The 72,089-nt window shown below is 33.7% G+C and overlaps 5 protein-coding genes across 12 annotated transcripts; 1 reads left to right on the plus strand and 4 right to left on the minus strand.

Moving 5' to 3' along the window:
* Positions 1-241: 241 nt before the first annotated feature.
* LOC112695159 (uncharacterized) lies at positions 242-4,041 on the minus strand. The gene is made up of 4 exons (XM_025747391.3): positions 2,593-4,041; positions 1,853-1,987; positions 874-1,061; positions 242-652 (listed from the first exon to the last, which is right to left on the minus strand). The coding sequence occupies exons 1-4, from the start codon at positions 2,649-2,651 to the stop codon at positions 441-443; spliced, it is 594 nt and encodes a 197-aa protein (XP_025603176.1). The 5' UTR covers positions 2,652-4,041; the 3' UTR covers positions 242-440.
* A 41-nt stretch (positions 4,042-4,082) lies between these two features.
* LOC112695161 (uncharacterized) lies at positions 4,083-7,045 on the plus strand. 2 transcript variants are annotated; one of them, XM_025747394.3, is made up of 4 exons: positions 4,083-4,872; positions 5,079-5,956; positions 6,093-6,265; positions 6,367-7,045. In XM_025747394.3, the coding sequence occupies exons 2-4, from the start codon at positions 5,147-5,149 to the stop codon at positions 6,488-6,490; spliced, it is 1,107 nt and encodes a 368-aa protein (XP_025603179.1). In that variant the 5' UTR covers positions 4,083-4,872; positions 5,079-5,146; the 3' UTR covers positions 6,491-7,045. The 2 variants fall into 2 exon arrangements, with proteins under 2 accessions (XP_025603179.1, XP_025603180.1); XM_025747395.3 differs by having other exon boundaries at positions 4,217-4,872; positions 5,084-5,956.
* Positions 7,046-7,586: 541 nt separating this feature from the next.
* On the minus strand, positions 7,587-13,063 carry LOC112695160 (nuclear transport factor 2). Its single transcript, XM_072197853.1, has 9 exons — positions 12,413-13,063; positions 12,171-12,305; positions 11,287-11,590; positions 10,747-11,012; positions 10,028-10,217; positions 9,433-9,554; positions 9,279-9,344; positions 8,617-8,704; positions 7,587-8,083 (listed from the first exon to the last, which is right to left on the minus strand). The coding sequence occupies exons 1-9, from the start codon at positions 12,449-12,451 to the stop codon at positions 7,938-7,940; spliced, it is 1,356 nt and encodes a 451-aa protein (XP_072053954.1). The 5' UTR covers positions 12,452-13,063; the 3' UTR covers positions 7,587-7,937.
* Positions 13,064-23,769: 10,706 nt separating this feature from the next.
* LOC112695162 (pre-mRNA-processing factor 39-1) lies at positions 23,770-31,975 on the minus strand. Of its 6 annotated transcripts, XM_072197854.1 has the most exons (15): positions 31,776-31,889; positions 30,888-31,380; positions 30,688-30,794; positions 29,584-29,813; positions 29,029-29,145; positions 28,807-28,939; positions 28,315-28,678; positions 27,693-27,836; positions 27,354-27,506; positions 27,153-27,269; positions 25,882-25,962; positions 25,599-25,754; positions 24,969-25,259; positions 24,328-24,441; positions 23,770-24,094 (listed from the first exon to the last, which is right to left on the minus strand). In XM_072197854.1, the coding sequence occupies exons 5-15, from the start codon at positions 29,120-29,122 to the stop codon at positions 23,975-23,977; spliced, it is 1,767 nt and encodes a 588-aa protein (XP_072053955.1). In that variant the 5' UTR covers positions 29,123-29,145; positions 29,584-29,813; positions 30,688-30,794; positions 30,888-31,380; positions 31,776-31,889; the 3' UTR covers positions 23,770-23,974. The 6 variants fall into 6 exon arrangements, with proteins under 6 accessions (XP_072053955.1, XP_025603182.1, XP_025603181.1 ...); XM_025747397.3 differs by lacking the exon at positions 29,029-29,145 and having other exon boundaries at positions 28,807-28,974; positions 31,776-31,975; XM_025747396.3 differs by lacking the exon at positions 29,029-29,145 and having other exon boundaries at positions 28,807-28,974; positions 30,888-31,330; positions 31,776-31,894.
* Positions 31,976-59,991: 28,016 nt separating this feature from the next.
* Positions 59,992-61,926, minus strand: LOC112695164 (plasmodesmata-located protein 1). 2 transcript variants are annotated; one of them, XM_025747401.3, is made up of 2 exons: positions 60,935-61,926; positions 59,992-60,304 (listed from the first exon to the last, which is right to left on the minus strand). In XM_025747401.3, the coding sequence occupies exons 1-2, from the start codon at positions 61,728-61,730 to the stop codon at positions 60,165-60,167; spliced, it is 936 nt and encodes a 311-aa protein (XP_025603186.1). In that variant the 5' UTR covers positions 61,731-61,926; the 3' UTR covers positions 59,992-60,164. The 2 variants fall into 2 exon arrangements, with proteins under 2 accessions (XP_025603186.1, XP_072052597.1); XM_072196496.1 differs by having other exon boundaries at positions 60,040-60,741.
* Positions 61,927-72,089: the final 10,163 nt, after the last annotated feature.

Below are 72,089 nucleotides of genomic sequence, written 5' to 3' on the forward strand. Positions count from 1 at the left end.
AAATATATTCAAACACTAAACAAAGATCTTTTTAACGTCCAACAGTAAATAAACATACATTAAGCGGAGGGGCTTCAATACAGTAGGAGAAGCTGAAATGAAGAGAGACATGAAAGGTAAGGCTAGTATGCGTTCTAGTGCTAAGTAGGAAAAAGAACTACAAACATGAATAATCTAAAAAAAAAGTATTAGCTAACTAAATTGAAAAGAAAATGAAGGGTGGAGAACAAAAGAAAATGTATTTCATCTCAAAAGTCATCATTTATTTTCTAGTGAAATAAAATGGTAAATAATATTACAGTATGTTACACCAAACAAAAATTCCGAAATTTTATTCTGTAAAAACAAATATTGACATCCTCCCAGCCTCAACTAAACAAATTGTTTGAAACATAAACGCAGTATGTAGCTGAATTAAATTTTGCTACATACACTTATTATCATTGAGTGGTACTCAATTTAGCCTTTGAATTTTGTGATGGAGAAGGTACGCATGCAGTGCAAGCAGCAGCAGTACAAGAAGAAGCCAACTTGTCAGAGAGATTAATCCGCATCGTTCTATTCCTTTCATCATTCCCAGGTAAATGAAGGAGGGCATCCATGATTAAAATGTCCCAATCTCGGGGAAGAAAAAAGGAAGACCAAGTGTCCTCTGTTTAAAAGAAGCCAAGAAAATAAACTGACCTCGGTGTATGCACTTTCAATATGACAGATATTAATCAATTCAAGTAGCATTCAGAAGCAAAAATATAATATGCAAATAAGCAAGTAGATCCATAAAGCGAGCATCTTACTGTTGTAAAGCATTTTAATGCAGTAAAGTGAGAGTAATGAGAAGAGTTCCCACGAGGTATAATCGTTAAAATTACTAACCTCCATTTCGAACTGCCTTTAGCTGTAAGATACCTGTGCCTTGTGGTCCAGAAACAGGAAATGAGCAAGACACAGAGTGCCTCTTATGAGCTACCGCCAGAGATGCATTGTACCATGGACCTTTAACTATTGGTTCTCCAATAGCATCTACTAATGCCTGGTTCTTGCTCACTTGCTCCATGGCCTTGCTGCAAATTTCACAGTTAATCAGTTTGGAAGCTGCTAAGGTGGGACAGAATTTCAATTTAGAAATGTTAAGAAGTTAAACTCCTATCACGATTAATATAAGGTCCCACAAAATGTAATTCAAGAAACTTTCTCTCTACCATCTAAAGATAAAAGCAACGACAAAACTACAATAGAATTTACTTTGGACAGGAGAGTGAACAAATTGAAATCAATTATTATTCTATCATCAACTGGAGGGCCATACTTAAAATCATTTCATAGAAAATATCACAAGGAAACTATAACTCTAATGCTGGAAGTTATATATAATACAACAAGAAAAGAACAAATATCTTTGATGTGCTCTTGCCTCCATGAGAACCTAGTTATATAGCTAACAAGCTAAAAGTAAAAAAACGATGGTGCTTTACTAAGGCATATTAAAACAAAGGATATAAAAAACTAGATGTTGAATACTCCTACCAAATTGATTGTGGAATAGGACAAGAAATGTTCAAGTTTCAGTTTTAAGCAAAAATCACCTTGAGGAGTTGTGTCCTCTCCAGGGAAAAAATGGAGGAGATAGGAAACATCATAAATAATTTGATGGAGGAGCACTAAATGGGCGACTTCTAATATGACTCATGAGTAGAGCAATGACACTGTTTGATACATGTAAACCGATGTTAAAATGTAGTTCTCAATCATGTTGTCCAAATGGATTCAGCGATTCAGCTGAGATCATAGTAGCCACTAGCCACTGTTAACTTAACACACAACACCACATTATAGACATATAGTTTAAAAGTACCTGCTACAGCCATGATAGATGGCAAGATCATCAAGGGCACTTAGAGCAACACCACCCGTAACAGTAATCAAAACAAACGACACTGCCTTGCGACCGAAATATTTGCTCTTGCCTTCATCCACATTCTTTGTGGAACTGCAACAGTTTAAAATTTGTAAACACACAACAGCAGATTCAATTACAAAGTAATGACAACAAATACTTCAAAACTTTGATTTCCAATCAAAGTAAACAAACAACTATTTTGCTCCTTTGATGTTGGGAATCATCTTAGTATGTTGTCATTTCAGATATTCTACCAAGTAATGCAAATGGTAAACTTCCCTAATATGTGTTTAAAGGATTTTTATTCAGCTATTGAAATCTAATACCCAAAACTCAAAGGAAATCGATGAGTTACGAAGACTAGCATGTTTGTTTAGGGTTTAGGGTTTAGATCTTCTAATGCAACATGCTAAATATGAACATTTAACAAGCTGAGCTCTAACAAAATCATATAACATTTACAAAGAAGTCTGTCCAAGATTGTTATACACCATAGTGGCCCTTGAATACTAACCGTAGGAAAATAAATCAATCAATGACAATGAGAATCAAAATCTCGACATGGCAGCATAAATGGCAATCACCACCTTCCAACCAATCCGGAAAGAAAAAGGGAATTTGATTTTTTACATAGTAAACCCTAATAATTGAAGAAAAGAAGAGGAGAAAAGAAGAAGGGGAAATGATAGAGTTACCTTGAAAGCTGAGATTTTGGAGAGGACCTAAGGAAGGAGATGAGTCTCTTGGCGAACATTTTAGGTGAATCACAGTCGCAGAGCAGAGGGACGGTGGAGGTCGATAATTAGTTAATAACTACTGCAAAAATCATTTTCATAAATCATAAATAATACAACTTTCAGCTTTATTTTGTATAGTTAAAACTTAAAGGTAAATTCTGTGGTATTTATAATTTTAGTGTCGAAATTGTCGAACTTGTCTTTTATCCAAAGTTTTAAATATTAAAAATTTATTTATTTTTATATTTTTTAATTTAAATATTTATTTTTATCTCTTTTTAGTAAATTAGGCAAATGTATATAAATACCATAGGATGCACCAAACTTAAAAGTGGGAAACCATTAATGTGAAAGCAACGGCGCGAGTTATTAGTTATCAGTGGCAGATTAGTACTAATAATTTTTAGAAAATTCCACTCTGGGCCCAACATTTTTAACCATCTGAGTTTGATGTCCGAAAATCCAAGAAAAAAAAAAAACCTAACCAAGGACGTGGTTGAGTGGGAAGGCAGTAATCCCCTTAACCAATAACCAAGTGTGGTCTAGAGTTCGATTCTCTCTTGTAAAAAAAAGGAATTAAGTTTTTCTAAAACTAAACGATTGATAAAATAAAAGGAGGAAAATTTAATCGTTTTGAATTAAAGTAAGAAACTAATAGGACTCGCACATCAGATCAAGTTCAAGTAGTTGATAAAAGTTACAAATTTAATAAGAATTAACTACTTATTTGATCAATTTACGATTTTACTCAGTCCGTAAGCTAATTAAGAATTAGTCATGATACCAATATAATTTTAAAAAGTATGGAATAATCAGGTAGGAAAAATCTCCAAATCATTATACGTTATTAAAAACTATGCCTATTGAATATTTGAATGTGTGATTTTGAACTATTCCAAATTTCTTTTGGGTTATACAAGTTATTTTAAAGGTCAATGTACCTTAAAATTATTTTTTATAAGTCGTGTTTATTTCTGAAAATAAGATAAAATAAGATACTAAGATCAAAATATAAAAAACAGAAATACAAAATTTAATATTTCTGTATTCTATTTGGTAAGACGTAAAATAAATTATAAAAATTTAATTTATTTTTATTTTTATTTTTTATTTAAAAAATTAAAAAATTTAATAATAAAAAATATAATTATAAAAAATTAATAAATATTAAAAAATAAAAAATAAATTATATTTTTTATTAATATCTTTATATTTTTCTTATTAAGATAAATATAAAATATACTAATTTAATAACTTTAAACACAATATCTATATCCATATTTTATTTATCAAATATAATTTTGTATATCTATAATGTTTCGTATTCGTAAACAAACGCACCCTATTAGATTAGATGATGAAGCTATTGCATATGAAAATAAATTATGACTCATAACTTATTTATTTAAATGAAAGAGAATACCTATATATATATATAGGCACCAAAAATATCATTGATCGATTTAGAATCCGGTTTAGATTTTTTTAGCCGACTAGCCGAGCATATATATTCCTAAAATATCATTGATTTTTCCTTCTATTTTATGAACATTATTACAAAATATGTTACCCCGAAAAGAGGAAATGAGAGATTTTTCTAGGAAGACCATGTGCTGTCTGTCACAGTTGAACAATCCAAGAAAACAGGAACACGTGTACGGGCAAGTGTGTGGGGAGAGATTCAATTCCATAATTTCCTTGCATATATAATCAACAATAAAAACATAAATAAAAACGTGCATATCAGCTGCTTGATGATTTTCCTCTTTCAGCTTGAACGGTTGTTAGGATCTCCAATAAATCTCAAGGAGGATATTCTCTCCATGTGAATAATTGGTTGGTACAAGTTATTAGTTGAACTCATTAATTATTAATTATTGTTTCTATTTTCATGCTCGTAACCAAACCAAAAAAAGAGTAACCAAGTTGATATTTTGCACCAACTTGAGCCACACCAATTTGTCCATCAATAATGCCTTGTCCACCACACAAACATTACCCCCAATGATTTTTTTTTTCTTCTTTAAATTGTTATTTGTACAGAGAAAAAGATTGTGCAATTCATGTTCACATTCACATGTGAATGTTCCAACCATATTTTCCATATATAAGGGCCCCGGCTTTCTATATTTATATATATAATTGTTTCTGATTTGTTGTCTACTGCTTCAAAAAAAGCTCCTCTCCAATGGCCATCTGAATTTGCATCATCAAGAATCTGCTCAGCATCTCAAAAGGGTAATCCTTTTTTCTGCTTCTCTCCAACCCCATCATATCATTTTTGAGTAAATATAATGTTGTTATCTGCTCCTTGTAGCTATGTACATACCAATTAGTTTCATGTCTCAAAAATCAACAATGATTTTGTATGCTTAGGAAGATCTTTAGAGGGTATATCATTGTTCATATACTAATTTACAATTTTTTTGTTATTTTTTCTTCAGTGTAGTACTTTTACTCCAAAAGGAAGGAACAATCACAGAAATCCTATCCTGAATCAATCAGAAAAATCATGCTTCTCAGAAGCTCTTCAACCCCAATTCTTGGTTCCCTCCACTCATCCTTCACAGACAGTCCTAATAACAATAGCATTCACTCTGAATCCTGCCATGCATTCAAGCATCATCTTCCACCATGTGTCCCTCAACATCATCACCAAAAAATCTCTTTCCATCAATCTCCCTTTATGCAGTTCTCATGCACTTCCTCTCCAATCTCACCCTCAATCTCTGAAGGCCAATGCAAAGGCTTCAGAAGAGTTCAGTCTGAAGGAAACTTGGAGGATTTAGCTATTGCTACTTGCAACAACAACAATGAAGACATAGTAGGAGATATTCCTTTCAAGAGATTTTCAGCAAGACCAAAGTGTATGGTACTTGAGACTATTCCCTCTTTCTCTGTTACCAAGCACAAAGGCTTGTGCGAAGAAGATGCAGACGATGAAGAGACCGACAGTGACAGTGACATTGAATATGAGAAAGGAAGTGGAAGCTTAATGAATCTTCAAAAGGGTATGGTACTGTCTGAAGAAGTGAGAGATGGAAGCTGCAGGGTAGGTTTTGCTGAGAGGGAAGAAGAGTTTGGTGGTAAACAAATGTATCTTGCAAGAGGGCTTGGAGTTGATGTCTGCGTGGATGGCATAGGTGGCTGCAGGGGCGGTAGAGGTGGTGGCAGTGGTGGTGGTGGTGGTGATTATAACTCCATGAGCTCTGGAGGAAATGATGGAGATAGATTTGAGGTGGAAGAATATTACAAGAAGATGCTGGAAGAAAATCCTGGGAACGCTTTGTTTCTGAGAAATTATGCTCAGTATTTGTATCAGGTAAAGTTCTTATTACTTCATGTCTGAAAGGAAAAATCAATTGCTAAAAGTATGTGATATCACAGTCAATTTGTATAACTTGTTCAGAATAAATGAATGTTTTGATGATGAGGAATGCAATTTTGCTTTGTCACAGTGCAAAGAAGACCGTGAAGGAGCCGAGGAGTATTATTCGCGTGCCATCCTAGCAGATCCAAAAGACGGCGATGTTCTATCACAGTATGGGAAGCTAGTTTGGGAGCTACACAAGGATGAAGAACGAGCGTCAGCCTATTTTGAAAGAGCGGTACAAGCCTCTCCTGAAGACAGGTATGTCATGTGCTTCAATGTAACAATCAATTTGTTGTACTCTTTTCTTTGTTGTGTATAAATTCTGATAATAGTGTGTTATGGTTTCCTTGTTGTTGCAGCCATGTACATGCAGCATATGCAAGTTTCCTTTGGGACACAGAGGAGGGTGAGGATGATTGCAATGATTCAGAGTGTTTGCCACCACAATTTCATCAAGGAGCTATGGCTACTGCTAGTGCCTAAAGAAAAATGGATTGATGATTTAACTGGTGAAGAAATAGCAATTGGTTGCAGATAAATATGTTGCTACTACTTACTAGTGTCTAAATATGTATAGGAGTTCTGAGTGTTGGTATTGGTTATAAAGGGTTGAGCTGAGAAGCGGAGTTCATTGTGTGAAGTGAAATCATATCAGACTGATGACTGGTCTTTAACTTTTGAGTTTGTGATGCACAATTGGTCCCTTGAAAGCAGAAGTATTAAGATGTGATTGGTGTTTGTAAGCAAGCTGATTAAGTAATCAACATATTGATTAGCTAGCGTGTCACAATTGAGACTAGTGATACATTGGTTTTGTACCAAACTCCCAACACTTTAGCAAATAAGAGAGACTAGAAATTGCAAATTACAATTGGCATTTGGAGAGGGAAAAATGAAAGATCACATCATATAAGAGGACAGAACAAGCGAGGGTTGGTGTTCCTACTTCCTACAGCACAATTTCACCAAGGAGATGGCGAATTGGCAAGTTAATAATAATCAAATAATAGGCTCAGGCAGCCGCACTTTTCCTTGCTAGGAGACTTCTAAACCTTTCATGGGCTTCTGTTAAATCAAGCCGAATTAATTGGATACTTAATAATAGAATATGGAGGTTAATACCAAAAAAAAAAAATAGAATATGTAGGTAGGAAAGTATTAAATTCAGAGAAAAGCTGGAAACATTTCCACAATCCAGATACGCAACCTTGACCCTGAACCGTCAATGGCGAGGCCTTTGCGAAGAAAAATATCTTGATGGGAGAGAGACTGGGACAGTTGCCAACTTGGCACAATATTTTGCTCAATTGTGAAGAAAAACGGCGTAGTTGACTGTAATTTATTTTATTTTATTGCCAAGATACACACAGCATGCAAAATCATTAGGATTTTCATTTTTGGATCCTTGAAAAGTGTAATAAAATATTCATCAACAAAATAAATTAAAACATTGAACATGACTAGAAAAAGTTTGGCTATTCCCATGTTGAACAGCATAGAAAACGTTGAATGACTCTGGTGGTACTGTTAAAAAAGTTTTAGCAAAATCAATTTGGTTTAGACTAGATGAAACACATGATTGACCTCCAGTGACATCTAAACCATTATATATCCTTTCAAACAGACCTTTCAGTCACTGAAAAACCCCCCACAATCCTGAATTGGGGTACATCACAAATAACCAAAATTTCCCAATTGAATGGCATAATAAAAAGCATTCAAAAGGAAGTAACTAATGTTATACTTGCAAAACAAACTAACTCAGGTCTAAACACCGCTTTCACAACAAACGACACACCCAAAATGTAAAACTCCTTTCTATCAAGGCACAGAAGTCCTGCATCAAATACCCACCCACATAAATATCAGAATTCAATAATCGTACAAGACCTTGAACACCCATCTTCATGCATGCTGTCTGATACACTACTCATCGCGGACCACGCTGAGGATAACCTTCACCTCTTAGTCTGGTATACTCTGATGCATCCTGAGTATTTCCCCTGCCCGGTCCCCTACCACCAAAACGCCCCCTTGGAGCATCCGTTTGATAACTGCCTCTGCCTCTTCCCCTTCCTGATCAATACAATGGAAATGAACATCAATCATCCAAATTAAATCCAAAAATGGAAAACAAATAAGGGTACAAACAATGTCCTATTCATTTTAGTTCACCAGGAAACAAAAAACACTACCAAACTAAAAAGTATTATCTAAACTATAACTAGCATCACATCAGGGGTGGATCTGATGTATAACACAAACCAAAAGTGTTCCATAACAATAACTGCAGTTTTGCAAAGCTATTGCAACAACCACCACCAAAAACTAATGTTTGAAACTATGAATATATCCTCTGGGCACTAAGATGCAGGGCATTTAGAATGCACTATTAAACCAAATAGAATAGCTCTAATGGACCAAATACAGAGTGCTGACCCAAAACCAGTACCCTAGCATGTTCAACTATGATCCCTGAGCACAAAGGCCATAGCAAACCTATTTGTTAACTGCAGTTATAGCATTAACTGAAATGTAAGTTTCTGTGCCTGTACATGAGAAGTTTTTGAAAGAGTAAGAAAAATAAGAAGTAATATAAAAGACTTTACTTCCTCCCCGAGCTGCTGCCGCACCGCCACTGTTTGGTCTCCGCTCCTCTATGTATACTTGTCTACCAGCCAATTGTATGGGAGATGCCTATAATAACAGCACATAATCAAGACTTGAGACAGTTTTAGGCCTAAAAATCATTTAAAAAAAAATTTGATGATATGGGTACTTTGATCATTGCAGCATAACTAGCTGACAATGCTCAATTAAAGCAGAATTAGATATTATAGTTATTAACAGCACACCCTAGAAGCAGTAGATATTGATACTTATAGAGCACTACAGATTCAATTTATGAGACATCCATAGATTCTCTTAAACACTATAAATCTATAACAAATAAACCCAGGAATTGTTTAATTATGAAATCTAAGGATACAAAATAGAACTCTATGACCGTATGAAAACATTTAATGATGACAATAAATCAAACTCAGGAACAAGAATAAATTATTGGTTGGTTTAAGTAATAGAAAATCTTAAGTAAAACATATAGCTGGTTAAGAAAATAAAAGCCAAATAGGTCTTATGGAACAGAATTATTAAGGTGCTTAATGTTTTGATAGTCAACTAACTAAAATATTTGGAAGATAATAATAATAATAATAATAATAATAATAATAATAATAATAATAATAATAATAATAATATAACTTCAAACCTGAAGAGCATTTTGAACACCAATAATGTCTTCAAACTCCACAAAAGCATAGCAAACTCCAATTTCCTGCAAGCATCAATTTATGGTATAGCATTGTTCTTCTCCTGTGATTGGATACCAAAAAAGTCAGATTTAATTGACAAGAGGAGCTAACCTTTCGGACCCTAATGAATATTCCATCTGGCTTAATTTTTCCAAAACTTCTAAACTCCTGGTCGATCTCATATTCAGTGACATTAGGAGACAAGTTCCTCACGTAGACAGAAGTCACTTCTCCTGCAAGGTTTACATAGATCAAGAATAACATTGATGCTCTAATAACATAACTTCTTAGAAAATATTAGCATCAAGTTGTAGTGACATTTAATTTAGAAATAGTAGAATTTAATTCCTAAATTTCCTTTGGAACACATTTTCGTATACCTAACAATCACTGTGACACTCTACCCAGAGAATTCTAGCCTAAAAAGTCATCCTAGTTCCTACAAGTATGTCAAGTGTATAGAAAACTTTATACAACATTCACTCACTAAAAGTAGCACATGCAGCAACAAAGACTTAAGAACAGATTAAAAAACTCACATAAAAACATGAATACCATAAGTAAGAAACCAACTGTTAAAAGAAGTCATAGGCAACAAGTGTCTATAGTGAAATTAAGACATGAAAAATCTACGATTGTATGCCAAAGTGATATGGCTGGTGAGACCAAAGAGAACAAAGATTTGAAGGCAAGTAACAAGCAAAACCTTCTTCTTCTAGTCCATAGGCTTCCTCATTAGCCTCAGAACCAAACTCAGGAGCGTACGTAGATGAGGAGCTTGACTGCTGAACAGCAGGCTGTGCTACATGGTTTAATACTGAAGGAGGTGGGGCACTTTTAAAGGAATGCTGTGGTGTATGCTGCGGCGCAGTTGACAGCCCTCTAGCAACTTGCAACTACAATTCAATTGTATCATAATTAAAGTTAAGAATGAAACAAGGAAAACTACATAATAACATTCCAATATGTTTCTTTATCAATAAGAAATATTTTTCAATATTTTATTACTAATAGAACAGATCATTTTGGGCTGTGAGAAGACATAAAAAGGACAACTAGCTCCAAACATATAACTTGATTTCTGTCTCCCATAATAGATTCTTCTTTGTGCATTCTAGACACTACAAAAAGTATTTCCGCTTTTCTGATAATGAATACCAGAAACTCAGTTAAAAGCTTGTTTCCCTAGGAGAGTGTTAAGACAGATTCTTAATTGCAGATGACTTCATGAGATGGAAACATGAGAAACTACTCTAAAGCAAATGATATTTTGTTCTAATGATGTGGCACCATGTTAGTTAGTTAAAGGCTGTTCAGTTTTCACAACAGATGATCACATATTTTCACAACAGATGATCACATATAAATTCACAAAACACAAAAAGTAGCCAGTAAAAGAAAAAATATATACTAGAATTTACATACAATAGATGCGTAAGTTTTCTTGGGAGGCTCCTCTAAAGACTCCTCCACATGAGAAACAGGGATTTCATGGGTGGTATGTGCAACATTTTGACGGGGTGGTGATGTCTCCTCTACAGGAGTTTCTTCAACCACAATTTCATCTTCAAGATCTTCATGTAGCTGCTGTTCCTGTTGCTCAGGAAGACTATATTTGTCCACCGGATCATCACCTATATGCACTGAGTTGACATATTCCCTAGCTTCTTCCTCCAAATCATAATCTGGAGCTGATAAAAATAGCAAACTCAGCACCAAAAGAAAGCAGTGGTTATACCGATAGTAAGATTTACATATTGGTCAACTCTAATTTGTAGTGAACAAGATAATGCTCATGCGAAAATACATTGTGTCACAGAAGAACCTGGATCCTTTTAGTTCATGTGAAACCAATAATGATATGCCTCAAAAGAACGGGGAAATATATTTTTACTAATAGGGACCATCGGATTCACAAATTATAAATACCCTAATTACATGTTAAGGAAATCGAGTAGATGTTACCTGGTGGCTCTGCAAGAGACGTTGATTCATGTTGTGTGTCAATCTTTTCGGATGCCACTGGTGCCAGATTTGAGTATACTACTCCATCATCAACAAAATGAAAAACATCATTCAGTACGAAGTAACCCTTCTCCTGAGGAGCAAGAAAGAAGGTTTGAACAAACTTCCGTCTCCCACTGATATCCTTCATCTTGACAGAACCTGAGACAACTACAAGCACACCTCCATCCCAAGAATCGAGAGAATTGATTGTCTTGATCTCAATTGTAATAAAATCAAGTGAGGTGACGATAGAGTGAATTTGCTGCACCAAATTAACATAACCAAATCAGTTATAGTATAACAGCAGCAGCAACCAAGACTTAACCCACTAGATTGGATCTCCTACATGGATCAAACAATACCAACTTGTCACCATATCTATGGGTAAATCATTAAGGCTTTGTTTGTTTGGAGTGAAATAGGAGGGAAATATAGAGAGGGAAGAGAAATTACAAAATTTTCTTTATAAATTATACATCAAAATTTGACATTTCTCTTCCATCTCCTCTATTTCCCTCCTACTTCAGTCAAAACAAACAAAGCCTAAGTTCGACTTAAACGTCTGACTTCTGATGAAATAAGCCTAAACGGTAACATCTCTGAGGCCAAAAACCTTGGAACTTGGAACTTCCTCCCATAACAATGATAACAAAATTTGAACTCTCACACAAGTATTCACATATAATCTTTTTGTTCAGAGATTTACGAGCCGCTCTACGACATCACCAAACCCCCCCCCCTCTCCCCCAAAAAAAAAAAGAAAAAACATAAATTTTAACACTATATTGCAGATGCTGGATTTAAATCAAACACAACAATAAATTAAGGAGGAGGAAGAATACCAGGACATCGGAAGCAGTCGTGGTGGAATCTCCATCAACGCGAACCATGCTGCTTGAATCAGAGTAGAACTGGTGAACCAGATTGGGCTGTTGCCGCAGAACTTGGTAGTACTGTCCAACAAAGTAGGAACCCACCTGGAGAAATTTAAACATAAAAAAAAAAATCACCTTTGCATCGATGAGAAACAAGCGCACACCAAAGACAAAAAAAAAGGGAAGACAAAAAAGAAAAAGAATAATACCTGGGCAGCACTGACGGAACCAGGGTATGACGACGCCATAGTATGAGTGATGTGTTCAGAGCTAGAATACAGAAACAAACATGCAGCAGCGCCTCTTGTGGTTGCAGATCCAGCGGAAACTGTAAGTGCGCGATAAAACCCTAAATCTCCGTAAAGTAAAAGAAGAAGGTATATAAATATAATATATTATTGTCTATTAATATAATGAAGGAAAAAGGTTTAAGCTGGTACTGTGTTTGGTTTAGTTTAGGGTTTTACTCCAAAACCAAAAACAGGAAGCTCAGCGAGAAGAAAAAGAGGCAGAGAGGTAAAGATGAATGAGCGACGACAACAACAACAACAACACGTTGGAATATTTGAAATAGAATAAATATTAAATAGGGAGAAGTAGATCGGAGATTGAAAGAGCTTGAAACGAAGATGGAGGCAGTGTCGTTACTTTTGCTGAGTTAGTGGAGTCGTGTGAGATTCCCTCTTTTTTTTTAACATAATCTTACATCTTATATCTATCGCCGAGGGGTTTCCGCATCGAATCGCATCCGGTGATACAGCTACGGTCAACGGCTAGGATTTGTTCGGAGTGGCCAAATTGAGCAAATTTTTTAATTTTTTAATCATTCATTAGGGTTAGGATGCATTTGATTTAATAATTTGAGTTTTATTTTGTTTTAAGATTTATAACAAAATATCATAATATAATGAGATATTCTTTTCTTTTTCTTAATAAATTTAAATTCTTTTTGAATTTATAAATATTTCAATAAAAATTATTATTTTTTATGTATTTTCTTATATTTAGATTGTAACTACACCACCTATAAAAAAAATAAAACACCATTAAAAAAAACACACCACTAAAATTATGGACAGTAACAGGACTAAGAGAGGTAGAAAGAAAAGTTGGAGAAACGGGAGATAACTCGATAAAGGAGACGATGGGAGAGACAATAGAGAGAGTGGCGGTGGTGAAAACTGAGGCTGGCGGAGAAGCGAGCTGAAGTGAAGGAGTGGGGAGGTGGCAATGGGAGGAGCAACCTTGAGGAATAGAGAGATTTTAGGGATGTTGTATAGAACATTAAGGAACGAAAGAAAACAAAATGTGAAAAAAGAAGAGGTTAGAGGGAGAAATAATATATGTGTTTGGATATCATTAAATTGATATTTTTTAATGTGTTTGGTAAATATTTAATAGTAAAAATAAAAATATTAAAAAAATAAAAAATTATTTTTTGAGAAGTTATAATTTATATTTTTTTTAAAAAAATATTTTTTACATAATAAATAAACAAAAAATAATTTTATCTTAGTTTATCTAAATATAATTAATAAATAAAAAGATTTTTTACGTGAAATATCCAAACATAAAATTACTTTTAATTTTATAAAAAAATTAAAATAATATCATTGAAAGAAAAAAAATTTTGAGAATAACACCTAAACAAACCTAATACTTATTATTTTACCTGACGTTTTGCCAGAGAGCAGTGGTGGAGTTTAAAACAAAATTTTGGGGGACAGATAGAAGATAATTGTCAGGATGCTTTTGATATGGATCCATTTAAGATAAGCTCGTCTAACCTTATCTCTCTAATTTAGGTGATATTGCCAAATTTGAAGCTATTTTCTAGGGTCTCGTTCTAAAGAATTAATGTCAAACTCATCAGATGCAACTCTTTGAACTTTTGAAGGTTGTATTTCACTTTTTTCGTATTTCATTAAAGTAGAAAAACTATCTACAGGTGTTAATATTGTAAAAGTTATATGTTATCCTTCTTGAATATTAGCCTTCTTTTTAAAAATGCATCAATTCTTTAATTTTTCATGATTATTTTGTATAAAAATTAGAAGGATAAATATTAAAATTTATAATATTTATTGAATTTTTTTATCAATTTATACAAATACAATAATATCAATACTTATTGAATATTCTAATATTTTTTATCATATAAAAAATTAAATTAAATAAACAACAAAATATAAAATAATATTAAATTACATAAATAAAAAATATCTAATTTTTTATATTTGAACTCAAAAGTAGAGGGAGTGTTGCTTATTGAATAGAGAATTGCGAAATGCGAATACATTCAGTTCAGTCCAAATTCAATAAGGTTTAAATGTTTAAATCTAAAAATTATTGTGAAATAAAAACAATAAATAAAGATTAAATTTTAGTATTTTAAGTCATAATAAAGTATTTGAACCAACTAAATTATTTTTTATTTTTTGAAGAAGTACTACTAATTTTTTAACAAAAGTTTGGGGGCCATGACCCCCTTGTCTTAACTAAGCTCCGCCCCTACTAGAGAAAGATTTGAACTTGTATGATTATTATTTTTTAAAACATAAAAGTTAATAAATTCAAATATTTCTTTATTTAAAAGTTAAGATGATAATTATTAAAAAAGGCTTAGAATTTTCAATTATTTTTATATTTTTTTATTTATTAAATATGTATAATAATAATAATAATAGAAATAATCATCTTATTCTCATTTTTTATAATTTTACTTTTTAGAAGATTCTTTTTGCTGTATTTTGTAAAAAAAGAACATATCATCATCAAAATAAAAGAATCATTATCATTTCTCTAATAATAAATACGATAGCTAAAATCTTAAACATTGCAAATATATTTTTTTATAAATTATATATAATAAAAATAATTTAAAAAAAATAAAATTTTACACCAAACTCCTTTCATATTTCTTTTATATAATATATTCATTAGAGATGTACATTTGTGTTTTTTTAAAGTATAAATTAGTATTTTTATATTTAACAAATTTTACATTTAAATAAAATAGAGGATAAAATTATCTAAATACAATATTTTTAAAATGGTTACATTTCGATTCTATAACTAATTTATATAAATCACTACTGTTTATAGAATTTTTAAATTTTATCATAAATTGTTATATGGACAGAAGTTTATGTAAAATTCTGAAAATTAATTAATAATTAATTAATAAATTAATTGTGTGTCAAAAAAAATTAAAAAATTAAATTTTATAATTAAAAAGGATAAAAATATTTAAAATACGAATTTTAATATTAATTTCAAAAATTTTAGTCTAAAACTAAATCAACGAACTGAATTAATCGAACTGGTCCATATGCTAGACCTTAGGCTCAATACTTAGCTTTAAAATTAACGTACAAATAGCATAACTCAGCCTTCTCCCCCTTCTATTCAACACACACGCTGAAGAGAAGAAGAAAACTCAGAACCTATCTTCCATTTCAATTTAAATTTCAAATTTTTGTAATTTTCAATTTGCAACTCCGATTGACAAGCCGTCTATGACCACGCATTTGTCTTGAAATTCACTTTAAATCCATCGGAACAAAATGATAAAAAATTGAATTTCTCACCCAGTTCTCACCTCCTTTAATTTCTTGATTTTGGATATTGAATGTTGAGGGGTTTTGGTATTTTTTATGATTTAAGTGCGATCTAACGTGGGATTATCATTAGGTTTTGTTTCAAATGTCTGTGGGTAAGATAAGAAATTGCTAACTCTTGTGAATTAGTGAAGTAGTGCGCTTTTGTGTTGATTATAATGATATTTCATGAAATTAGAATGAATTGTGTGAATTGGAGTCAAATTGGTGGATATTGGATGCTTGAATTTGAGTCTTGGAAGCTGAAAAAAATTCATTTAGTGAGGATTTCAAAATTTGTAAACTTGAGGAGATGAGAGGTTTGAGGTGTTCCGAGCTTGGAGAGAAATCGGCCAAGGTATAGTTTTGATTTTTCGTAGTTAATATATAATGTTGCTTGAAAGCTTAGGCTAATTGTCTGTAGGATAAATTAAATTATGTAAATTGTTAATGTTTAATGATTAGTGGTGACGTATGTTGAGTTTGGTGAAAAATTATGCATGAAATTGTTGAATAATTAAAGAGTTTGAATATTGATATATTTATGGAATGATCGAGAGATATGAAAAAGTGGTTAGAGGTCACTAGTATTGAAAATTGTGGGGGTTTGATTGAGTATGAATTGAGAACTTTGGTAAAACTACAAGTTTTGTGTTTTGGGTAAAAACTGAATTTTTGATTAATTTTGGCAGGGCATAACTTGACTTCCAGACTTTCAAATTTTATGAAACTTATTTTGAATGAAAATTGGGTCCATGAAGTTTATAACATTCGAAGAACGGATGAAAAATGATTTTTAACAAAAAAGTTATGTGCATTTAAAGTTTGGGTTTCAAAATAGAATTTTACAGAAAACCAGAAATTCTGGTATGTGTGTCCACAGTATCATCTGCACGCACAAACCAGAGTGTTTGGTGAAACTCGTGCGTACGTACGAGGGGTGTGCGTACGCACACCCTGAAAGTTCTACAAGTTGTGCGTATGCATAGTAATGATGCGTACGCACGAGCCATGTTTTTCACATAAAATTCTTTTTTTTTCATTGTTTGACCTTTTCGACAAGCTTGTAAATTTTTGTAACACCTATCTAAGGTCTGATATCTAACTTTTAGACTTTGGAAAGAGAGCAAACCTATTAAGGAAGTTAGGTTAACATTGAGGAAAATTTGTGAAGTGAATAATTGAACTAATGAGATGTGGCATTGTGATTATATGAGATATGAATAATGGTGATGACGATATATGGCGATCATGATTATAATGAGGTTGGAATAAGAAATGAGTATATTGAGTTGTGATTTTGCTTCTGATCTTGAATATGGTTGATTTTGAGTATGTTAAAGATGAGTTTAATGAGGATATTAGATGTGTATTATCTATCCCACTTATGTTGCATCATACTCTCTCTATTTGTAATGTGTGTCAAGCACTATAGCTCAAGAGTGTGACAAGCACTATATCATCCTCCGATCTCGACTTCCTTCTCTCTGTCGTCACCTACGACAGTGAGGGAGTCCACTACTTCGTCGAACAGCTCGTGCGGCTCTCCAAATTAGGACTCATCGATCCGAAGCGGTCACGTTTGTTCAGAGGAGGTATAAGGAGATGGACGGAGATGAAATAGGGTTAGAAACACTCTTTGAGGAGTATTTCACGTTCTATGATGAACAATAGGGTTAGAAAAAGTCGCAGAGTTGGTAGAATTTTTTGAAATTTTATGTCAATTTTTAGTTTAAATTAATGAAAATTTTTCTTCTAAAATGGTCATTGATAGATACAAATTTGAGCTTGAAGACGGTGACAAAGATAAATATTATTGTAGCTTGTGGTGGTGAAATATTACATTTAATTTTGCAGTTTTGTAATTGACACCCGCAGTAGCCATGGGGACAGAGCATGAATAAGAAAGGAGAAATAATGTTTATTCCAATATTTTTTTGTATTTAGATTGTTTGATTTGTCCCTAATGATCTATTCATATTCTATGGGAACTTGGAAAGAAATATTTATATATTAAATGCAATTGGATTAATGGTCATGATGGAGAATAAGAGGAAAAAGGAGAAAGAAGAAAAAAAGAGAGGTATGGCCGGTAACGATGGAAAAAGAAGTTGATAGTAGTTGGTCGATGATGATAGTGGTGGTGGGGAGAGAGAAAGAGAGAAAAAGAGATGAATGTGATAATGATGATGGTGATAATGATAACGGGGACAGGGGAGGGATCTAATTAGAAAGAAAAACATTTATTATCAATAAATTAATAATAAAGATATAATTGATGTAAATCTAAAATTTGAAGAATAAAATTGAAACAAATTAAAATTTAGGGATATTTTTAAAATTTTTAATAAATAATAGAGACAAAAAAATATTCTTTATTTTTAAAATATATAAAAAAGTAAAAAAAAACTCTCCGTTGTATTATTTAAAGGGAAAAGATAGAAGTTTGTTGTTCAAATTTTCTTCTTATAATCTCCCAATTATATGAAATATTTTTTATTATTTCAAAATTTTCTTATCAAATGAATGAATATAACACTTAATAATTAACTAATTTTACCTTTTATTATTATTATTATTATTATTATTATTATTATTATTATTATTATTATTATTATTATTATTATTCAATTTTTTATTTTTTTTAAATTCATGCCATTAATCTCTTATTTTAATAAGAGTCTATTCATTCTCTAATTAGTTATTTTCAATTAACATCTAATATTAGGATAATTTTTTATATAAATAGAAATGGTGTGATATGTATTATTATTGAAAGAGTTAGTATTTCTCTTTGATATGGGGTTAGTTTTTTTAAAAATTGTTATTGTATAAATCGAACAGTCTGATTTGTGAAGGAGTGAGGAAGAGTATAAAATTGGAGGATCCAATTTTAAGTTTAAATTTTTTAATTTTTTGAAAATAAAAATCAGAGAGTCCAATTTTAATTTTAACTTTTTTGTAAAATTAGAGAGTCTGATTTTAACTTATAGGACGAAAAAAGAAAAAAAGAAAGAAAGAGAGGGATAGAGTTTTTCTCGCTTTTGGTATAGCGGGCCTCAATGAAAGACCCATACAACAAGCTATTAGCTCAGTAGTAGAGCGCGTCCCCTGATAATTGCGTCGCTGTGCTTGGATTGTGAGGACACAACCACATGCATAGTTTAATGTGCTCATCGACACTAGAAAAATTCCATAAGGTTGTGATACATTACATGTAGAAGTGGTAACAGGTGGAACTTGCCAAAAAAAGTGAGATAGACTAAAATTTTAAACCCACCAAACCTGAGTATTTTGGCAGAATGGAACGAGCTAGTCCATCAAGTCAAAGGTTTTTTTTAATAAAGAATTAATTAATACTACAAAAATTAACAATAATATAATTTTTAAATATATATTTTTTATTTTTTTATTTTTTATTTTTTATTATTAACTTTAATTATTTTATTTTATACTTTCATATATTCAAATTATATGATTTATTTTTTAAAATAAAAATATTTTTTATGAATATTATTTTAAATAATTCTATTAAAAAATAGTAAAAAATTATATTTTAATTTAATTATTTTTTATTTGTATTTAATTTTTTAGTTATTATTTTTAATTAATTTTATATTTTTTAAATGTTAAGCAGTTAGTCTATTGTAGGGATGTCAACGGGGTAGGACGGGGGCGGGGATGCCTCCCTACTCCCCATCCCCGTCCCTATTTTCCGTTGTGGGGGAATATTGCTCCCCATCTCCATTCTCCACAGGGCCTCATTTTCCGCGGGAACCCCATTCCCCATCTATCTGATAGTTCTAACTTATTATTAATTTCCATATGAATAGAACTGCAAGTATCTATCCTATACAAAAACAGCAAGATTTTATACAAAAAGTCTAAACGACAAGATAGTGACTTTTTTTGAAATGACGAAGTGAGGGGACGCAACAGCGAGCCAGAGGACAAGTAGTGGACGAGGTGGGAGACATGGCAACAGAGAAAAAAATGGATAGGATGATAGAGTTACAGAAAGGGATGCCACAAATAGAGAGCACGACGCGATGAAGGTGATGGCACCGTGAGGTGTGACGATACAGTGAGAAAGGAGAGTGGCGACAGACTGGCTGCAGAGAGGTTGGATGGAGTATGGACATCGTTAGGGATCTCTGAATTGAAGAAGGGTTATGCAAATGAGGATTAGGAGTTTTATGTTTCTATATATATATATGTGTGAAATGACTAAAAAACATATATGAGAAATAAACTATTAAGGACAATTCAGTAAATTTATGAATTTCGGGAATTAGCGGGGACGGAACGAGAATTCCCGTTCGAGTCCCCACGCCTGCCTCGAAAGAATTTTATCCTCCATTTCCATCCCTGCAGAAAAAATTTTTCACAATCGGATCTTCATTCGTGGCAGTTCCCGCAGGAATTCTTGCGGCCCACCAATCCGTCATAAAGGTGAACTAACTTTTTGAACCTACTTAATAGAATAAGTCGGCGCATTCTAATTTTTGGAGTCAGTTTTAATAGGACAAACAAATTATTCATTTTGTCATTTTTAATTACATATATACATTCTTCATTTCAAAATTAAAAAGTGTTAATATTAATATATATGACATTTTATTATCAATTAATGTATTACCAATTTAATGCTAATAAATTATAATTTAAATTGTATAATTTTTCTATACATACTTAAGAGATAATTGTTCAAATCTCTCTATCTTTACAAAAAATATATATTACTAATTTAATATTAGGTATGATAAGTAAACCCGGTTTGACTATTAACTTTTACTTCTTTCGGAATTGAGTCACTCAACTAACTCAAGTACAAGAAATTTGTTATCAGCGTCACAGTCTATACCATTATGGTTACGGGGGTTGAATATTTGGATAAGAGCTGGATTGAATGGGACTAAATTTACTTTTATTAGAGACATGCATACGTCATTTACAAATAGTACAATAATTATGGGCTTTGTTTCCTGTTTTTTATGGAAATTTTAAGCTCCAAGCATGTGCAGTCATATTTTTGTCCTGAAAGTCTGAAACCTCTACCTTTTCTGGTTTTCCTTACTGCTCCCTTTTATAGTTATGACTTATGACTCAAAAGGTGTGACGTTACCATACTGTGAATCCCTGTTTTCAGAGTGGTTTTTAGGCTAATTTTGGAAACCATCTATGAAAGTTTAATTCCATGTTTTCCAAATATTATTTAAGAATTTGTAATGGTTTATTGCAAAATTATTAGTTAATATTTCATTTGGTCCTTAAAATTTTAATTGCCTCTTTTCAATTTTCAAACTTTACAAATGTGATTCACTTCTTAGGATAATTTTCGACACACAAATGTTAATTGAGAGTTAACATGGCCAGCTAAATGCCATATCGTCGTTTTGGTTTTGACGCTCAAATAGCCCAAAAATTATGTGGGATCACTTGCTTTAGGAGAATTTTTTTTTAATAAACATCACTTACAATGTTGTTTTGGACTATTTGAATGTTAAAATAAAAACATTATTTTATAAAGAGGGGCTAGCTCAAGAGGAGAAGATTAATGAAAGGTGGAAGAGTTATTTCTACGAATTATTTAATGAAGGATAGAAGACTCTTCCGAGCCTTAGTCATTTATGCACAAGGGAAGAATATCAAAACTTTGACTACTATCGAAGAATTCGAGACTTCGAGATAAAAGAGGCTCTAAAGCAGATGAAAAATGGCAGGGCAGTAGGACCTGATAATATCCCGATTGAAGTTTGGAAGGATATTGGAAGAAAAGGCATCAACTGGTTAACCAAGCTTTTTAATGAGATTTTAAGGTCAAAGAAGATGCTTGATGAGTGGAGAAAAAGTACCTTGGTACCTATTTATAAGAATAAGGGTAATATACAAAGTTGCGAAAACTATAGAGTGATCAAGCTCATGAGTCATACCATGAAGTTATGGGAAAGAGTGATAGAATGAAGGTTGAGAAAAGAGACACAAGTAACAGAGAACCAATTTGAATTTATGCCAGGCAGATCCACCACCGAAGCGATATACCTGTTAAAAAAGATAATGGAGTGGTATCGTAGTAATAAAATGGATCTACATATAGTGTTTATTGATTTGTAAAAAACGTACGATAGGGTGCCAAGGGAGGTCTTATGGAAGGTTTTAGAAAAGAGAAGAGTAAGGGTCACATATATTCGTGCAATTAAAGACATGTATAATGGGGCCACAACTAGTGTGAAGACTCAAAGTGGTGTGATAGAGAAATTTTCTATTGGTATATGATTACACCAGGGATCATCCTTAAGTCCATATCTTTTCACATTAGTCTTGTAAGTACTCATAGAGCACATTCAAGAGCCTGTGCCATGGTGCATGCTTTTTGCCGATGATATTGTCCTTATGGGAGAGTCAAGGAAATACCTAAATAAGAAGTTGAACTTATGGAGAGAAGCTCTAAAAGTATATAGTCTGCGCATAAGCCGTAGCAAGACAGAATATATGAAATGTAAGTTCAATCTGAGAAGAAAAAATCCTAATATAGAGGTGAAGATTGGAGAAAACATCCTACCAAAAGTTAAAAGTTTTAAGTATCTTGGGTGCAACATTCAAGATAATGGAGAGATTGAACATGATGTAAATTATAGGATCCAAGCAGGTTGGTCAAAATGGTGGAGTGATTTTATATACGACAAAAAAGTACCTTTAAAACTTAAAGGTAAATTCTATCGCACTACTATAAAACTGGCTATGCTTTATGGTACCGAGTGTTGGGCGGCTAAAGGAGAGCACGAAAATAAGCTAAGTGTAGTAGAGATGAAGATATTGAGATGGATGAGTGGTCATACGCAATTAGATAAAATAAAAAACAAAGATATAAATGAGAGATTTTGAATAGCACCCATTGTGGAAAAGATGGTTGAATCGCGTCTCAGGTGGTTTGGACATGTGAGATGAAGACCGACAGAACACCCATTTAGGAGGGTGGATGAGATGGAAGATGGACAAGAGATGAAAGGCAGAGGAAGACTTAAGAAGACCATTCATGAGGTGGTCAAACGAGATCTACATGTAAACGGTCTCTCTGTAGACATAATACATGACAGAACACAATGACGTCGTTTGATTCATGTAGCCGACCCCACCTAGTGGGACAAGGCTTTGTTGTTGTTGTTGTTTTATATTCTTAAAAAAAAAAGCAACAATCCCCTTCTTCTTCAACTCTGTTCTTCTTCTTCTTCCTCGACTCAGTTCTTCTTCTTCTTCAAACAGATCACAAAAATAAAAATCAACACCACAAAATATCACAAAAAAACCAGATCAATCAACTTAAATAGAAGAGATCAATCACCCTAAATAGCAACAAGTACAAAAAATAGCAACAATTCAACGCCTCTTTTTTTTTTCAAAACGACATTATTTCAAGGTTTCGATAAATGAAAAATGTTTTGAGGACTACTATGAGTTCCGAAGTATAAATAAATTTTGGTAATTATTAACTTCAGAAATTACTTTGAGACTCAAATACAATTTCAGAGACTACTTTAAAATTTAACTCAAGAATAAATTATGTGGTAAAATTGGAAAGAAAAACTTTTGACCAAAACATATTAATGGAAGAAAAGTAGCATTAGTCATTAGATACGTAAATTACACGGACCAAATATTTTGAGACAAATTTGAAACTTATCCTAAATGGAAGAGACACTTTTTTCCTCGACCAAATATATACTCCAATATAACTCGAATACGATTTCCTTTTGACGTGCTATATTTACTTGGAGCAGAGTGGTAATCCACTGCACCCTATCATACCACTCGTAAGTTTAATTGAAGTTTTTTCACGATCAACAAAGGGCATTTCTAACACTAGTACTTTTTTTTAACAACTTTACCCGATGAAATTTGAAAATTCATGTTAACGACCCATGACTGTTAACCGCACAAATGCAATTATCAAATGACAAACGACAATCTAGAGGAAAAAATAGACATCTTTTATGGAATCAACGTGACTAATAATTGCAGGTTAATCAAAATCATATTCTACTATCTTCAATGGGTATAAACTTGAGCTCACTACAACTATGCTCCAAACTCCCTAATATCTAACCTACAATATGAAGACCCAAGAGAAAAACAAAATACACGAAGAAACAGGAGCCATTTCATTTAGGCAGCTCAGTAATAACTCCCGTAATAGGCTTGAGGAACTGCAGCAGGTTGCTGTGCAGGAGCCACAGCCGCTGCAGGAGCCACAGCTGCTGCAGGTTGTGCATAACTTTGCTGGGGAACAGCCGGCTGGAGGAAACAAAAAAAAAGAGTAGTTACATCGACTAGCAATCTCAGCATAGCAGAGTGTACAGAGATGAAACAATCAATAGACATATTAAGGTGTAGCAGCCTTATGTCAACGACTGAGAAATCAATTAACGCTAGAAATAGGTACACAAATTTATCTTACACAACAGTAAGGGAAACAAATCATATAGGGCCAAAAAATCACAAAAACATGACATGAAACTGGATTGTACCTGTACCGGATATGCTGCTGGATAGGCTCCATAAGCAGTATTTTGTGGAACTGATGCAGGCACCTGAGAATTTGGATAGTTAGCTCCATATCCAGCATAAGCCCCATATGAAGCCTGCATCAAATCAGAAACAAGGATAAAGACCTCATAAAGAGCCACCGCTTGCTACCCCCAAAAAACATGGAACTAAGAAAATTGTCAAGCTGCAGAATAGACATGACATCTCAAGAATATAAACCACAAGTCAACTACAGTCACCAACCAAGACTTGTCCTGTTAGATATTTAGATGGTATCAACTACATGTGGATAAAACAATGCCATGTTATAATTGACAAGACAAACTCCATCAAAACATAAATGAAAAGCAATAAGGACACAACTGTCAGCAATCAACCCACAGTTGCATGATCGAAAAGGCTGCACAAATGCTAATTCAACCCTTTATAACCGATGCTGTTATTGCCGTGGATTGATCGCCTGTGTTGCATCACATTAATACGTTCCTAATCCTTTCTAATTATATGGAAGTATGATGACAGAAGCAATTAACCTTTTATTTCTCCCTAGTAAGTAGGACATATAAACAAACCCTGTTCATGCAGAGCAAATAAGCACGTAAAAGAGAAATGATAGATATACCGGCTGAGTGTAGCCAGCAGGCCACTGTTGTGCCTGTGTGGCTGGTGGCCAAGCTTGAGGTTGTACACCATAATTAGCCCACTGATTCTGTGCATTTGGATATGCACCCACTGCAGATTGGGCAGCTGATGGAACAGAATAAGATCTTGCCATTTTTGCTTTATCTGAAGCTAAAAAGTCCTCAGCATGACGTTTTTTTAACTCTGACATGCTCCTGTGTGGCAAGAACAATTTGGCATGCCTATCCTCACACCTCTTGATAGATTGGACATCTCCAAAGAGATTCAAAAACTGGAAAATGAACAGAAAAGTTTGTGAAATATTTTAACAAGGCGTCAATTTTCAAGATTACACGAGGGAAAAAAAGCAGAAAGAAAAATTTTGTTAACAACAAAGATATGAGGCCATTTCATGTCACTTAAAATAACCATTTAAAAGAGAGAGAAGAATCAAACCATGGACCATATAATAGAATATAATTTTTAAGAAAAGAAGGCACCTATAAGGAACTGGACACTGGATACATAATGAAGCTCCAACTAATGACATCTGAATGTACTATTCGAACCAAATAACCATTGAGCAAAGATGAAATTCAGGTAAGGCCCACTACTCCGCATAAATGTTTACCTCCAAAAAAATGCTAGAAAGTTCCTCCCGCTCAGCTGCACTTACAACACCAGGACTCTCAGGGTTAGGCATTATAAATTTGACTACCAATGACTCCAAATAGTTCATATCAACTCGCTTTGGTGGGGGCTGAATAGCCTCAAAATGCAATAAAGCCTGCAAGTAATGTAGAAACGAAGGAACTCATTAGATCTGCAAAAATTGAGGAAATACACGAAAATTCCGCAACTGCATTATACAAATTAATTTATAATTTATAGTGAAATGGAAACGTAGGACAGACCTCAAGTAGCGGTTTCGACATCATAACATTCTCAACCCCTTCAACTAGAATCTGTCTTGCCTTTTCTGCATTCCCAGAAGCCTGGGCAGAAATGATAAGAACAAATTCAACAAGTATACAATTAACACTGACTGAAGCTATATAACCAGTGATATATAACCAGAATTGTTGAGTAAAATTAAAAAACGGTTAACCTAATACATAAAAGATACTTCATAATGTATCATTAGAGCCATAAATAATGCCCCAAGGGCACAGTTTAACCCCCCCCCCCCCCCACAAAAAAAAAACAACCAAAAACAAAAAAAACGGAAGGTTTTGTATGTTCTTGATGCATTTAATGACAATAAGCTTTAAATATTGTTATCTATATAAAAGTATTCCTTGTTTGCATCCTAAAAAAGTTTGCTTAGTGTAATCATTAAGCAAAACCTTATTAATAAAAATATGGGCCCATTTTGGTATTTAGTCCTTGTTTGATGCCATTAAGTTGTTAGAAAAAGATCTTTTTTCATTGAAAGAATATCTTTTTTTTTTATTTTTTAGTGTGTTTGGCAAAATTTTAGTAGTAAAAGTAAAAGCACCAGGAAAGAAAAATTTTAGAAGTTACAATTTACATCTATTGTTAAAAGATATTTTTCACATTAAAAAAGGATGTTTTTGACATAATAAATAAACAAAAAAGTATTTTTGTATTGTTTCCAAACATAATTGTTAGATAAAAAGATATTTTTACATGAGATATCCAAACATAAAATTATTTTACTTTTCTAAAAGATCTAATAAAAAAATCACTTAAAAAAGATATTTTCGTAGAAGCTCATCCAAACAAGTACTTAAACATCATAAAATACAATTCTAGAAAGTAATTTAAAAGCAAGTTATTTTGCAATTGAAGAGAAAGTGTAGAAGTGCTTGTTTATCTTTGTATTAAGTGTCCCTTGAGAAGTAAGATATTAACTTCTCAAAAAGCACCTTAAAAGATAACTTTTTTGAAAATCAGAAGACATACAGCCAAAAATTGTAACAACCTTAAAATATAATTTTGAATTTTGGAAAGTTGAAAAAGTCTTAAGTTGTGTCATCCAAACTGGGTCTAATAATAATAATAATAATAATAATAATAATAATAATAATAATAATAATAATATTAATAATCATATAACATAGCAAAGGACAAATGAAAATGCACATCCATGTCTAATCTTATTGATGCTTCAAATGAGAAAAAATATTCAGGATATTTGTACCATATAAATTTCCAAACTTACCAAATAGACGAATCGAGAAAATTGAGCAAACAGCATCGGCAATGTTTGGGAATGTTCTTTTCCCTTTTCAATGGCAATGGCTTGTTCATACAAAGAGAAGGCATCCTCCAACTTTCCCTGCCATCCAAAGGGATTGAAAAGATGTAAGCAATGGACACTTGAATTGGCATGGAAGAGACACTATTTATGAAGTCCTCATACCAGTCGATGTTCCATATTCGCATGCTTGATTATCGCTTCAAGAAGACCAGGAGAAATTTCAGTATGAACAAGTTGATAGGCAGCTCTAGCACCAGCTATATCTCCAGACTGCTCCTTAAACCGAGCAGAAAAAAGATGTATTTCAGGTTGCCTCTGCATCATTACAAATAACAATGATCAAATTCAAGATACTACATGACATGAATTTAATTGTAATATTATTATTTGACAACATGGTCATCAAACTTTTTGGAGCAAAAGTAATTTCTTGAACACTACAGTTAATGATTACAACTTCACAGAAAATCAGCAATGTGGAGCACAAGCAACAGAAACTACCTTGACAAAGACTTGGGTTGCCCGAGCAAGCACATTATTTGCAAGATCCATACTTCCACTGGCTTCCATACACAAAATATAGCGTATCCAGTACTCAGGGTAATTGGCACATGCAATGACACACCTCTCATATAACTTGACAATCTAATTCATAGAAAGAAAGAAAATAAACTTCTGTAAAAGATGCTCCTGATGATACATAAGCAAAAATCAATAATATAAATGGTAAAAAGATAATGCGAAGCATTAAGAAATACTCCTTAGCGGAACAGAGAGGCCCCTCTAATATGAAAGGAGGGACCCTCCTTGCCTGAGACAGATGATTAGGAAGATTAGAGGACACCTGCATGCATAACATTCGCACTTTAAAAAGAATAAACTTTCACAAACACATGATGAACCTAGAATGTCCACTGACAAATTAGGGTTTGAAGTACTTAGCCTCAAGAAACCAATTTGAAGGCCCATGCTTTAGTCTCAGTTCAATTTCCCGATTAAAAAGTTGCTTCATCCAACGAATTATCCAGTAAAACATATACAGCAGATTTACTTACTGTAAGTCAATCTACGTCAGGAAAAACTAGGAATAGAAATAATGCACACTAGAAACCAGCTGAGTTACCTTGCTTAAGTCACCTTCCCTCTCTATAAAATCCAGATAATTATGCCAATTTTCAAGCTCTCCAACATTGAGTGGCCGTACATGAAAGTATGGCCTCCTGATAGCTGTTTCAAAACCAATGATCTTAGAATCGAACTCTTTAGCTTTCTTATACATCTCTTCTCTAATGGCGATATACTTCTCCAACTCTTCTGCTTCTGTTAATCCAGCACTTACAGGTTTAGGAGAATTTTCTGCACCATCAGGACGAACCTCTCTCTCAACAGTTTGGTCAGCAGCCTCTGAAGCAGCACCTGCCACTACAGCAGCTTCATCAGCAGTTTGTAGCTCTGAAAGAGGTCGATTTGCAGCTAACTCCTTGAAGCTGCAACATCATTTTCAGCAAGTAACGTTACACAAATAAAATAGTAGGACAAAAACCACCAAGAACCATTAGCAATGTATTTTCAAACTTAACAGAGATGGATAAATAATGTAAAAACAAATAATCACCTGTTGAAATATCGATCCAGTTGCTGATTTGGATTCTCTAATATTCTAGTGTAGATATTGGCAAGACGAGCCCAGTCTTGCTGCATGTACTCATATTCAATGTACTTGTCCCAAAGAGGAAAAGAAAGATAATCTGTTCCAACATAAGCTAATCCTCGTTCAAAAAGCCTGACACATGGACACACAGTTCTGGTTAATAGGTGAGTACAAACATCTACTTACTGATGCACATCCATATACGGGAGACAGCAGCACTAGTGTTCAAGGGGACAAACAAATCACTCGTAACATCATATAAGACATCCAAACGCTGCATTTACCTTCCTGCAAAAAATCATACTATGTCCGAGAAATGGAGCAGTCTTAGAGGCCATCTTAGCCATTAACCAGATGAGATCTTCCCAGCAGCAATTTGCAAATTGATCACCTCAGAGTGTCAAAGTTAAAGACAGATACCATTCCAAAAAGGGGGGAGAAAACAAACTACATAACTCTGGACTTCAAAATCAAATGCAAAAGTATATTATGGCCCTAAAAGTTTCAAACAACTCCATATAGTGGATTCAAAACCAAATTTCCACATCAGAAAGGAAAACATTCTGACATGCAATCCTATCAAAGCTTTTCCGCCAGAAAAGGAAGATATCACTGTTGCACCCATTCTGAAATTCGGTTAGAAAGCAGGCGAGAAACACCACAGCCCAGTGAATAAGAAATCTGATGAAAACCTCCCAATGCCAAAAAGGGGAAAAAATAATAAAAATAAGCAACCATTACCTACGCACAGTGTCTGGATCCCCATACGTGCTTATAGCAAATATGCAATAATGCAACCACATGTCCACTGAATAGGTAACACCTTGAACAGCACGTTCATAAACTTCAACAACTTTATCGACAGAGCCAAGCCGTGCCTCATGATCAGCATATTTCTTCCAATAACCATAACATAAGGGAAACTCAGCTAGAAAAGCATCATAAACTCTTCGAATCTTCAGAATGTTATCCTGCAATGATGAAATTATTGAATGGGTTTTGTCATTTGTGAGTACTAGAACTTAGAGCAGAAATAAAAACAATAAAAATGTTGCCATCAAAAAAAGATCCAGAGATTAGAAAGACAATAGAAGACGAAAACGAACTTTCATATGGCAGATATATCACAATTTCTAAGAAGCATTCCAATGAGTAACAAAATGCAGAACAGTGCTCACTTCATTCTCCTTTTGGAAAACCAAATCAAATATATTGCCCACAAAAAATCATGTGAAAATTACAACCAGAAAAAGCATTTTGTAGAGACAAAGAATTACAACAAACTATTTTGAATTAAATTTTCTTTCGGGGAAAACACAGATATGTATATTTAATGAACAATGTAGATTGTCCAATTCAATGCCTTTGAACACACATACATACAATTGTAATTGCAAGAATATCATGCATTAAAATATCATTTCATTGCCTCATCTTTTTCTCAGGAAGTATTAGAAGTCTAAAAATATCTCAAACTTCTTCAATGCGAAAACACCTCATGCAATTGGCTGGAATTGTAGAAATATATTCCCCACAACGAAAAAAGAAAGAAAGAAATGACTGAATAACCAGAGAATAGACACAAACTAGCGACAACATGCATCCATACAACTCTACTCCAATTAAAAAGGGAAAAAAAAAAGAATCAAAGAGCTCATATATTATATATGCAAGACATACTCAAACTAGACATTACATTATAAAGCTCGAAGCAGACACTGCTACTGAAAACAGCAGAGCAAAACACTTTCCTCCCAGTCATCGAAATAAAAACGTTAATACTAGAATAATAACACATCCAAGTTCCAACAACTAATTCAAGTCTTATGTATTATGGAAACAAACCTCGGCCACCTTCTCTGTCTCTTCGATCAAGGAAGTCCAAGCCGTAAAATCTGAAGAATTAGCTCTTATAATATTCCACAGTCGATCTTCTTCAGCAGACATGGCAGCTGCAAGCAGCAAAATAAAAGATGATAATAAAACAAATGAATCGGACACAAAAATTGGGTTGCATTGCATATAGGTAACATAAAATATCATACCATAACCATCCGCAAGCTGTTTCTCATCAGCCGATCCATCAGTGTTCCCTAATGCATTCCCATTTTCAAGTCCTGTTGCATTTGCTATTGCACCCACTGGACCACCATTTACTTGACTTGAGCCTGTAGCTGCACTTCCAAGCCCACTTGGAGCTTCAGTACCTTGCTTGGAATCCTCCATTGAATTGGTTTGGGCTTCTGGTTGCATAGCATTAGGATCCCCAGCATAAGCATTCCCGTCGCCAGTATTCGAATAACCTAAGGCATAAGCTGAATTGGCTTGAGTAGCAGCCTCTGCAGCAGGCTCAGCAACAGTAGAAGCTGCTTCCTGAGTAGGGTTTGAGGCAGAGTCACCAAACCCAGCAGCAGCATGTGTCTCAGCTGCAGGTGCTTCGGCAACTACTGTTTCACTATCTCCCATAGTTGAATAAGCAAGCCTTCACCTTCAAAGGCTTAATGAATCAAACAAGCAAATAGTAACGCGGTAATAATCCTACAGAAAAAGTTAACTAGCAGGTTAGAAATGGAAGGACAAAACTAAAGAAATTCATTGTTGTTCTCACTATGCAGTGTTGCTCTAAATGCAAACATAGTTTCCCTAAATTATATATACAAGCATACAAACAAAAAGAGATAATTCATCGCATTCTACAAAGGCTTGGAGCTGAATTAAATAGAATTCCTAAAATCTAGGAGTGCAACGAAGAGCGCATCACAAAATCACAGACTCACAGTAACAAGAATTCTAGGTACAGCATTTGGATTCAGAGCAAACATAATCATCAATTAGTACAAAATTTGAATTCTAATAAATAGCTACGACAAAACCTGGCTTAGGTTTTTCAGATTCTAAACCCTAATCGACACTGCAGATAGCACTGCAAGTACCTGAAGAGAGAGAGTGAGTGAGTGAGAGAGAGAGAGAGTGAGAAATTCGCAGAGAGTAAAGCCTTCTCTTTCTTCTTCAGCAACACAACCTGAAATTGGAAATTTGGAAATTATGAAGTAGGTCAAGGAAAGAGGTAGTGGATTTATATACCGGAGCATTGAGTTGTGGTTGCAGGTCCGTGGCGTTTGATGCACCCTCTGTCTCGTTAACCGTTGGTGTTGGATAATAATGCGATCTGAGCCGTTAGTTTAACCATCTGATTTGTTCTACCGTCTAGATTAAGCAATGGGCTTTTCTGTCTTACTGGCGTCGTGGCTAAAGTGTGAATTGTTTCGTGGCAACGGGGGTAGACAAGTGAGTAAAGTGACCACATCATACGAAACCAAAGACACTGGTTACTATCAAACCCAGTTTTTTATTGGGTTAAGACTCATCGGTTTTTTTTTTTGTCTAAAAGGCTTAATGGGCTCAACACCAATTTTTATTTTCTAAACCAATGATTTTATAATAACTAAGGGAACTGAAGAGAGTCTAATGACTAATTAAGGATGTCTACTTGATAAATTGTTAAGAAGGGTCTGAAAGTGTTAAGATTAAAAGAACCCGTAAAGGTGGTGCTAATACCATTTTAAGGAAGGTTATGCCCAATTTTCTTTTGTAAGAATACATAAACTTAGTTAAATGAAAAAGTGTAGACTATCCTTAAAAGAATTAATGTTAAATGGTGATGCAGAAGTATGTGTAATCAAATGGAGATGCGGAGGTATGTTTAATAATATGGTGATGCGAATGTGTGTGTATGTAATTGGTGATGTAGAGGTATAATGAAAAGAAAAAAAATGAGAAACCATGAATGGATAATGATTCATGAGAACTGTATGTTGCATGGGCCTTGCACCAAATTGCTAATGCGAAAGTGTCCGCCTAATTGATAGCCTGAGGTTGCTAATGCGGGAATATTTGCCTAACTGATAGTCTGTTTCTTACCGTGATGTCAAGATATCCTAACTGACATGAGTTCACCCATGATGATAATTTTGCTTGACTGACACGTTAAAGAGACCATATTCGGGGTTCGCCCCGAGTAACGTCAGATTGCGTGTAGACAACCGACGTATGAGCTCATGGCCTGCACTAGGAATAGGCATGCATCATAAGTTGTTTACGCATTTAATTGTGATGGTTTACTATTCATTCTTTCTACTATGTGGTATCTGCTTCTGGTGCACGAAATTGCAATCACACTTTTGCAATCCCGCACAACTAACCAGCAAGTGCACTGGGTCGTCCAAGTAATACCTTACGTGAGTAAGGGTCGATCCCACGGAGATTGTCGGCTTGAAGCAAGCTATGGTTATCTTGTAAATCTTAGTCAGGATATCAGAAATTATCAGGATTGATTGTGAAAAGCAAAAGATCATGAAGTAAATACTTGTTTTGCAGTAATGGAGAATAGGTTGGGGTTTTGGAGATGCTCCATCTTCTGAATCTCTGCTTTCCTACTGTCTTCTTCTTCAAGCACGCAAGGCTCCTTCCATGGCAAGCTGTATGCAAAGGTTTCACCGTTGTCAGTGGCTACCTCCCATCCTCTCAGTGGAAATGTTCAACGCACCCTGTCACGGCACGGCTATCCATCTGTCGGTTCTCAATCAGGCCGGAATAGAATCCAGTGATTCTTTTGCGTCTGTCACTAACGCCCCGCCTTCAGGAGTTTGAAGCTCGTCACAGTCATTCAATCATTGAATCCTACTCAGAATACCACAGACAAGGTTTAGACCTTCCGGATTCTCTTGAATGCCGCCATCAATTCTAGCTTATACCACGAAGATTCCGGTTAAAGAATCCAAGAGATATCTACTTAATCTAAGGTAGAACGGAGGTGGTTGTCAGGCACACGTTCATAGTTGAGAATGATGATGAGTGTCACGGATCATCACATTCATCCGGTTTAAGAACAAGTAATATCTTGGAATGGAAGCAAGCATGATTGAATAAGAAACAGTAGTAATTGCATTAATCCATCAAGACACAGCAGAGCTCCTCACCCCCAACCATGGGGTTTAGAGACTCATGCTGTAGAAGATACAATGAGAAACGTGTAAAGTGTCATGAGGTACAGATACAATGTCAAAAGATCCTATTAATAGTAAACTAGTAACCTAGGGTATACAGAAATGAGTAAATGACGTAAAAATCCACTTCTGGGTCCACTTGGTGTGTGCTTGGGCTGAGCAATGAAGCATTTTCGTGTAGAGACCTTTTCTGGAGTTAAATGCCAGCTTTTATGCCAGTTTGGGCGTTTAACTCCAAGTTTTATGCCAGTTCCATCGTTAAACGCTGGAATTTCTGAGGCTGATTTGCCACGCCGGTTTGGGCCATCAAATCTTGGGCAAAGTATGGACTATCATAAATTGCTGGAAAGCCCAGGATGTCTACTTTCCAACGCCGTTGAGAGCGCGCCAATTGGGCTTCTGTAGCTCCAGAAAATCCACTTCGAGTGCAGGGAGGTCAGAATCCAACAGCATCTGCAGTCCTTTTCAGTCTCTGAATCAGATTTCTGCTCAGAACCCTCAATTTCAGCCAGAAAATACCTGAAATCACAGAAAAACACACAAACTCATAGTAAAGTCCAGAAAAGTGAATTTTAACTAAAAACTAATAAAAATATACTAAAAACTAACTAGATCATACTAAAAACATACTAAAAACAATGCCAAAAAGTGTATAAAATATCCGCTCATCACAACACCAAACTTAAATTGTTGCTTGTCCCCAAGCAACTGAAAATCAAAATAGGATAAAAAGAAGAGAATATACTATAGACTCCAAAATATCAAGGAAACATAGCTCCAATTAGATGAGCGGGACTAGTAGCTTTTTGCCTCCGAACAGTTTTGGCATCTTACTCTATCCCTTGAAGTTCAGAATGATTGGCATCTATGAGAACTCAGAACTCAGATAGTGTCATTGATTCTCCTAGTTAAGTATAATGATTCTTGAACATAGCTAATGTATGAGTCTTGGCTGTGGCCCAAAGCACTCTGTCTTCCAGTATTACCACCGGATACATACATGCTACAGACACATAATTGGGTGAACCTTTTCAGATTGTGACCCAGCTTTGCTAGAGTCCCCAATTAGAGGTGTCCAGGGTTCTTAAGCACACTCTTTTTGCCTTGGATCATAACTTTATTTCTTTCTTTTTCTCTTTTCTTTCTCTCTTTTTTTTTCGAAATTTTTTTTTTGTATTCACTGCTTTTTCTTGCTTCAAGAATCAATCTAATGATTTTTTAGATCCTCAATAACAGTTCTCTTTTTCCTCATTCTTTCAAGAGCTAACAATTTTAACATTCTCAAAACAACAAATTCAAGAGACATATGCACTGTTCAAGCATTCATTCGGAAAACAAAAATTATTGTCACCACATCAAACTAATTCAACTAGTTTCAAGGATAAATTTCGAAATCCTGTACTTCTTGTTCTTTTGTGATTAAAGCATTTTTTCATTTAAGAGAGGTGATGGATTCATAGGACATTCATAGCTTTAAGACATGAATTTTAAATTTTATTAATTATGAATTAAAAACAAGACTCAAAAATAAATATAAGATGAGACTAGAAAATAAAAATAGAAAACAAAAAATTTAAACTAGGCTCCTAATGATAGAGGTTTTCACAGAGTTAGGACTCAACAACCTTGATTTTGAGAAGTGGATGCTCCCTCAGCTTGAGAGGATAGCTTTTGGCGTTTCAACTCTTGGAGTTCACGCCCCTGCTTCTCTTGTTCCTTCAGTAATTTGCAGAGCATGCAGTTCTGATTCTGCTGTTCTTCCTTCAGTTGCTCCATAGTTTCTTGCAACTTGTTGATAGATGCTTCTAGGCTGGCCCAGTAGCCAATTTCAGGGAATTCAGGGAGGAACTCCTGCGCCCTCCTTTTGATAGAGTTGTCTTGCATTTGTCCTTCCATTGACTTCTTGTTGGTTATCCACTTAGTTCCATGGAGGCATATGTCCTCTAGAACTTGATACAACCCTTTATCTGCTCTCACCATTCTCCTATTAAAGGATTCAGGATCATCTTGCAGTTGAGGTAATTTGAAGATTTCTCTTATTTTGTCCAGATGGAAGTACATAACTTTCCCTCTGACCATGGTTCTGTAGGTATGGTAAGCAGTTCCAGTCATTCTCTGCTTATCTGTTAGCCACAGATTTGAGTAGAATTCCTGAACCATGTTCCTTCCAACCTTTATTTCAGGATTGGTTAGAACTTCCCATCCTCTGTTTTGAATTTGCTCTTGGATCCCCGGATATTCATCTTCTTTCAGATCAAATTTTACTTCCGGGATCACTGACCTCAGACCCATTATTTTGTGATAATGGTCTTCATGTTCTTTGGTTAAGAACTTCTCTTGATTCCAAAGATTCTTTGGATTATTCTCTTTCTTTCCTCTTAAATTGGTTTGTTTTCCCTTAGGAGCCATGATCTTGATGAATCTTGGCTTAGTGATCACGGAAAAGCACACCAAACTTAGACGTTTGCTTGTCCTCAAGCAAAAGAAAGGAAAGAAGAGAGAGAGAGGAAGAGTAAATTCGAATGGTGTGGTGGAATGAGGGGGGCCAAACGTGTATTTATAAGGTGGGGGAGAGGAGATTTCGAAAAAAGAAAAAATTGAAAGGAGATTTGAGAAGATATGGAAAGAAATTGAGAGAAGGGTGAGTTTTTGAACAAAATTTGGGAATGATTTGAGAGATTTGAAGAATGATTTTAGATTTTTGAAAATTTGAAAGTGAATGATGAGAGATTGAAATGTGTTTTTGTAGAAAAGTATGGGTGAGAAAAGGAAAGTTTGAAAAAATTTGATTTGAAAACAAAATTGTGGTCCCCCCCACCTTTCTGGCGTTAAACGCCCAGAATGGCACCCATTCTGGCATTTAACGCCCATTTGTTGCCCCTTTTGGGCGTTTAACACCCAGCCAGGTACCCTGGCTGGCGTTAAACGCCATAATTCCTTTATCACTGGGCGTTTTTCTAAACGCCCAGGATGCTGCACACCTGGCGTTAAACGCCCAGAATGGTGCCCATTCTGGCGTTTAACGCCCAAAATGGCACCATTCCTGGCGTTAAACGCCCAAAATGGTACCCATTCTGGCGTTTAACGCCCAAAATGCCCCTTACTGGCATTTTTTCGCCAGTAAGCTCTTTTTCTCTGCTTTTTGAGCTGAATCCTTCTGTAACTCTGTGAATTCCTTCATTTTTGATACTTGCCTCTGTAAGAACAATTCATACAACCTCCTAATGACTGGGTTGCCTCCCAGCAAGTGCTTCTTTACTGTCTTTAGCTGGACCTTTATTGAGAATCACTCAAGTCTCAGTTTTGAGCATTCCTGCTCAAAATTGCCTTCAAGATAATGCTTGATTCTCTGTCCATTAACAATGAACTTTTTGTCAGAATCCATATCCTGAAGCTCAACATATCCATATGGTGATACTCCTGTAATCACATACGGACCCCTCCACCGGGATTTGAGTTTTCCTGGAAACAGTCTGAGCCTAGAGTTGAAGAGCAGAACTTTTTGTCCTGGCTCAAAGACTCTGGTTGACAACTTCTTGTCATGCCATTTCTTTGCCTTTTCCTTATAAATTTTTGCATTTTCAAAGGCATTGAGTCTGAACTCCTCTAGCTCATTTAGCTGGAGTAATCTTTTTTCACCAGCTAACTGAGCATCCATGTTCAAGAATCTGGTTGCCCAGTAGGCTTTATGTTCCAGTTCCACGGGCAGATGACAGGCCTTCCCATACACCAGTTGGTATGGAGAGGTTCCTATAGGAGTCTTGAATGCTGTTCTGTATGCCCACAGAGCATCATCCAAGCTCTTTGCCCAATCCTTTCTCCGGGCTATCACAGTCCGTTCCAGGATTCTTTTTAGCTCTCTGTTAGAGACCTCAGCTTGCCCATTTGTCTGTGGATGATACGGAGTTGCCACTTTGTGGCTAATTCCATATCTAACCATAGCAGAGTATAGCTGTCTATTGCAGAAATGGGTGCCCCCGTCACTGATTAGTACTCTGGGAACACCAAACCTGCTGAAGATGTGTTTCTGGAGGAATTTTAGCACGGTCTTGGTATCATTAGTGGGTGTAGCAATTGCTTCTACCCACTTAGATACATAGTCCACTGCCACCAGAATGTAAGTGTTTGAGTATGATGGTGGGAATGGCCCCATGAAGTCAATTCCCCATACATCAAACAATTCTATCTCTAATATCCCTTGTTGAGGCATGGCATATCCGTGAGGCAAGTTACCAGCTCTTTGGCAACTGTCACAGTTACGCACAAACTCTCGGAAATCTTTATAGAGAGTAGGCCAGTAGAAGCCACATTGGAGGACTTTAGTGGCTGTTCGCTCACTTCCAAAATGTCCTCCATACTGTGATCCATGGCAGTGCCATAGGATCCTTTGTGCTTCTTCTCTGGGTACACATCTGCGGATCATTCCGTCTGCACATCTCTTAAAGAGATATGGCTCATCCCAGAGGTAGTACTTGGCATCTGAAATTAATTTCTTTCTTTGCAGTCTGCTGTACTCCTGGGGTATGAACCTCACAGCTTTATAATTTGCAATATCTGCAAACCATGGAGCTTTCTGAATGGCAAAGAGTTGCTCATCTGGGAAAGTCTCAGAGATCTCAGTAGAAGGGAGGGACGCCCCAGCTACTGGTTCTATTCGGGACAGATGATCAGCTACTTGGTTCTCTGTCCCTTTTTTGTCTCTTATCTCTATATCAAACTCTTGCAGAAGCAACACCCATCTTATAAGCCTGGGTTTTGAATCCTGCTTTGTGAGTAAGTATTTAAGAGCAGCATGGTCAGTGTACACAACCACTTTGGACCCCATTAGATAGGATCTAAACTTGTCAATGGCATAGACCACTGCAAGTAACTCTTTTTCTGTGGTTGTGTAATTCTTCTGTGCATCATTTAGGACACGGCTGGCATAATAAATGACGTGCAGAAGCTTGTTATGCCTCTGTCCCAACACTGCACCAATGGCATGGTCACTGGCATCACACATTAGTTCAAATGGCAATGTCCAATCTGGTGCAGAGATGACTAGTGCTGTGACCAGCTTAGCTTTCAGGGTCTCAAATGCCTGCAGACACTGTGTGTCAAACACAAATGGTGTGTCAGCAGCTAGCAGGTTACTCAAAGGTTTTGCAATTTTCGAAAAATCCTTTATAAACCTTCTGTAGAACCCTGCATGCCCCAGAAAGCTTCTGATTGCCTTAACATTGGCAGGTGGTGGTAATTTTTCAATTACCTCTACCTTTGCCTTATCCACCTTTATTCCCTTGCTTGAAATTTTGTGCCCAAGGACAATTCCTTCAGTCACCATAAAGTGACATTTCTCCCAGTTTAAAACCAGGTTAGTCTCTTGGCATCTTTTCAGGACAAGTGCTAGGTGATTAAGACAGGAGCTGAATGAGTCTCCATATACTGAGAAGTCATCCATGAAGACTTCCAGAAATTTCTCTACCATATCTGAGAAGATAGAGAGCATGCACCTCTGAAAGGTTGCAGGTGCATTGCACAGACCAAAAGGCATCCTTCTGTAGGCAAACACGCCAGAAGGGCAAGTAAATGCTGTTTTCTCTTGGTCTTGAGGGTCTACTGCAATTTGGTTGTAGCCTGAATAGCCATCCAAAAAGCAATAATAATCATGACCAGCTAATCTTTCTAGCATTTGGTCTATGAATGGTAAAGGAAAATGATCCTTTCTGGTGGCTGTATTGAGCCTTCTGTAGTCAATACACATACGCCATCCTGTGACTGTTCTTGTAGGAACCAGTTCATTTTTTTCATTATGAACCACTGTCATGCCTCCCTTTTTGGGGACAACTTGGACAGGGCTCACCCAGGGACTATCAGAAATAGGATAAATAATCCCAGCCTCTAGTAATTTAGTGACCTCTTTCTGCACCACCTCCTTCATGGCTGGATTTAGCCTCCTCTGTGGTTGAACCACTGGTTTGGCATTATCCTCCAATAGGATCTTGTGCATGCATCTAGCTGGGCTAATGCCCTTAAGATCACTTATGGACCACCCAAGAGCTGTCTTGTGTGTCCTTAGCACTTGAATCAGTGCTTCCTCTTCCCGTGGATTTAAAGCAGAGCTTATAATCACTGGAAAAGTGTCACCCTCTCCCAGAAATGCATATTTCAGGGATGGTGGTAGTGGTTTGAGTTCAGGTTTGGGAGGCTTATCCTCCTCCTGAGGAATTTTCGAAAATTCCTTTGTTTCCACTGATTCTTCTTGATCAGGTTGAGCATCTTTGAAGATGTCCTCAAGCTTTGATTCTAGGCTTTCAGTCATATTGATCTCTTCTACCAGAGAGTCAATAATGTCAGCGCCCATGCAGTCATTTGGTGTGTCTGGATGCTGCATAGCTTTTACAGCATTCAACTTGAACTCATCCTCATTGACTCTCAGGGTTACTTCCCCTCTCTGTACATCAATGAGAGTTCGTCCAGTTGCTAGGAAAGGTCTTCCTAGAATGAGAGTTGCACTCTTGTGCTCCTCCATTTCCAGCACCACAAAGTCAGTTGGAAAGGCGAATGGCCCAACCTTGACAATCATATCCTCTATTATGCCTGATGGATATTTAATGGAGCCATCAGCAAGTTGGAGGCATATCCGGGTTGGTTTGACTTCTCCAGTCAACCCAAGCTTTCTGATAGTGGATGCAGGTATTAGATTGATGCTTGCTCCAAGGTTACATAGGGCTGTCTTGGTGCAAGCACCTTCTAATGTGCATGGTATCATAAAGCTTCCTGGATCTTGAAGCTTTTCTGGTAAGCTTTTTAGAATGACTGCACTGCATTCTTCAGTGAGAAACACTTTTTCAGTTTCTCTCCAATCCTTCTTATGACTTAAGATTTCTTTCATGAACTTAGCATAAGAAGGTATTTGCTCAAGTGCCTCTGCAAACGGAATCTTTATTTCAAGAGTCCTTAGATAGTCTGCAAAGCGGGCAAATTGCTTATCCTGTTCCGCTTGGCGGAGTTTTTGAGGATAAGGCATCTTGGCTTTATAGTCTTCAACCTTAGATGCTGCAGGTTTATTCCTCACAGAGGTGGTTGAAGAAGCCTTGTTAGAGGATTACTATCAGCACTCTCAGGTGTCTGATCTTCCCTTGGCGTCTGAACGCCAGGATTGGGTGGAAATTGGGCGTTTAACGCCAACTTTTCCCCCTTTTCTGGCGTTTGAACGCCAGAACTGGGCAAGGAATGGGCGTTTAACGCCAAATTTCCTTCCCTCTCTGCCGTTTGAACGCCAAAAGTATTCCTCTCTGGGCTCTTACTGTCCTCAGAGGGATTTTGAACAGTAGGTTGGTTATCCTCTGTCAATTGTTCCTTATTTGGCCTTTTGCTCTTTTGAGCAGTGTTATTCAGTGTCTTCCCACTCCTCAGTTGAACTGCTTGACATTCCTCTGTTATCTGTTTAGATATTTGCTGTTTTGCTTGATTCAACTGCAGTTCTATGTTCTTGTTAGCAACTTTAGTTTCATGGAGCATCTCTTTAAATTCTGTTAACTGTTCTGTCATCAGGAGCAATTATTGATTAAGCTCAATCATCTGTTCTTGAGGATTAGGATCAGTGACTACTGTCATGACTTCCTCTTTTGGGGAGAACTCATTGCTAGAGTACAAATATTGATTTCTAGCAATAGTGTCTATAAGCTCTTGAGCTTCTTCAATTGTCTTCCTCATGTGGATAGATCCACGAGCTGAGTGATCTAAAGACATCTGAGCTTTTTCTGTGAGCCCATAGTAGAAGATGTCTAACTGTACCCACTCTGAAAACATTTCAGAGGGGCATTTTCTTAGCATACCTCTATACCTCTCCCAGGCATTATAAAGGGATTCATTATCCTCTTGTTTAAAGCCTTGGATGTCCAGCCTTAGCTGTGTCATCCGCTTTGGAGGGTAAAAGTGATTCAGGAATTTGTCTGATAACTGTTTCCATGTCTTTATGCTTGTTGTAGGTTGGTTATTTAACCACCTTTTAGCTTGATCTTTTACAGCAAATGGAAACAGTAATAGTCTGTAGACATCCTGATCCACCTCTTTATCATGTACTGTGTCAGCAATTTGCAGGAACTGTGCCAGAAACTCAGTAGGCTCTTCCTGTGGAAGACCGAAATACTGGCAATTTTGCTGCACTATGATAATAAGTTGAGGATTTAGCTCAAAGCTGCTTGCTTTGATGGGAGGAGTACAAATGCTACTCCCATATGCAGCTGTAATGGGGTTAGCATATGACCCCAGAGTCCTTTTGGACTGATCAATCCCACTTATGTCCATAATGGATAAAGGGAAATGATATGGATTGCAAATAGAAAAATTTTGTTTTTTTTTTGAATTAAACGAAAAAAAAATAAAATAAAGTAAAAAAAAAGATAAAAAAATTCGAAAATTAAAAAGAAAATAAGATCAAAGCAAATTGAGAACTGAATCAATTAGTCAATTAAAAAGATTTTGAAAATAGCAATTAAAAAGATATGATTGAAAAGTTTTTATGAAACAGATTTGATTTTTGAAAAGAGGAAAGAGAAAAACACAAAAAGATACCAAACTTAAAATTTTTAGAAAATCAAATACTAATTTTCGAAAATCTTTAAGGGAAAAAAAAACAAAGAGGACACCAAACTTAGAATTTTTATGAATCAAAAAGGAACTAAGAACATGCAAAATCGAAAATTAAAAGAAAAACAAAAGCATGCAATTAACACCAAACTTAAAATATGAAACTAGACTCAACTAAAAGACTCTAAACCAACAAAAATAAAACAGTCCTAATCTAAGCAACAAGATAAGCTTTCAGTTGTCCAAACTTGAACAATCCTCGGCAACGGCGCCAAAAACTTGGTGCACGAAATTGCAATCATACTTTTGCAATCCCGCACAACTAACCAGCAAGTGCACTGGGTCGTCCAAGTAATACCTTACGTGAGTAAGGGTCGATCCCACGGAGATTGTCGGCTTGAAGCAAGCTATGGTTATCTTGTAAATCTTAGTCAGGATATCAGAAATTATCAGGATTGATTGTGAAAAGCAAAAGATCATGAAGTAAATACTTGTTTTGCAGTAATGGAGAATAGGTTGGGGTTTTGGAGATGCTCCATCTTCTGAATCTCTGCTTTCCTACTGTCTTCTTCTTCAAGCACGCAAGGCTCCTTCCATGGCAAGCTGTATGCAAAGGTTTCACCGTTGTCAGTGGCTACCTCCCATCCTCTCAGTGGAAATGTTCAACGCACCCTGTCACGGCACGGCTATCCATCTGTCGGTTCTCAATCAGGCCGGAATAGAATCCAGTGATTCTTTTGCGTCTGTCACTAACGCCCCGCCTTCAGGAGTTTGAAGCTCGTCACAGTCATTCAATCATTGAATCCTACTCAGAATACCACAGACAAGGTTTAGACCTTCCGGATTCTCTTGAATGCCGCCATCAATTCTAGCTTATACCACGAAGATTCCGGTTAAAGAATCCAAGAGATATCTACTTAATCTAAGGTAGAACGGAGGTGGTTGTCAGGCACACGTTCATAGTTGAGAATGATGATGACTGTCACGGATCATCACATTCATCCGGTTTAAGAACAAGTAATATCTTGGAATGGAAGCAAGCATGATTGAATAAGAAACAGTAGTAATTGCATTAATCCATCAAGACACAGCAGAGCTCCTTACCCCCAACCATGGGGTTTAGAGACTCATGATGTAGAAGATACAATGAAAAACGTGTAAAGTGTCATGAGGTACAGATACAATGTCAAAAGATCCTATTAATAGTAAACTAGTAACCTAGGGTATACAGAAATGAGTAAATGACGTAAAAATCCACTTCTGGGTCCACTTGGTGTGTGCTTGGGCTAAGCAATGAAGCATTTTCGTGTAGAGACCTTTTCTGGAGTTAAACGCCAGCTTTTATGCCAGTTTGGGCGTTTAACTCCAAGTTTTATGCCAGTTCCAGCGTTAAACGCTGGAATTTCTGAGGCTGATTTGCCACGCCGGTTTGGGCCATCAAATCTTGGGCAAAGTATGGACTATCATATATTGCTGGAAAGCCCAGGATGTCTACTTTCCAACGCCATTGAGAGCGCGCCAATTGGGCTTCTGTAGCTCCAGAAAATCCACTTCGAGTGCAGGGAGGTCAGAATCCAACAGCATCTGCAGTCCTTTTCAGTCTCTGAATCAGATTTCTGCTCAGAACCCTCAATTTCAGCCAGAAAATATCTGAAATCACAGAAAAACACACAAACTCATAGTAAAGTCCAGAAAAGTGAATTTTAACTAAAAACTAATAAAAATATACTAAAAACTAACTAGATCATACTAAAAATATACTAAAAACAATGCCAAAAAGCGTATAAAATATCCGCTCATCAGCTTCTTATTAATCTTCTATTCTCTAATCCTTGTTTGTATTTTAAAATTATGACTTAACTTTCTCAATACTTAGAACAAGATAGTAAAGTTAGGAATAATAGTCATAGAAAATAACGTAGAAACAACATTGATCCCAAAGAAAGATGTCAAGGAAGAGTTGTGTCAGAACCTGCGATACGAAAGTGGCCGAGAGACTTAGCAAGTGAGTTGTTACGATAGAGTCAGAACTCTAGGATTCATGAGAGAAATGTGTTTTCACGATGTCACCTTACTGGGAACCATATAGGTTCTCACCCCATTCCTTTTCCTTTTCCCTCAGATAAAGGATTTCAATTTGTCTGTTGCCATTGGAGTTATATTCAGAGAGGTACCAGAGGAGCATGTGTTTCCGGACCCTACCGAAGATGCTCGAGACTAGTCCTGAGATGAGGTCTACAAACTTGTGTCTCGACGGTGAAAAGAAAGTAGGATAGATGGTATTTATTCCCTATACTTTGCTTTTCCTTACTTTTGCAGCAATTTTGAGGGGTAGAACTTGATATTTTCTTTTCTTTGTCAGTCCAGGTACCAGCTTAGAGGTTTTTCATATGAACCAGGTATCTGGGAAGTTATTAGTTGTATATAAGTTTATATGTATATCTATATATAGCTAAGCATGTCAAGTTTGTATGAACTAACTTAAGACGTATATATGTATGAAATTTTTTCTGTAATCTTGTTGTCATTTGATTTTGCTATTCGTGTGGTATTTATTTGATATTGTATATCTCTGATGATGTTTATGGTTTTGCTAATGGATTCGTTAAGAAAAGCATATGATAAAAAAGCTAACATACACAATGCTGTTAGTATGAAAGGCTCATATGTAGTAAATATTACCGAGTCTAGAGTTTTATAAGGCTACTGAAAAGTAACACCTGACGACTAGCAGTGATTCAGACCTGCCAAAAATCGGGTCGTTACATAGCCAGCCATGTGAACAATCCAGATAATAGAAGCAACCACCCAGAACAATCTTGGAGGATGATGTGGTTCCAGAAACAGTCTTTTTGGATAAGAAAATAGAGCATTATCAAGAACCAGAGCCACCGGATCCATTCTCACTTGAGACAGGGCTGATGATTGAAGCATCCCTAAGATATGAAGAATAGATGATTCAAGAAGGAAACTATTGGAAACCTATCGAGAATGGAGACAAACCACTTGAGAATTAAGAACTACCAGATGCTAACCAGGATGAGTCCTCTCTGGCGGCAGAGAGGCTACACTGTGATGTTTGATCCAGCTTCACTCTGTGGGGTTCTTTCTTATCTGTTTCTTATTATTATACTCTCTTGGAATTGTAGGGATGCTGTCGTAAAGTTTTTGGCCACACTCTTTCAAATATAGGCATAAATTATAAACCAGATATAACAATCTTAATAAAAATAAGATGTAGTGGAGTGCAAGCTCAATCAGTCATTAGGAGGTAGGGGTACCACCTCAGCCACGTTGATGAGGCATAGGGGTTCAGTGGAGGTATTTGGATTTTTTGGAGAGATTCAAACTTATCTATCAACATCATCAAATCCCACAAACTGTTTGTACACATGAAGGTAAAGCAAAACAACAAAGATAGCTGGCTGCTAACTGCCATCTATTATAGTCCTTAGGAGGCTAATAGAAGGGTTCTCTGGAGGGAGTTAAAATCTATGGCTCAGAATATCGGACCGAATGTGAATAAGGTATAAGGAAGAACAGATCAACTAGCTTACAGAAAATGTAAACATTGGATAAATGCTTGCTCTTTGATTGACTTGGGTTATGCGGTCTCCGAATTCACTTGGAGAGGACCACAATGGAAGGGTCTTGATGGAGTGTTCAAGCGCCTAGATAGATCCCTCTCAAATGCTAGGTGGAGGATCAAATTTCCAGAAGCAAGGGTGAAAATTCTTCCTAGAAGCAATTCAGACCACCATCCTCTCCTAATCTGTTGTGATCCTCAGGACCCTGACAAAAGAGAGAAACCTTTTTGCTATGAAGCTATATGGAACCTCCATACCGGATACAAAGATTTCATAAAATTCAACTGGGAGAAGAACTCCCCTCTAGCCCCTAACCTCAAATCTCTGACCCAAAATCTGGGCAGTTGGAATAAGAATACTTCTGGGCATATGGGAAAGCTCAAGAGAAGAATGATAAATTGAATTGGGGAAACTCAAAGAGATCAAAGTTATGGAAAAAATCCATTCCTGGACGAGCTGGAAAGGACCCTCAATAAGGAGCTTGAAGAACTCCTCATTAAAGAAGAAATTCTCTGGATGCAAAAATCTAGGGAGTTATGGTTGGTTGAGTGATAAGAAGATGAAGAAAGAAATTCTCAAGCTCAGGAATAGCCAAGGAGACTGGCTGGAAGACTCGAAGGACTTGGCCAACCATGCCCTCAATTTTTTTATTAGCTTATTTAGAGATGAAGAGCAAGGGATGTGCATGCTGAATACTAATGGGCTCTACATTCCTTTATAAGAAAACCTGATTCAAAGCATGATCAACAATTCCAGTAGGGCTAAAATAAAAAAAATCTTTGACATTGGTTCCTTGAAAGCTCTAGGGCCTGATGGCTACCCAGCACTTTTTTACAAGGAACATTGGGATGTTGTTCAGGAAGATATGTGTAGGCTTGTCATGGAGATATGAAATGACCAAAAACAAATAAAAGATCACAACCACACCCTCATATCCCTCATACCAAAAGTGCAAGTGCCAAAATTCATCAACCAATTCAGACTGATTGTACTTTCCAATGTCAGCTACAAGTGGATAACCAAAATTATTGTAGAAAGACTTAAACCAGCTCTTCACAACTGAATTGCACCCTACCAAGCAAGCTTTATACCAGGAAGAAATATCCAAGATAATATCCCAGTGGCAAAAAAGATCACACACGTCATGAAAAAAAACAAAAAGGGAAGAAAGGTTTCATGGAGGTCAAGTTTGATTTTAAAAAAGTATATGACCACTTGAAATGGAGCTTTATTAGACATAGCTTTGAGGAGTTTGGGGTTCCAAGGAAGATGCTAGAGTTGATTATGGAGTGTGTAACAACCGTCACCTATAATGTCCTGTGGAACGGAGGAAAAACTGAAAACTTCTCTCCATCCAGAGGCCTAAGGCAAAGAGACCCTATATCCCCTTAACTTTTTGTTATAGCCATGAGCAGCTTGTCTTATATGACTGAGGAGCAAGTCACCAATGAGAAATAGAAGCCCATGAGAATTGGGAAAGAGGGCCTGGAGATATCTCACCTCCTTTTTGCTGATGATCTTTTGATCTTTGTCGAAGCAAATGTGGATCAGATGGAGCTTATATCTAGCATAATGTATTGCTTCTCTCAAGTCTCAGGTCTAAAAATCAACCAACGCCAACAAAACGATAATTACCTTCTCTAATAATGTGAAAAAGAAACAAGAATGGAGATAGTTAGTAAAGTCAACTTCCAGGAGCAAGCAAGCCTTGGGAAATACTTAGGAGCAATGACTTATTATGAAATGCAACACAATAGGATACTAACAAGAATCTATATGGAGATTGAAAAATCTCAAAAGGGATTTGTTTGGGGTGACAGAGAGAATAAAAAAAAATCACTTGGTGAAATGGGACACACTTTGTATGGGAAACAAAAAGGTGGTATGGGTTTCAAAAAGTTACACATGATGAACCAAGCTTTCCTCCTAGAGTTGATTTGGAAGCTGCTCACTGACCAAAACTCACCATGGTGCAAAATAGTTCACCATAAATATGGGAGCTTATATGAGCAGATGCCAAGATGCCAAGCTAGAGCTACGAACTCTCCTTTATGGAAGGATTTAATCACTATTTGGAATTCAATGCAAAATAGCTTCGATAGAAATATATGTGTTAGAGAAGCAAATACAATTTGAAAATATGAGACTAATGGAGAACTTTTGGTTTCTTCAACTCATAGGGTGTTGACTGATGATGGGAATAATAGAAAAAAAAATTTGAAAAATAATTTGAAAATGGAAATGAACGGAGAGAATAAAAGTGTTCTTTTGGCTCTTAGCTCATAACAAGCTTCTTACGGCTCAAAGGAAATGTAGAATCATAGGAAGCAATCTCCATTGTCATCATTGCCCAGGCTAAGGAGTCCCTTATTCATGCAATAAGAGATTACCCAAAAGTAGCCTGTATATGGACAAACATTATACACCCTTATATGATAGCTCTCTTCTTTGCTATTCTTCTTAAGACGTGGGTGGACATTAATTTAAACAACAACCAGGACAGATCCTCACAACACCAATTGATTGACCTATTTATGGTTGTCTTCTGGTAAATCTAGAGTTGGAGAAATAAGGAGGTTCACAACAACAATGACTAAGTCAGAAAATACAGTAGAGCTTATAAAGAACTATGTGAAAGAGATGAAGGAAGTCTTTGCCAAGCAAACTCTCATCAAGAATCCAAAGAGACAATCTATAAGAAATGCCAAGTGGAGAGCTCCGCCTGTTGGGTGAACATAACTAAACACCAATAGCTCAGTAAGAGAGGAGGAGGAGAAGGCTGGATATAGGGGCATCATTAGAACACATGAAGGAGAATGGATTGGTGGGTACATAGCAAATCTTGGGTGCTGTAATGTATACCAATCTGAATTATGGGCAATTCTTCATGACTTAAGAACAGTCTGACAAATTGGTATGAGGAGAATGATAGTCAAAACTGACTCTTTTTTAGCTTATAAAGGAACCATAAAAACCTGTGAAGGGGGTAAGGTTGCCAATCCACTTATCAGAGAAATACTGAATATAGTCAAAACATCTTGGGAGATAACTTTCCATCACATTAATAGAGAAGCCAACACTTGCATTGATTGACTGGCAAAGAATAGCCTTATTCTTCAAGACGGTTACAAGTTTTTAGACGTTTCTTCCTTAGCTTTAGCTTCCTTAGTCAATGATGATGTTTTAAGGATTGCCACAATCCCACAAAATGTTGTAGTAGTGCTATTTTTTATTTTTTGGGCCTAGATCCGTTCATTTACCAAAAGAAATTACTTATCTAGAAAAAAAATACAAAAGAATAAGAAGAAAAAGGCCAAAATGAAAGTTATAACTTGTAACAAATCGAATAACGGAGACACATCTTTTATGATTTTTATTTTTTAAAAGTATAAACAAGAAAAAATTCATCCTCAGAATATGTCTTTCATATTATTATATTACAAATTCAAATAAATATTAAAATTTTTTCAAAAATTATGAGGAAATAAAAAAAGGATAAATAAATCATTGACCTATTGTCACGTGAATATTTAAGTTTTTGAGGATTGAAAATTACATTTACGTTCCTAATCTCCTTAAGACCAGAATATTTAGATCCCTCCGTTCAACTGAATTTGTGAAACATAACAGAGATATCTGATGTAGACTTTGTTCTTCTGACGTGGCCGTTACTGTGTCCTACGTGGATGTGTAGAAAGGTTTAGGGGCAAAAAGTCCCCCAATCCTAAAACGACGTTGTTCTAGACTTGGATGTTTAATTTGACAACTGTAATTTTAGTTCCTGAACAATTTATTAACTATTGTTTTTAGAAATTTCATTGCATTTTCCACAGACATTGCGAATTACAAAAACTATGATACCTTAAATGGCATTAATCATTACAGCACATATATTAGCGAAAAAAACTACTCTGCATCCATATTTTTTTATTTCAGACATTGCTCAATTACTACCTTTATAGCAGCAACACATAGAGCAACTACAACAACATGAATGCACCATTTTATTATTTTTTTTTTCATGTCTAAAGCAACAATCCTCATCTCCAAACTAATGATTCTATTTTTCAACTCATGTGTCCTGTGATGCTCTTCAACATTTTCAGTATCCTTCTCTCCTAGGGTCCTTATATCAGAGCTCCTAAGTATTGCAATGCGCTCATCAAGCTATACAAAAAACTTACAATACGATTTTCTTACTTACACAACATACGATAGTTCAAAAATCATATAGTATTTCAAGTGAATCCTAATTTAAACTCAACAAATTTCTTTACTTACCTTATAGAATGGGCACTCCAAGAAAATTCTGTTAATGTTCTTGTTAATCTTCGATATAAATATGATTGCATAAACTCCACAAAAACACTTCGAGGAGACACTGCATCTTTCTCATCTCTTACTTGTAATGCATACAGGTCCGAGTTCGGAACAGACTGTTCTAGTTTTCCTCTTCTTCCACTTCTCCTTAAACTTGAGGATACATTATTAGTAGCCATAAAAAGCATCAGAGCCCCCATTTTTATTCATTTATTCTCTAATTTTGTAGTAAGATTATGACTAAGATTCGAATGATATCGTTTTTAAGATTGGGAGATTTTTTGCCCTTAAATCTTTTTACACATTTACATGAGACATTGTAACGACCACGTTAGCAGAATAGAATTTATGTCAGATATTTTTATTATATTTAACAAATTCTATTGAATGGAGGAATTTAAATGTCTTGATTTTAAAAAAATAAAAAATTATATATATTTTTTAATTATCAAAAACTTAAATATTCACGTAATAAAAAGTCAGACTTATTTATTTTTTTCTCTAAAAATCAACATTAAGATTTTTTCTATGTTCTCTTATTTAAACGTCAATATTTGTCAAACAATATCTTATTTTATCTGTTCAAATAAACGCTGTCACTTTGCTTTATTTAATTTGTGGTGTATTATTGTAATTATTGTATTTGTATGGATAGATATAATAGCTGGCCATTCCTCACCTAAACTAAGTTCACACTTCACAGCTGTCCCTTTTATGTGTTGCCCTCATGTCATTATCGTTCTCCACTGCGTTAATCATTAGCGGGAGTGGATCCTCTCCAGTGGAAAAAAAACTGGATGGTATTCAGTAGAAGATCTCACCATTCAATACATTCTCTCTCTCATTTATTGCTGGTCCCACTTGTAAAATTAAAAGTAGGAGATTACACTTTATTCTCTCCAGTGACAAAAAAAATGGAGAGAATCTATTTCCATCATTAGCACACTATGCAAAATCTCTCAAACTATTGCCATTTTCACCCATACTCTCTTTTATTTATTTAAAAAATATATAAAAATCAACATTTTCTATTATTGTTTTATTTTTATACTATTAAAATTTAATATTTAAAATTTAAAATTTAGAATTAATATAAAATATTTTTATTAACTAAATATTAGCTATATATAAAACTACTCTTAATCTTTTAACACATAACCATTGCTTATGTATATTTCTAAGTGGTAGGTGACATTACATCTTTAATCTATTAATAATGCTGATTTCTAAGCCTTTTTTAGCCATTTTGTTCTTTATTTTTTCCTCCTTTTATGCATGGTGTTTCATTGTGGCTTATTAGGGGCATGGAAATAGAAATTAAATAAAAAAAAGGTGAATTGTGTAATGGTCCAACGTATGGTTTGGTAACACCTTTTAAGAGCACTCATCATATCTTAATGACTAAGAAAAAAAAATTGCACTTCGTTCACATTCTAAATTCTACTATACTAGCGGCGGCTAGAAATTGTCGCAAATCGAAAGGAAATCCAATGAAAAAAAATAAATGATGTTTATCCTTTTAAAAATGTTAATTCATAAATATAAATATAAATTATTGCTGATCAAATATTAGTAAAAAATAATACTATTTGTTGATAACGTATAATATTCTAAATTATTCATATATAATATTATTTTAAAAAATTATCCCAAAATACTCTTATTTCATGATGTCTTACATTAATTAAAGGAAATTATAAAAATAATTGACTGAGTTATAAAAAATGTTGGATGACCAAACTTAATTTGTAATCAAGTCTCTAAGATTTTGGTTTTATTCAACCAATATCCTTCACCTTTGTTAAACAACAGAGAGTTGTTTTGTATCTATTAATCACTCTCACACTTTGGTTATCTTTCTCTGTATCTTCCACATCTAGTTTTTGAAATCCATAAATTCACCAATTTTCTTAATTTAAAAAAATCTAAGAGGTAGTATTTTTAATAAAATTTAGTTAGTATTTAATTAGTAAAAAAATCATTTTATATCATTAAATATAATTTTATATTATTAAAAATATTAATAATAATTAATTAATTAATACAAATTACAAAATCTGTTGAGCCGCTAACACTCTTTTTTTAATTTTTTTCTCTCTAATTTTTACAACGATAAACCTGAACTACACAACATTCTCTTTTTTCAAATCTACTATTCCGATCCACTCGTTTTGTAACTAAAATTTCTTTTCAAATCTCATAGTCAAATCTTATTTATTTGAGTTTTAGATGTTTCTTTAATTTCTAAGTTTGTATAATTTTAAAACAAACAACTTGTTTTCTATGTTAGGTTATGAGTTTCTATTTGTTGTTGTGTATTTGTTATACGACTTATAAGTTATATCTATTTAAGAATTTCTTTTTTTGAAAATTGTGTGTTTGACTAATTGAAACTTTTGTATTCTGTTGTTATTTATTTTTGTGTTTTAAATTTTGTTTTATATTCTTGCTATGAGTTAAATGAGCAATATGTGCCAAAACTTTGGATGTATTTTAAGATACTGGAGTCATAATTTTGTGCTTAGTTTAGTTAGAACTTGTATTGAATTTCTGTGGTGGTAGTTTATTTGTTATATTTATTTAATAATTTTTTTGGTTGGAATTTTTGTGTTTGTCTGGCAAAAAATTACACGTTCTAGTCTTATTTATTTTGGTATTGTTAAATTTTGTTATAATTTTTATACAAAGATGTGAGTAATATGTGATAAAGATTGTAATGTTTTTTAATGCACCAAAAAATAGAAAGATTTTATAATGACTATACTAAATACGTAGAATTTACTATCAAATAAAAATTCAAATAAAAAATTAAGAATAAATTAATTACATGTATAAAAATAAGAATCGATATTTGAAAATTAAGAATCTATTTCAAAGACTTAAGAAGCATGCAAAGGTAAAAGGAACACAAAGAATTAAAGATTATTTGAGAAGCTGGTCCCGACACATACGCGTGGTTGACATGTGCGCGTGACCAGGAGCATCGTTCACCGATGTATATGCGTGACTGATGCGTACGCATGATAAGCGTCACGTGCCTCACTAAAGAAAAAATGTTGGGGACGATTTCTGAAATGATTTTTGGCCCAATTTCAAGCCTAAATTGAAGATAAGGGGCTGGGAGTGAAGAAGAATGGGGAAGAGACACATTAGATTATGTTTAGTTTTGTAGATGTATAATTTTAGAGAGAGAGGAGTAAGTTTTAGGGTTCTTAGTTAATTTCTTCTTAAATCTAGATTTTATTCTTTCTTCAATTTAGTTTTCCTTTACTTTTTATTATTTTAGCACTTTAGTTTATTCTACTTCTCTTGTTAATTTCTTTATGTTGTCAATTTTACTTCATGAACTCTTTTGTTAATTTCAATTTCCTTTGAATGTAATTTTATGTTTTCATGTCTCTTGATGTTTACCTTAGTTGCTATTATTGATTTCTTGCTTGTGTTAGTTATGGGTTTTAATAATTCTTGCATTTTATGATATTTGCCTTTATTACATTCTAGGTGTTTGATGAAATGTTTCCTTTAGTTATAGATTATATTTTTTCCATTCTTGGCTTGGGTTGGTTATTTGGGTGATCTTGAGTTACTAATGTCCAAGTGATTGATAATTTGCTTTCATTAACACTATTCTTCACTAATTCAATTGGTGAGATGACTAGGACTTATGGATTAGGATTAATGAAACTCATTTGACTTTTTTCCAATTGTTAGAGGATGACTAAATGGGATTGATCCTTGCAATGATCATATTGTGGTTGGTAACAAGGATAGAGATCCTTAACCATCAACCCTTGCCAAGACCTTTTTACCATTTGAGTTTATTTTACTTTTTTGCAATTTACTTTCTTGTTCATCATTTTAAAACCCCAAAAATATTTTCTCATAGTCAATAATTAAGCAATTGCTTGCAATTCTTAGGAAAAACGACCCAGGATTAATACTCTTGGTTATTTTTTATTTGTATTGTGGCAACCTTTTTAAACTTTGATGTGAGGATTAATTGTTGGTTTGGACTATGCTGTTGCAACGAAATTCCTTTAAGAAATTCTAAACTGACATTTATCCTACATCAAGTTTTTGGCGACGTTGCCAGGAAATTGCAAATGTGCGCTTGTTATTGGTTATTGTAAATATGTGGATATTGTAGATAGCTTGATTTTTGGTTTCTTTGTTAGTTTTTGCTAGTTTTAGGATTTTATTTTTATTACCTCTTTTAGTTCTTGTTTTTATTTTCTCTTCTCAATATGAATTCTCATCCTTTTGGCTATGAGTTTTGTTACAACTATGTTGCAGGAAATACAAGCTTTAATGATGATAAGTGCTATGGGATTAAGAATCAATCAAGGGAGGAATTGCATGCTCGTGAACAAACTTCTTGGTATCCATATCAGTTTCCTCTAGATGATAGTGATCCTACTACATCCTATAATACATATCCCTATAAATAACCAAGTCTACAACATAGTTCTCAACCTTCCTCACAAGCCACATTTTACCAAACACCATCCTATGATCCATATCACTCATACAACCAATCACCTTTACCTCATCCTTGTGATCACTATGCAAGAAAATTCTTAGAGCTATCACAATTTCAACACAATCACTCTCAAGAACAACCACCCTCATATACACCACCTCCATATTCTTACCAAGATGAACCAATTTCCTATTATGAACCCTTTCTCCCAAACAATGAGCCCTCTTCTCCACCTCAAACATTAATAAATGATATTCTCATTTTATACCTCCAAGAGCAAAGAAAGATTTATACTACTTTTTAAGGGGTTGTACCCTAATGCTTAAGGGTAGTAACCCATTTAGCTTCCCAAGACACTCAAAACCCTCCCATGGTCACATGTGGAAAATCAAATGAAAAACGGATTATGAAAGAGATGTTAAAAACTCCGGTAGAGAATGAGGAGTGGAACTTTGTATTGAAACAATTGGATGAAGCTGAGATTATTGAAGAAGAGAAAGTGGTTGAAGATTTAGGAGATCACACCATACACAACATGCCATTAGTTTAGTTAGTACAGTAATTTTGGTATGTTGTACAGACTTTTGAATGTGACATTACTTAAATTAGTTGACCATAGTCAATCTTTATTTAAAATAAGATGGATGATTACTTTTCTACGTATCTGGATGGTTGGATTTTATTCTAGTGATTGCTGTTTGTTTTGGTTATGTAATTAAATTTTTTGCATCATATGCTGTATGGATTGTGATTTTATTGAACACTTGAGCACATATTTAGTTGATCACATATTGTTGTTTGATTTTTTAAATTGCTTAGATTGGTGATTGAAACTTTTTACTTTTCTGCTTTTAAATGTTAGTTGATGACTATAGGTTTAATTGATTAATAGATGTACATGCAATGAATTTAGTTGATTAAACTGCTTGTTCTGCTTTTGTACAATATTTTTTAAATTTGAAATGTCGGACTGAATTGGGAAAAAAATGTGGTTATTGATGGTTTCCTTGGCTTTTATATTTTTGGGTTTATATATTTAATTTTTTGTATTTAGTCCATAAAATTAGATACGCTATAGAATGAAATGTTACTTAAATTAGTTCACATAGTGAATGTTTATCCACAATAAGATGGATGATTATTTTACTATGTACATGAATGGTTGGATTTTATTCAATAAATTATTGTTTGTTTCAAGTATGTGATTGATCTCTTGATGATGGAATGTCTAAAAATGTGCATCAATGGTGAAATTTATTTTTTGAAATGCTCTGGAGAAAATTCAGTTTTTGGGTTTTTGACAATTCTAAAAGTTGGGACACTTTGAGTCTTCTATTCGACCTCATGGATCTTGATTTGCTTACCAAAACTTCAACCTTTGTGCTTGCTGAACAAATATTTTTACAAGCATCAATCAACAGAAAAATAAGGTTTTACACGTTTGATACCAAAAGCAAGATTTGGAAAAAGGACGAAGAACAAACATTGATGGATTCTTTCAAAGTGTGTAAAATGAGTAAAATGACCATGTAAAAATAAATTTTGGTCTACTAAGGGGTCACATTTTTTTTGGCTAAAGTATTGATTGAAACTTATTATAGCTGCACTAGAATGAACCTATATTTTGGGTTGGTTTTTTGCAATTTAAAAAAAGATACAACTCAACCTGGCATTTAATGAATTGGTTACATAGGTAATGAGTGCGGATGTTCGATCGACATGTTATGTGTATTAGTTGAATTCATGTTGGTCTCCTTAACTGATTGGACAAAACGAATTCAGTCAGTTTTCATTGATCCCATTGACTTCTTTTTGCAGCATTTCTCCCATGTATGGGACATAAACCATGTTTGACATTCGCAATTCATATTTCTAGAATAAACATGGTTCAGACTCATAGAACCAACAACTAAACACTGATTGATAATTCAGCCAAACAGAAAGAAGAGAAAAATAAATGAAAATTCGTCCACTATCAAGGAATGAAACCAGATATTTTGCCTTAGTGCTAATAGCTGTATTTGCTGCCAATGCCTTAGTAGAAGGAGACTGTATTACATGGATATTTATTTATGGTTTAAAATTTCATTGCTATGGCAGGAGCTTATTTTTCTAAACAAAAGACATGATCATGTATCAATTGCTTTTTCCCTGACTCTAATATGTGTCCTTGGTGGACTGATGAGATATTGTATCTTATTAACTTTCTGATCTGTATATATCTTTATTTTTATGTGGTGTGATAATTTAATTGATGTCATCTTAATAGCATCATGCGTCTTCAATAAAGTCAGAAACTTGCTAGTCATAATTTTCTTAGTTGGTAGAATGGACAGGGACGAAGGTGGTTGGCGTTGGAAAATTTAAGAGACTTGTTTGATTGACTGGTAATTTGAGAAAACAATATACAATCAAGTAAAATTTGAGCTATTTCTTTTTTGAATTTGTGTGATTATGTGTTGCAAAATCAAGAAATTTTGAGTAAGATTCAATCCACTTAAATAAACATCCACTTAAGAATAAAAATAATCATCCGTATACCTAATGAATTGAAAATCCGTCATATTTTAATTGTATATACTTAAATCTAATCTAATCAAATAAACATCTACTTAAGAATGATAATAACCATCTGTATATCTAGTAAAATGAACATTCGGCCTATTATTGGTTGACCACAACTTCTAACACGCTCATTATTTTAGCACAATGTATCTGTTACTTCTGTTTTTTGTATTAATTCATTGGCCCATAAATAACCTTAAACCAATATGATATAAGAGTAAAAACCTGTAAAGGCCTATAAAATCCAGCCATCTTAATATTTAAAAACGAAGTACAAAGGACAAACTTAAAAGATAATGGTTGAGAACCTCATTAGTTGGGCTAAGTAACAAAATTATAGGTTTTTGCTTAGAATTTGAGTTAACTAGTTGGAAAAAAATGTATGGAAGTTGCTAAAGTGAAAGATCTAGTTGTATTATAGTTCATGAGGCAATTGACAATATGTATGACAAAGTATTGAAGAACTTCAACAGTTAATTGTCTTATTCTAGCAAGTTAAACTGGAGGGGACTTTCTGACTTTAGTTGCTTATTCAAATCTATATGCAATCTCAATTAACTTTGATTTAGATACTTTTAAACTACCAAAGTTTATTCTAAACCGAATACCCTTCCCTGCAGGTAGATTTATTGCTGGGAATCCTCTAATAGCAAGCACGGGTGCAACACTTGAACCAGGTGTTACCCTGTGGTCCATATTTTACTTACGAAACTGACTTTCTTTGCGTGACTCGCATAAAATTCCTGCACCAGTTGCAAATATTCAAAACGCATCCCAACTCTTGGTATTTTGTCTTCACCGAGACAACTGTGATCCGATAATTGCGTATCAATTCAAAACAAACATCACTCGATGACAAAGACAATTAATCGTCGAATCCAACATCCGATGCATGAAAAAATAATAATAAACTACAATCCGAACCTCAGGACCAAGATCCGTGTCATCACTTCCAAACTCAATAACGTCCAAAACTTTCACTGCCTACAATGGAATAGAAATGCACAAAGCCAACAAAACAAACTAAATTAAATACCGTACCATAAACTAAATATCAACCATATAAACGTCCACTCAACAACAAAAAAATCAAACAAACACAAAACAAGAGACCTCCAGTTGTATTAAAGACTCCAACAATAAAATAATCATCCTAAAACCTTTGCCTAATAGGACTCCTACATGTTTCAATAAAATTAAGATATTTTTCTAATTGAAAAAGAAATAGTGGTCTTAATTAATAAAAAATAATTATCTTTTTTATCCTTTCATAGTAATTGTTGTGACTCCCAATTTTGCATAATCAAGCACGTAATAGATATAAACAATTAAATTTTTCATGAAAACTTAAATGAGATAAATAAGTCTAATTATGAAATTAAAACTCACCATTGTAAAATAAAAAATGTAATTAATTTTAATCGAAGTAAAATATATCTGAGATGATTGGTTTCAACAAACACATCTAAAATCTTCATACACGTATGTATATTATCATTTACTACCATAACAAATTTGGATGAATTGAGAATTATTATCTTGCTCCTAATTAAACAGATGAAATAAAATAAAATACTCTACTTACTCCAAGAATAACCATCTCATTTATATGAAAATAAACATCCGTGATCAATGCATGAACTTTCATTGCTTACTTTGTTAGATTGTTCATCTTCCACATCACAAAGGTTGAGAAGGTTGTCAGTTGAATGAGAAGAATTGTCGTTGGTAAATGACGACGGAGTATCGCAAAGCGGTACAACCAAATCAGACTCCATTACGTGTATGTGAGGGTGATGCACGTATAAAAATGTGGTAATGTATGGTGCTGGATGTCGATGACACTACTGCGCATGATGAGGCTGTGATGGGGCCTGCATGGCCGGCGGCAAGTGGATAGCGAAAAGGAGGATACACGGGGTTGCTGTGGTGCGATCTCACGTTGTTACGGAGCGCAAGCGGGACGAGGAGAGGTTGGCGGCGTCGGCGGAAGGTTGGGCAGTGTCGGATTGAATAGCGGGAAAGTACAACAGCGCCGGAGTGACTTTACGGAACAAAGATTCTAAATAGAGAATGAAAAATTAGTGTAATATTAAGAGTAACTGTACTAATCATGATTTGATTTAATTGCAAATTCTTATTTTTTAAATTTCAAAATTAAAAATTAAAAATAATTAATAATATAATTTATAATTTAATTTTTTTACTCCACTATTCACATTATTTAGTATTTTTTTATCTTTTTATATTTTCATAAATCGATAAAAAGTTATTAATTCAGTATTAGAATCATTTTAACAAAGGGAACATATATTTAAAACTTATTTTGTTAAAGAAACGATTAAGATCCGTTTTGTCAAAACTAAAATATTTAGAATGTGAAAATGACTATTTAATTTTTATTTTTTTTTTGTAGAGTTTATTTGTTAAATTGTAAAATTCAATTGAAGATCCAAATCAGTAAATTTTATTTATAAATGAATCCTAGAGCTTGATAAAGTTGCTCATCCCGTAGCTAAATTTTGAACATATCCCATCCATCCATCATACACCGCCCAATAAACATTTTGTCCCACGCTACTTTATTACTTTGTCCCTTCACACTAATGCATGCAGATTCACATTAACCAATCTCGATTAAATTATGAACAATAAAACAAATCACTGTAAGAATAAGTGAGAATACCAATTCCTTTGATCAGAGAACTATACACAGATACAAGGTATATTCACCTAAGATGTCAAAGATTAAAATAACTAGATCTAATATAAGGTATATATATACCCAAATCAGTAGCCCCCACGCTTTCCACTCTTTTTCTTTAAGGCAGATTTGAGGAATAATAAGCAAACAATCAAGAATCCCAATGCTGCCAACCCTCCCACTGCAAGAGCCACTGTTCTTTCTGTGTGTTGGTGCCTCCCGCTCCCTATTCCAATCAAACACAAAAATATAATCTTCTATTAACAACTCAACCATGCTTATAATGTTATATTATTGTTATTATTAACCCTAAAAAAGAAATCATCATCATCATCATGAAAAAATAATAAAAATTAATAATCCTTCAACAAAAATTTTATACATAAATTTTGAGATACTGTTACTGATCGATTGTTAATTTTTTAATGATAAATATTAAAATTCTGCCATTAGTTTTTAAATAAAATAATTAAATAATCAAACATATAATAATTAAAAAATAAGGGAAAAAACATTAAAACGGAAAATGACAAATCAAACCCAGATGAAACCAATATCTTCCCCAACCCCACTCAAACACTCCAACGGCTTTTGGCCCAAACATTTAAAATCAATGACACAAGCAACGTAACTTAATTAGCGGTGGAAAATAGTTGACTTCACCTGAAAATGATAGAAGAGTCATTAGATGAAAATTTAATTAAATCACTCAAATTATCTAATGGTTCTCAATTACTAACTCTGCGAAAAAATCGACTGCAGCTGAGTTTACACCTTATATACCACTACTTCAAAATTCACACGATCAACATAGCATTGATAATCATAACAACACTATTATTAATTAGTTAATCACCTGGCGAAGAAGAAGAAGAAGAAATGGTGCCAGGAACTCCATTAGGGTAAAAACTATAACTAAGATAACAACCCTGCAAATAAACCTGAGCAGAAATAGAGTCACCACACTGAACCTTAACCTGTTCCTCAGCACTCGCAATACAATCACCACAATCGTCATTTCCCATATTACCCTCGCACTGACCCAACACATAAAGAGACTCGTAACTCCCAGTGTAGAACAAATTACCATTATTACCCTTCACACCATTCTCCACCATCTGAAACGCCGAGTCTCTCTTCCCTTCAAACCCAACCACATCACCACCGTTCTTCATTTTCTTTGAACCGCAAACCTTGTAAAGAAGCTGCGTCTTCGGCACCTCCTTGAACCCAACAACCTCGTACCTCAGGTAACACCCGCTCAGCTGGATCCTCGCCGCCGCCACGTCACCGCCGCAGAGTTTTCCGAGCATGTTTGGGATCTTGCTCACGCAGTCGTAGCAGTCGGAGTTTGTTAGGTCGCCTCTGCATTGGTAGGCTCCGGCGACGGCAGAGTTTCCGCCGTCGCCGGAGGTCGTGGCGGCGAAGTTCTTCTGCGAGGACTGTGTGACGAGTGCGTTCAGGAGAGTTTTCAGGTTCTGAGAGGCGGCGCCGGATGGGTCTTGAAGCTTTTGATCGGCGCAGCCTTTGTAGATTAAGGTTGTGGTGTCTGAAGAGGAGGTTTGTGTCGGAATTTGAAGGAGGAGGAGGAGAATTGGAAGTGAGAGGAAGAAGAGAAAGGTGGGGTTTTGATGGTTTTTGAGGGCACCCATTTGAGGGATTGAAAGAGAGATTGGGAAATTTTCTACATGGAGGGAAGGAGGTTCTAGAGAGTAACGGTGTTTTGCTCTTGATTGGTTAGAGAAGAAGAAATGTGGATTTTCATTTTCTTTTTTCTTTTTCAAGTTTCTTTGGTAAGAGTTTTAAGCTTTTTTTTTTATTCATTTCAATTTTAAGGTTTCCTTTTTGGTGCTCCTTTTTATTGTTTTTTATGACTTTAATTTTAATATAGTAAAAATAAAAAATAATTATAAATAACTGGTCAATGAACTCGTATGCTTTAGACGAGCATTTAAATAATATATGTAGGATTTTTTTAAACAATTTAAGAAGGTGAATATTTTTAATTAAATTAAAAAATTAATTTATATTAATTTAAATACAAAATAGATATAAAAAAAAGATATTATGAAACTTACATTTCTCATCATAAATATTTTTTTTTACACTATTATTAAACACTCTTTTTGTTAGTAACAGTAATAATAATTAATAATAGCACTATGGTGAAATTTTCTTTTTCTTTTTAAAGTACAAAGTTAGGATCCCATTGAAAGTTGAAAGTTGAAACATCTAAAAAAGGCATAAAAGTTGAAAGTATAAGGTCGCCAGCAATGCTTGGTGTAACATTGTGCAAAAAATAAAATATTAATTTTTGTATTTTATACTACTATTATCTTTAATTTATAAATATTTTAATTTTTTTAAAAATAACAGGACAAAATAAAAAAAAGCTACAAATATATCATTCTAAAACAAATAACGGTCATCTTATTTAGTAAGAAAGAAAAACAAAATATACTAATAAGTAAAGAGTTAAAAATATAACAACCAAAAGACAAATAATTATTATCACATCAAGCTAAACCATTAGTATATTTATTTGTCTTTCTAAACTTATTTTAGATACCAACATTACAAACTTAGATCTATAATTTCGAATTGTTAGGAACTTAAAATTATGACTTTAGTAGCCTAAAAGTTTACATAATCAGAATTATACAATTAAATAGCTATATAGAATTAAGAGTAAATAATTATTTTAAAAAGTAAATATTTAAATTAGTCTATGAAAAATTAATTATTTTTTAAACTAATTTTTTAAAAAAATTTAATCAAAATCATTCTTTAAATATTTTAAGTTAGTTATTTTAGTTTTTTATTAGTTTCATTAAAAATTTATTGATGTGACACATTAAGTAATACTCAACACAGACCTAATAGTTATAATTAGTGGTTAACATAATAAGTTTATGAAATTAAATCAAATCAATTTCAAATTGAGAGATTCCAATATCTCAAATTCTCTCCTCAATTAGATTTTTATATGATCTAATTTCATAAATTTATCATGCTAATAGTCAATTAAGACTCCTATGTGTGTGTGTTGTAGTATTACTTTACGTGTTATATTAACAAATTTTAATACCATCAATAAAAAAAATAATAGAAAGACTAATGCGATTAATTTAAAATCTTTAAAAGACGAATTTAATTAAAAAATATTTTAAAACTAATTTAAAAGACGAATCATCTTTTGTGAAAGAACGAATTTATCCATTTATTCTTATTTTAAATCTTAAAAAATTAGAATTTTAACAAAATACATTTTAAAAGAAGTGAATGATAAAACGGTTCTTTAAAAATATTTTTTATTTAATATATTAACTAAACATCTAGTGAATGACTAATTTATATAATTAACAATTAATTTTTTATGAAATTATTACTTTGATCCCTTTTTTTTTTTGTCTCCATCTCCAATTCCAACACTACCAATAGTCTTATGACACTTATCATCAATTATTAATATAGTTCTCAAAATCAAACCAATAATCAAACTGATCAAAATACTGATTTATTAGTTTATTAGTTCAATTGATAAATTATTGATTTAACTAATAAAATCAAGTCTACGTAAATAAAAAAATATAAAATAATCTAAAACCTAAAATTAAAATTTAATATATATATATATATATATTCACTAATATTTAAAAAAAATCAAATTTTAACAAATTATAATTAACAAGTTATAATTTAATTATTATTAAATAAATATATATAATTTTAGTATTTTTTCATAATAAAAATTTTTTAATTTTACTTTTATATAATCTAGTTATTGGTTTATTTTTTTCATAATAAAGTTATAATATAATTAATTAGTTCATATTTATTATATTATTATATACTATATGTATTTATTAAAAAATAATATTAATAAATATCGTATAATCATAAGAAAATAATTAAAACATAAATGTCAATAAGAAAATATCCGCATTTAAATTCAAATAAAATATTAAAAAATCAAAACAAAAAAATAGAAATTCAAATTTTATATTTTAGTTCAAATTACAGAAAATATACATTTTTATAAATTTATAAATTTAAAATAGAACCATAAACGATTTCTAAAATTTCGTTAAAAATCATCCTTACACTGCATTAACATCTAAAAATTTTTTATCGAGACTTTTAATCTTAAAAAGATTATTAAAAAGTATACCTTCTAAGGTGATATAGGAGCTAAAATTTGAATTTTCGCAGAGTCAGAAGTAATAAATAACTATACAATATAAAATGACCAACTATATTTATACAATATATAATTTATAAAATGATAATTTAATTAGTATAATATTTTAATTATTTCAAAAATTACATATTATATAAATATAGTTGATTATTTTATATTGTATAACTATATGTTACTTTTGACTCTGAAAAAATTCAAGTTTTAGCTCCTATGTCACCTTAAAGGATTATACTTTTTAATAATTTTTGTAACATTAGAAGTTTTGATAATAATTTTTTAGATGTTAAAGAGTCCAAAGATGATTTTTAACGAATTTTTAGAAATCGTTTATGGTTTTGTTTTAAATTTATAAATTTGTAAAGATATAATTTTTCTGAAATTTGAACTAAAACACAAAATTTGAATTTCTATTCTTTTTAGTTTTGATTTTTTGATATTTTATTTGAATTAAATAGGGGTATTTTCTTATTGATATTTATGTTTTAAAGTTAATATAAGTACAATTAACTTAAGAATAATAAATGTCAATAAATTGTATAAGTAGTAAATCGAATCAAATAGATTTGATTTACTATGTGTATGTTGTATAGTAGATTCTGTTTGATTCAATTTATTAGGTGATCAAACTAAATCGAAACAACCTAATTTAATTTACAATATATTGAATTTCATTCGTTTATAAATTGAAGCTATCCATTTTAAATTTGTCTTTATTTTTACTCATTCGAATCATATTTATTCAATTTAATACTAAAAAAACTAAATCAATTTAATCAATTTAATTTACATATTATTTGTGCATAAAAATATACACGTAATATTTTTTTATTTGAGATTTTTATATAATATTGAATCTCACTTGATTTATTACTATCATTTACCCTAAATTTTACCGGTTCCTTAAATATTTCACTATTTTTCATATATATATATATATAACATAATTTAAAATGTGGTCAATAATAAATCCATTGAACCACTTTAGAATAATTATAAGTTAATTAAAAATTTTAAAGTTCATTATAAAATTATCATTCATCAATTGTTTGCCTACAAACTTTTGGCCCCCTCAAAAAAAAGTCTAGCTCTGTCCTGAGCTTTAGTACCATAAAATAAACTTATTTCTAAAATACCATAATAAACAAATTGTTCTAGTAAAAAAGAGGGGACTATTTTGTAGTCATACTTTTGTTTCATAGAAAAAAGTTGTATTTTCTAACAGGGATCATTAGCACGGTGGGGTCTTTGAATTTATTAATGATTAATTAAGCATAGGTTTTTTTCTAAACTAAAATAAAAAAATCTTTAATTTAAAAAAATATTCTATCTTTAATTTTTAATTTTTTTTTGTTTAAAAGAAGTTCGTCTAAACCCGGATGAATTTTATTTTTATATAATGAGTGAAGTTTGTTTAGTTCTTCAACAAATTTTACTATACTTGTCTAAATAAATACATATTATAAATAAAAAAATAAAATCTTTTATAAATAAAAATATCATCTACTTTTATCAAATATTTATAATAATTTTTTTTAATTTTTTAGGCGTGTGATTAATCATTGACATATACTATAAAACTTTTAAAATTATCTTTTAACTATTAAAAAAATTAGTTAAGAGTGCAGTTTAAAGAATTTTATAATATATGCATATCAATAAGACACGTAGAAAATGAAAAGAATAGATGAACATAATAAAAAAAATAAAAAATAATTAAGAGTATGGTTTAAAAATTTTTATAATATATACCAATAATCAATAATGCATATAAAAAGTGAAAAAAATTATTATAGATATTCGATGGAAGTAGATTATATTTTTATTTATAAAAAGTATCATCTTTTTATTTATAACATATATTTAATCAGACGAGTGTGATAAAGTTAGGCGAACTTCACTTATTATATGAAGTTTGTTGGGGATTAGATGAACTTTTTTAAACTAAAAAAATTAAATTCTAAAAATTAAAAATAGGATAATTTTTTTTTATAAATTAAATATTTTTTATTTTAGTTTAAAAAAAAATCCAAGCATAGGTTAAATTATTGGTGGCAGAATTACAAGAGGATTGATACAAGCATGTGTTGCAAACTTGGACGTAAGGTAAAAAGTCCATGATATTCATTTTGACCCAAAAACCAAAAGGCATTGTGGGAGTGGCATGTATTATGTGTAAAGGTAACTTTGGAATGCATGTTAATTGTTGACTAAAAAAAAAAACTCACAACAAATATGAAATGGTACGAACTATTGATGAGGTGGACCGTGTGGAACCGTGGCAGCTGTTAGAATTTTGAACGGATGGGCCCCTCAGGCTCATCAATCATGAACGTTGTTATTGTTAACTCGTTTAACGTTACGGCCTTACGGGCTTATGGTATATTGACTATTGAGCATCAAAATAGCAGAAGAAATACAAAATCCGCTATTCAATTCAAAGCAAGCTGGAGCGTAGTGATATTTAGGCTAATTTTTTTTTATATGACACCAACTGTGGTGTAATGCTGGGTTATGGAATTATGGGGATTTTTACATCAGTATGACGGTCCGATTTATTGCAGCTGAAAAGGGACACAAATCGGACCGTCCGATTTGTGATTCATGGAGGGCAATGCATGGAAATCGGACCCACCAATTTTATGCTTAATTTCAGATTTTTCTTTTGCACAAGGAAATCGGACTCGGCGATTTCCTGGCAAGATGGAAAAAAATTTTGGGAGCCATGAAATCGGACCCAGCGATTTCTGGGTGCCACACTCCCGTCAAGCATCCTGCACTCCCATAGTGCTGTTATACACCACCACTAACCCAATATCAAAAATAAAAAAGTGTGATATTTAATCTGTAGGACTGTAGATTTCCTATAAATTCTAATTTCAATAAAATATTTTTTTTGAAAGAAAATCAACTTCGTCTCTTTTTCAAAACTAATTTTGTCCAATAAAATAACTAAAATGACAATATACTTGTAATTAGGGCATGACCCGTACAATATGAATATACAAAATCAGTACTGTTAGAAAGATAAACTAGTAATAATTTATTTTATTTAGAATTCATTAATTTTAATTGTTATGATAATTAATTAATATTAAATAAAATAAGTTACGACTGTTTTTGGCTAATTATTTTTTGTTATCAAATATTTTCGATTAAATGTGTGTATTCTAACTGGCTATTGTGTGTTCTAATCGCACACATAATTAAAATACACACATGGCTTATTTTCATGATACTACATCACTATGCAAATTTTTTCAATTAAATGTTTGTGTGTTTTCTTTTGGCTATAAGTATACATTGTATTTAATTCCTCTTTTACCTTTTTAGGCCACTTGCCTAATGATTCTTAATTATATTCTATTCATTCTTTTTGAGGATGAGACATAAAGGTAAGGATCCGGTAGAAAAGGAGAACACCGAAGATGGGGATGTCGAGAATACATTGGACTTGGCAATTTCCATGCAACCCGAGCCCCCGCATCCACTAGCTGAAGGTGGAGGAACGCTTTAGAGCCATTCTACCTGGATTGTGTTCGTACACGGAGGACCGTACAACGCTTAAGTGTGGGGAGAATTTGCCATTTTTGGAGCGTAAACATTCTTTTCCGAACACTTTGTACTTTATTTTTGTTTCTTTTTATTATGTTTCTTGTAGATATTTAGATTGCTTTTGACTGTTGCATTGCATTTTTATTTTGGTATATATATCTTAGTTTATTTCTAGTTATTGCATTTGGCAATTTTGCTTTTGCATGGTATATATTTTATAGATAGAAGTTGTGATTGGATGATGTGAATAGCATAGCGCCTAGTTCAATTTTGTCCTAATTGTTCATGTTAGTTTTTTTATGTTGAAAATTAGGAATAGAACTAGGAAATTTTTGAAATTGCATCCATCACATCATACATACATATGGAAAATAATTTTGGTGAAAAACAACAAAAATTTTCAAAAATTTTGTTTTTAGGGCGTTCTATTGAATTGGTTTGGAAAATTGTTTTTAAACTTATTTGAATGGTTTTTGTAGAACATAGAAAAGAGATAGAATAAACAACCGTGTGAGTTGTTGAGCCATATTGTATGATTGCATATTTTAACCACTATTTTTGTTCATTGTGTGATATGCTCCTTCTATGATTATAATCTTAGATTTGTTAAATTTTTATTTCTGATGTTTGATGTCTTGAATGCATTTAGAATGATTGAGGCCATTTTTTAATTAAGCTTACTTACCCATATAGCCATACCTTCATATCTATCCTTGTGAGCCAATATGAATTTTTTAATCCCCTTTTGTTCTAATTATTACCACATCACAACCTTAAGCGAAAACCTATGATTTACCTTGATTTGTATCCTTGATTAACTTAGGATGAGAAGTGTGTTGCATTTAAGTGTGGAAAAATTTTAAAGTAACTTTGATAGAAAGAATAAAAGTATATTGGATATGTTGAAATATTTTGAAAATAGGTGCATTCATGTATAAATTATTAAACCATATGCATTTTGATTTCCAAAAAAAAAAATGAAAGAAAAAGTCATAGAAAAAAGAAGGGGACAATAGTTTCCCAAAGAAAAAAGAAATGAATAAGGAATGCATATGTGGATTTGAATGAAAAAGCACACATGAATGTGTGTGAAAAAGAAATGATGAAAGGTTATGAGTGTATATTTTTGTTATTGGATTGATATAGGTTGAGTTGGATATCTAAACTAATCAAGGATTCAATCTTAGTCCACTTGTCTATATCTATCATATCTTAACCCTAATCCCATTACAATCCTAATAAATCCTCATGATAATTGTATTCATACATCATATGTTTGTTGATTATTAGATGAAAAGCAAATCCTTAAAAGCATGATTAGAGGAGACTTGAGTGAATTGACCCTAAACACCGAGCCATTAGAGTGTATACACTCCTAATGAGGGTTCAATTGCTCAATTCTATGTTTTCACACCTCATATTGTGTATATTCTTGCAAGTTTCTTCATTTTGGAACTTAAATCAATTTCTTTGCTTAGCCCTATATGTTCATATACTTGCTTGAAAATTTAATTGTTTGTTTTCACCAATTTCATAGGATACTATAGTATAGATATATATAGATAGTATATAGTATACTTGCATGCATATAAATAGTTGCATTCAATAAGTTGGTTACCCTTTGATCATTCTCCTTGTTTGTGTTTAGCATGAGGACATGCTGTTGTTTAAGTGTGGGAGAATCAATGAGTCTATATTTGATGATAATTTTTGGCTTGAATTAGATGAATTTCATCAAATAAACTCACACTTATTCATCAAAATAGCATACTTTTGTGTTTGATCCCTAAATTGAACCAAAATGTGAAAACATGCGTTTTTTTACTTAAATTGAGCAATTTAATTCCACTTTTATTCCATTCGATGCCGTGATATATTTGTTGAGTGATTTCAAGTCCTAGAGGCAAGAATAGTTTGGTAGAAGTGGAATAAAGCATGCAAAAAGGGAGAACACACGAAGAAAACAAAGGAAAAAAGTATTTCAGAGTGTGTCCACACACACCTTCTGTGCGAACGCACATGATAAAAATCAGCAAGTGTGCCTATGCACAACTTCTATGCGCACGCACAGGAGGAAAATCAGCAAGTGTGCATATGCACACACCTGTGTGTACGCACAAATCCGTATGCGTGACTTCATTAAATGTCACGTGGCTCGCGAATTTGGGGCTTTCTTGGCCCAATTTTGAGTGTGCTGAAACCAAATTGAAATGCTATATGAAGGGAACTTCATGCCATATGAAGGCAGTAGGTTTTATTAGGTTTTATATTAGTTTTTAGGGTAGAAAATGCATTAGGAGTAGGAGAAGTGTAGTTAGAAAATTCTCTCTTAGGGTTTATGTAGTTTTCATTGTAGCATTTTATAATTTTAATTTTGGCTTTGAATTTTGCTTATTTCATTGTAAGTACTCTTTAATTTCCTCTTTAATTTCACTACTCTTGTTATATTTTCCTATGGTTTAAGTTACTTTATTAATATATGCAATTTTGATTTCTTGAAGTTTTGGTTGATAAATTTAATACTTTATGATTTCTCTTTACTTGTTTGAATGTTTATTGTTGATATTGTGAATATTTTGGTTATAGTTTTTATTATCTTTTGCCATTTTACATGTTTTGTTTTTATACCCACAAGGTGTTTGTAAAAATGTCAACTTTAGAATTTGAGTAGCTTTTCACATCTTGCCTTGACAAATGAGTTTCAAGGATATTAGAGTCGTAATGTTCGACATTTAATAGTAATTCTTGGGTAGTTAGTTGATTCTTGTTTTCATTAACGCTAGCTTTTTACTAAGAAATTCGTAAGTTAGCTAGGACTTATAGATTAAGGTTAATTATGCTTGCTTGACTTACTCTTCGATGTTAGGAGTTGACGAAACGAGATTAACTCATCATAGTTATCATAGTTGTGATTATGACGATGATAGAATTTCTTAATTCTCATTCCCAAGTCAAAGCTCTTTTATGCATTTATAGCATTTTTATTAGTTTTGACCTTCTTTTTAATTGCATTGATTTCTCTTTTTATCAATTTTTAGTTCTTTTAATTTTCTGTTTTTCACTCCAAAATCTCTTTTCCTTACAATCGAAATTGTGACATCTTAATTGCATTTCTAGAAAAAATGACCTGAAATTAAATTATTCTCGATTATCTTTGTGTTTTACATGTTTTCTGTTATAAAATTGATTTTTATTAGATTTGGACTAATTTAATTAAATTTAGATAAAAAAAAATTTATATATGTAACATAACTGAATATATATACTAAATTTCATCACACACGGCTAAACCTATCCATTCGCACAAGAGTAGTGTATGTTTCGTAGTTTTCTCCTCATCCGCACAAGTAAGACAGGGTTTTTCTTTTCACTTATTTTTAGTTTCATTAAATTAAGAGAACAAATGCCATATAAGCTGCATCGACCCTTTCATTTTTTTGGTCATTACACTTGTTACGGTGGGTAACCGGAGATTAATAGGATGGATGGCGTTTGGTGGCCCAAGTGTATGAAGGAGGAGGCTTCCAGATGGATCTGCAACTCGGGAGGCTCCGTCCGACTTGTGCTCGCGAGCGAATGGGGGGTGGTACCTGCAAAGACACTCCGATGCCTAAGTTAGCAAGAGTGTAAGCAGGTCTAGAGAGTATTGGGCTTAGAAATACCTGAGGGGTGTCAGTGTATTTATAGTGGTGAGCCAATAACCACCGTTGGTGTAGTGCCGTATCTTTAGGATATTAACCGCCCCATTATCTTGGGGAGGTTAAGATATGGCTTTAGGAAGCGGTTAGAGAGATTTTAGGGGCGGTTACTCATTTGAATGAGTGTTTATCTGCCAACTAATCTCATATCTGACTTCTTCAGACCAAGTCGTGGTTGACACCGACTTCTTAAGTGGAGTGCGGCGATTAGGTAGGCTTAATCCTTCGGAGAGGCCTTTTATTTGGACCTGGGCCTTTGATATTGGGCCAGGGTATGAACAGTGCCCCTACTTGAGCCCAAAGTCTCTTTTAGAGTTTGGGTTCAAGTATTTAACTCGGGTTTGTAGCCGACTTACTTGGAGAAACATGGGTCTTATAAACCGACGTGATTTTCGCGACCCTTTGTTTCTGACAGTTACGTCAATTCAAGCGTCGTGTCCGTTGGGGAAGTATTGAGGGCTTTGGTAACGGTGCAATCTCATTAATGACTGCTCCGCTTTTACCATTATGCCCCTCAGCATGTTTATAAATACTTTCCCTCTCTTTCATTTTTCCGTTTT

This window comes from Arachis hypogaea, chromosome 6 (assembly GCF_003086295.3).
Source record: "Arachis hypogaea cultivar Tifrunner chromosome 6, arahy.Tifrunner.gnm2.J5K5, whole genome shotgun sequence".
Taxonomy (NCBI): domain Eukaryota; kingdom Viridiplantae; phylum Streptophyta; class Magnoliopsida; order Fabales; family Fabaceae; genus Arachis; species Arachis hypogaea.

Coding starts and splice junctions, on each gene's coding strand:
- LOC112695159 (XM_025747391.3), bottom strand. CDS start 2,651: ATGTTCGCCAAGAGACTCATCTCCTTCCTTAGGTCCTCTCCAAAATCT. Junction 1,988..2,592: donor CCAAAATCTCAGCTTTCAAG/GTAACTCTATCA, acceptor AAACTGTTGCAG/TTCCACAAAGAATGTGGATG. Junction 653..873: donor AAAGGCAGTTCGAAATGGAG/GTTAGTAATTTT, acceptor TCTTTTAAACAG/AGGACACTTGGTCTTCCTTT.
- LOC112695161 (XM_025747394.3), top strand. CDS start 5,147: ATGCTTCTCAGAAGCTCTTCAACCCCAATTCTTGGTTCCCTCCACTCA. Junction 5,957..6,092: donor ATGCTCAGTATTTGTATCAG/GTAAAGTTCTTA, acceptor GCTTTGTCACAG/TGCAAAGAAGACCGTGAAGG. Junction 6,266..6,366: donor CAAGCCTCTCCTGAAGACAG/GTATGTCATGTG, acceptor TTGTTGTTGCAG/CCATGTACATGCAGCATATG.
- LOC112695160 (XM_072197853.1), bottom strand. CDS start 12,451: ATGGCGTCGTCATACCCTGGTTCCGTCAGTGCTGCCCAG. Junction 12,306..12,412: donor GTTCCGTCAGTGCTGCCCAG/GTATTATTCTTT, acceptor AAATTTCTCCAG/GTGGGTTCCTACTTTGTTGG. Junction 8,084..8,616: donor GGCAGCAGCTCGGGGAGGAA/GTAAAGTCTTTT, acceptor TGTATTGATCAG/GAAGGGGAAGAGGCAGAGGC.
- LOC112695162 (XM_025747397.3), bottom strand. CDS start 31,308: ATGGGAGATAGTGAAACAGTAGTTGCCGAAGCACCTGCAGCTGAGACA. Junction 25,755..25,881: donor TGTCGAAACCGCTACTTGAG/GTCTGTCCTACG, acceptor CATTACTTGCAG/GCTTTATTGCATTTTGAGGC. Junction 24,095..24,327: donor CAGCAGCATATCCGGTACAG/GTACAATCCAGT, acceptor TGTTTCCTCCAG/CCGGCTGTTCCCCAGCAAAG.
- LOC112695164 (XM_025747401.3), bottom strand. CDS start 61,730: ATGGGTGCCCTCAAAAACCATCAAAACCCCACCTTTCTCTTCTTCCTC. Junction 60,305..60,934: donor TTCTTCTTCTTCTTCGCCAG/GTGATTAACTAA, acceptor TGATTGGAATAG/GGAGCGGGAGGCACCAACAC.